Source organism: Phascolarctos cinereus, unplaced genomic scaffold (assembly GCF_003287225.1).
Source record: "Phascolarctos cinereus isolate Bilbo 61053 unplaced genomic scaffold, phaCin_HiC Scaffold_3;HRSCAF=262, whole genome shotgun sequence".
NCBI classification, from domain to species: domain Eukaryota; kingdom Metazoa; phylum Chordata; class Mammalia; order Diprotodontia; family Phascolarctidae; genus Phascolarctos; species Phascolarctos cinereus.
This window is the reverse complement of record NW_027555736.1, coordinates 97349938-97422026: the sequence shown is the minus strand read 5'-3', so window position 1 is coordinate 97422026 and position 72089 is coordinate 97349938. Positions and strand designations below refer to the sequence as shown.

Sequence of the window (72089 nt, the reverse complement as noted above, 5' to 3'; positions counted from 1 at the left end):
CTTACTTAGCTGGCTCAGCTGTGCCCACTAACTCTGGCCAAAGCATCAGGGAAATGAGGCTGGTTGGTAGTTTTTGTTTTTAGGGAGATGTTTTGGTTATTGTTGTCTCTCTTTCTTCTCCTCCTTCCCTCCCCGGCCCCTTTCAGTGGAGTTGGCTCAGACTCTCTTAACACACTAGTGTGTGGGACTCTCCCTCAGAATGTGAAACAGATGGTCCAAGTGAGGGACTCAGGGATATTTGCTTTGGAAACATAGGGCCCAGGTGTCTGTGGTGGAATTTCCAGCAGCTGAGGGTCTCACTGTGCCTAAATGTCCATATGATGTAGGGAACCCCTGAAGGATTTGGTTGCCAGCTCCTAGACTGCCTGGGAGCGAATGATAGCAGTGAGCCCAATGGGGGGGACATTGTTGCTCAGTCATGTCCAACTCTTCATTACCCCATTTGGGGTTTTCTTGGCAAAGACACTGGAGTGATTTGCCATTTCCTTCTCCAGTTCATTTTACAGATGAAAAAACTGAGGCAAACAGGGCTAAGTGACTTGCCCAAGGTCACACATCTAGGAAGTATCTGAGACAAGATTTGAACTCAGGAAGATTAGTCTTCCTGACTTTCACCCACCACCTAAGGCTTACAGGGGTTAATTGGCTTTGCCTGAAATCTCTGAGCTGTTAAATGGCAGAGATAATTCTAAGCCCCCCTGATCTTTCTTCTCTACTATGTGCCTCTCCAGTGCTGTCAGAGTCTCAGCAATGCCTCCAGAGGTCCTTCTGTAGTGCTCTGCACACATGTAGTGTTTATTATTATTGTTGATATTAATAAAATAATAACAGCTCTCATTTATATACTACTTTATGGCTTGCAAAGCACTTTACATGTATTATCTCATTTGATAATAAAAGTTAATGACTGACAGGTTGGCTAAGTGCAGTTGTTTATGGATTGTTATTATTATTGCCAAGAGCTGTGACTTCATACATGGGGAGAACAGTCAGTGCGGAAACTCCTTCTGCCCTGCCCCACCCTCCACCAGCTGCCGATTGGCAACTCCTCTGTCACTTAGAGAGTTAGAAACTTGTCCGTGGTCCTGAGAGGTTATACAATTTACAGTTGCTCTCACTGCTACTATTTGTCAGAGATGGGACTTGAACTCTGGCTTTCCTCCCTGCTAGGTTGGCCTTCAAGCCATTAAACCACACTGCTTCCCCTTCTAAATGGCTAAATAGAATATTCAGGTGCAGCTGCACAAGTGCTAGGTAGTGCAGTTGGTTGAAATCTCAACATTAAATGCAGAAGGCAGTGTGAGACCAGACCCATAAAATCCTTGGGAAAGAGCTCCCCCTGTTTTTCCGAGAAAAAACTTTTGTGACCCCTGACAGTCAAACAGCTTGGAAATTATTCTTCCCTGACTCCCTCCGGGGCCTCTCCTTCTGAGTGAAAGGATCAGCTCTCCAGAGACAAGTCACGTTTTCGCTCTGTGATTTGGATTACGGAGAAAGGATTTTGACATATGAGGACAGCCTCTTCCTAGCCAACTTCCCTTTGGCTATTATTGCTGGACATGGCCACATATTTTCGCAAATATATAGAGTTATCGCTGGTGTCACAAGTGGAAGTGGCCTTCCAGGCCCTGGCAGGAGTGTCTTAGTGTCTTGGGGAGGCCAAGGACAGCATAGTTCGGATGTCAGGCACTTGCAGGATAGCTACCTTAGCCTTTGGAGGGGCTGAGATGCCCTTAGGGTGGGTCAGGTGAAAAGCCCTCCTACTTCTTGTCCCTTTGATGATCTCTTACCTATTTGTCTATTTCTTGAGTACCTCCTGTCTGCAAAGCTCTGATTGATGCTGAGCATATCCACACACGAATAAGACATGGCTATTCATGTCTTGTAGTTTAGCAGGGAACATATGAAAAGTACAAAATTGAACGTAAGACAAGGTAGGGTGTGATAAATATTGTAAGTGTGGTATGAACGGAAAGTGACATGGGTTAGGGAAGAGGACGATCACTAGCTCACTGGCAGGGAGCCTTACATGTAATGGAAGCTCGATTAATATTTGTTAAATGAACTAGCAAATTGGGAGGAGGGGTGGAAAATCAAGGAAGCCTTTCTGGAGGAGGTAATATTTTATCTGGGCCTTGAAGCATGATTAGGATTTTGTAAAAGGGGTGTGTGAGTGAGTGAGTGAGTGTGTGTAAAAGAGACAGAGAATGACAGACAGAGGGACAGAAACAGAGAGAAAGAGATAGAAAGAGGCAGAGAGAGACAGAGAGGTGGCAGGGGGGAATAGGGAGCAACCCTGAGTGAGGTACCATGGGAAAGTGTATTTTGAGCCACTGGGAATCTGTTATGAAAGCACTGGTTTCTTGAGTGGGTGGGATCTGAGAGTGCACACTACATTTAAGTTCATGGAATGATGGGGAACAAGGGATTACCATACATATTCCACATGATTGGAAACTTTGTCTAGGGCCAGCGCTGTCAATAGTATGCTTTGATACTCTATGAATCCGTTGTCTAATTGATGTACATATTCCCTCCAACACTGCCAATAGAAATCCATCTATGTCTCTCTATGAGGTCCATCCAATGTGCTGTGGGCCTTCCTCTGGGGCTCTTGACATTATTTGGGTACCATCGTCACACATAGGCTCTTTCTTTGTATCCCTTCTTTTCCAGTCCATCATGCATTTCTCTGATATCTTTTCCCTTGCCTTTCCCCTCATTCCTCTGGACTTGTGCTTTCATCAATACAGAGAGCTCCAAGTGAGAAATTTTCTCTGCCCATTCAATCACATATTCTCTGCCACTTAGAGTCTCCCAGAGAATTGCCTGAGGTGCCAAAAAATTAAGTGATATGCTCAAGGTCACACAACCAAAATTATCAGAAGTGGGATTTGAACTGAGGTCTTCCTGATTCCAAGGCCAGCTCTCTATCCACTGTACTATACTAACTCTTTTTTTTACATGAAGTTATTTTTGGTATTATGCTACAGCATACTTATGCCCACTATAATTGTCTCTCATTTTAACCTCAGATTATGGTTCCCCAATTGTGATGTTCTAGGATCTTCAGCCACAGAGCATCCCTAGAGGCATATTGGTGTCCAGATTGCCCACCTAAATCAGTCAATGGAGCACAAGACCCTTATTTGCAGGGTTATGAGTTCCATATTAGGTTCAAAGGTCTTCTCGTCAATAGCATATTTGGGCAGGGGGGGAGAGAGAAAAAGTAGAAAGCAAAAATAATAGCTTACATTTACGCACCATGGTCAAATTTTTTCAGTCTCTTTCTGTTCATGCACTCGTTTGATCCTTCCAACAACCCTGTGAGAGAGCAATCCAAATATCTCCCCATTTTACAGATGAGGAGACGACCTCAGGGAGATGAAGTGACTTGTCCAATGTCACACATCTTATTGGTGTGAACCAAGCTCTTCCTACTCCAAATTTAGCTCTCTTGTCATGCTGCTGTGCTACATATCTATAGGAGTGATATCTACCTGAGATTTTCTAGCCACCGGCAGTGTGGTAGAAAGATCTCTGGACCTAAGGGTTGGGCTGCCTGGCTTCTGGTGCTGGCTTTGCTACATATTTTCTGGGAGGTCCTAAACATAACGCTTTTCTCTTTCTAAGCCTCCGCCTTTCCATCTTGTTAAATGAGGATTTGGACTGAGGGATTTCTAAGGTCCACTCCACCTCTATCATTCTATGATTCCTTCATGGCTCCTTTCATTTCTTTCCAAGTAGTTGAATCCTTATACGTTCCTCAGATGAGAGAATTCAATCTTACTTCAATGATGGGGCATCAAGATAAGCAGTCAGTTAGGAATCCAGTTTACCTTACCAGCTCTCTTTGCTCAGTGACTCTGCATTGATTTGGGGAATCAAGTCTAAATTTTCTTGAATCCACAAAATGGGGAGAAAATGATGCATTTTCTGGACTGATGGGAACAATATTTTCTTTATAGAATAATAATTATAAAGTACTTTATAAACCTTAAAGCACTGTATGTTTCTGCTTCTACTACTCTGGAATGATAAAGCCCTTTACAACTATGATGTCCAAAATACTCCCTAAAGTCAATGATCCATTTGGGAAAGAGTGTGTATAACAGGCTATCATGAGCTATAAAAGGCTAGACATTTATTAGATGTTTTAAAAAAATACCTGTTGCTGCTGCTAGCTTCTATCAACCAGGAAAAGAAGGCTGGGAACCGAATGCCCCAATACATTTTCATGATCTTGGGTGAAAGGCCTGCAAAGAACAAGAAATCACATTTTTCCATTCGACAAAGGTCATGGAGATACTTGTAATCTTGCATCTTGGAAAAGGACGACAGCCAGCCTAATTGGACCAATAGTCTTAGTGGGTGGGAGCAATGGAAAGAAATGTGCCTTATAAGTGAGAAATAGCGTATGAGAGAATAACTAGTGCTCAGGACTGGCAGCACTCCGGAAATACAAGGACATTTCCAGAGCCAGCAAACCTTCAGTTTAATATTACATAGCTGAATGATTTTAAAAGCCAAACAAGTCTGTAATGTACAAAATCATCAAATGCTCACCAATATTGGTTGCAGATTTAGGACAATACTTTTTATTTTTCCCTTTGGTATTTTGACTTGGCCTCTTCCTACTCATAGAATTCTGTAGACTGGGCACTATAATCTTTTTCATTAGAGGACTGATTTTTTTCTTGACTTCAATAGAGTGAGAAAGGGGTCACTAGTGGTATGAAATCTAGCAGAAGGGAGTCCTGACCGTGGAATTCCAGTAGAGAGGATGTCTGTTTTGTAATCTTGGGGATTGGGATAGGATGGGAAATTTTAGTTACCTTTATATTGCTATAGCTTACTAGCATTTTAGTTGTTGAACCTAGCCTAGGGACACTGGGTAGGGAGCATGATGCTATCTAATTCCTTATGATTGATCAACTGGGACGTCTTTTATAATATACACCCTGATCATTGTGATCAATTGACCTGATGGTGGACACCTGCTAAAAAAAGAACAATTCGGTGAGCTGGGATAAGGGAAGTTATGGGAGAAGAAGGGAAGCAAACCTTGGCCTGGATACATAACAAACCATTTATTTGGCTTCCAAGAAGGAACATACACACACACACACACACAACACACACACATACACACACACACATACATGCACACACATCCCAGATTAATTGATTGGAATTGTAAATCTTCAACTGCATTTTTTAGTTCTATGATGCTGAATCATAGAATTCATGTGCTTCTCCTGGGAAATTTCACACATTTATATGTACTTTACAATTTGCACAAGTTTTTCCTAACAGCAGTGTATGTCTTAACGCCCAGATCTTCCTGACTCCAATGCTGACCTTCCTTCCATTGTGCCGTGCTGCCTCAGTGTACATTTATTTGTTTTATTTTGTTTTTACAGATGAAACAACTGAATCTTAAATGGATCAAGTACCTCACTTGGGATCAAATGGATTGAAAGTTGACTCTAACCTAGTACATCTAACTCTAAAATCAGAGATCCTCCAGCTTCATTACACATAATCTCAGAATATCTTCTTTGGAGTAAATACTGCCTACAGATTCTTCTCTTCTCTAGAAAATATGTTATTTTGAGGAAAACGAAATGATTTATGGTTAATGAACAACAGGGATGTGGTTAGATTGGAATGGCTTAGAAAGCAACCGAGCAATTCTCTCCTTTAAAGCTGCATCTGTAATGCAACCTTGGAATTGAAGGTTTTCTTAAAGTTGCATGCAAGTAAAATAATACCTCTTCTCTTTGTTTGCGTGATGCCAAATAATGGATTTGGCTGGATGGTTCATCTTTCAGCTGGTTAACTTGGTTTTTGGTAAACAGTCTCAAGCAGGGGGAAAATCAATCAAATTGGAATATGTTATCATGCAGACCAAATAAGGGATCAAATGATTGAGTTGTTCTTTTTTTTTTAATGTGAATATTTCAGTGCCATGTAGAGTGCTAGCTGTAATCCATGTGATTAGATAATAAGAGCAAAAAGGGCGTTGCCTGGCACATGCTATCTAGAGATGCCAAATAGGAAGATGTGGGCATTTCCCTTGGGAGATGTACCTAACAACAAGCAGGTGCTGGGACTGGAAATGAAGAGCCCTAGTCTGCAGTTTTCTTTTTATATTAGACAGGGAGCTAGAAGACAGATTGCATATTATTTAAATTTTATCATTTCCCCTAGTACTTAGTATAATGTTTATGATTTTGGAAATAGCATGGAGCTGGAAGTCTAAAGAACTAAGGTCTAATCCCAGATCTTTCACTTACTGTATAACTTATAGCCAATCATTTACTCTTTTATGCTCTTCAAACCCATTGATAAAATGAAGATCATGCACTTCTTGCCCATCTCTACTTCACTGGAATGTTGGGGGAATACAATGTGATCACAGATATGAAACATTTTGAAAGTGAAAGGCCAAAAGAAATATGTTATGATGCATGGTATAGTGGACAGTCATGGCTGGTATAGTAGGAGTCAGGAGGACTTAGATGCAAAACCCACCCTATTAGTTTCAAGATACTAAGCAAGTCTCACTAAGCCTTACATCTACGAAGTGGAGGAGCTGGACTTGATGGTTCCCAAATTCCTGTTCAGCCTTATGATCCTATCATAAGGTTATTCAAGTTTTACTCCAGTAATGGTTCACTAAATGTGACCAACTCTGCTAGTGTAACAGAAAGAATACAGGGCTGGTAGTCAAAGGATCCCATCTCTGCTGCTGAGTGGTCTTCAGTAAGTCATTTAACCTATTCTGGCCTCAGTTTCTTAATCTGTTAAAGTGAGGGAGTTGACCAGATGACATATAAAGACCTGTCCATCTCTAAATCTATAATTATGTGACCCTATATTTCTAGAGCTTGAGAGAATGGCTGGAGAACTCATAGTAATGGCATATCTATCTCTGCCAGAAATGGCCCTTGTGTAGCACTGAAGTGCTATGTCAATATTTAGCATAATGGTATTTTATAGTTGGAAGGGACCCCAAAGATAATCTACTTCAACAATTACCAGAAACAAAATTCTCTCTACATCTGCAAGTGGTCAGGAAGTTTTTGTGATAGAGAACTCACTCCCTACTAAGAGAGGCCATTCTACTTTTTAGTGGCTGTAAGTATTAAGATGTTTTTTGCTTATATTGGATTGAAATCTGCCCATTGGTAACCTTCACCCATTGATTTCAGTACTTCCCTATGAGTCCAAGATGAATCGTGGACTCTGGCTACCCAGGAATTCATGGTCCAGGGATAGGACATCTGTTATCTTGGAACCAAAATAACATGCTTTCAAATAAAAAAGGAAAGTTTTGACATTTCCACAGATGGAGATGGGTGGGGCCAGGGGAGTTGTCAGAGGGATCTCAGTGTCTGGTTTGAGATTTGGTTTCTTTAAGAGACTGTCATACTCACCAATAAGCATTAACATTCCACAGGAGAGCAGTGTGGGTAAAACCATCCCAGAGAACATCAGGATCCAATGACAGGAATAAATTAAAGATTGAATCCATTTTAAGAGGACTTTAAGAACTTAGCAAGTTCAAAAAAGAAAATCAATGCTTACAGGAGATTTCCATCAATCAATTATGATGAAGATATGAGGGATTCCTTGGCTTTTATCACCAAAAGGTTATATTGCTACAGTTCAGGACATTTGTCCCTCAGATATTTTCTTGGAGGGGTAAATAAATTATTTGACTCAAAAGTGGGATTCTTGTCTGGAAACTGGAAAGGCTAATGCCACTAGGGTTGGTGGTGACCCCAGGAAAAAAGGGAGGATGAGTTACCTCCTTAAATGAAAGGGCTCAGTCTGGGGATTGCATCAAGTCACAGAACCATTGGATGATAAGATTTAGAGTTGAAAGGCATCTTAGAGACCATCTAGTCTATTTCCCCTCATTTTATAGATGATAAATCAGAGAGAAACTTTGAATGGCCCAAGGTGATAGTGGGTAGTGGGTCAGAGGTAAGATCTGAACACTGATCTTGTATGGTTCACTCCGTCTTTTGCCTCTTTGTGATTTGATATTGACTATCACTCTACTTTGCACCTGCTGCTCTGAAATCATGTCTAATCTCATCTCCAGTTTTCCTTGATTGTCATCGCCTCCCTCAGCCTCCTCTCCCCTCTGATTGGTGGGCTGTGGGTGTAGCACTAAGTTCCTTCCACTGCTTTCCTTTAGAGAGGGCAGAAACTAGACCCTCAGCTCACTCTACCTTGCATCTGCTGCTCTGCCTGGTTTCAATGGTTCCATGCATGGAACAAGACGTCCCTGTGCTAGGTAGTCCCTGTAATCCTCCCCTGTTTCCTGCCTCCTTTTGTGTGTTGTGACCCAAGATTAGATTGTAAGCTCCTTGAGGTCAGGGGTTGTCTTTTTTTAAATTAATTGTATCCCTAGAGTTTAGCACAATGTCTGACACATAGGAGGTGCTTAATAAATTTTATTGGATTAAATATTGGAATAAGCTCATGGCTACTTTGCTTTTGGCTCCATCAGTTGGACATCAGCAAGATGAGATGGTATCCTTTCTTTTTTAATCAGTTACCTTATTCAAAAACTACTCAGGTATGCTACCACTTATCATGTCAGAGACGTGGATGGGACCTAATAAAGGGGCATGCATCCAAAAAGCATTTCCTGTAAAGAATGGAACATTATAGTAGATTAGTTTCTTATTGCCTGGATTTGAATAAATCATAGCTCAAATCCATCTCTCCTTCAACATAACAGCTTTGTTCAGTAAGAGATACTATGAGTCTTTCAGGGGAGTGTTTCCAGCCCTACTGTTGTAAAGGGATTACCCCATATTATAGAGTACTGAAATTGTACTAGGTACTTTCAAAATACCTATTGATCAATAGAGATGACATGTTTTCCTGCGACACAGTATGCCTGGGAATCATCCCAGAAGACAGACAGGGATTCCATAGAAGGACACTCCCTCCAACAATTCCAATTACATTCAGTAGGAGTGGGCTAAATTTAGGGGGAAGGGAATCAGCATTTATATAGTGCCTGCAATGTTCCAGGCACTGTGCTAATCACTTTACAGATATTATCTCGTTCGATCCTCACAATAGCCTTTCGAATTAGATGTTGTTATTAACCACATTTAACGATATTTCATTTCCACATAGCATTCAGTTGTTTCAGTCACATCTGATGTTTTGTGACCCTGTTTGGGGTTTTCGTGGCAAAGAGTTGAACACAATCAAAAATGAATGAATCAACGCTAAGCGCTAAGTACTTTTTATAAATATCTCATTTAATTGTTACAAAAACCCTAAGAGGTAGGTGTTATTATAATTGCTCCCATTTTACAATTGAGGGAATTGGGGTAAATGGAAGGGACTTGCCCAGATTCATATAGCCAGTAAGTATCTGAGATCTAATTTGAAGTCAAGACCACTTGACTCCAGCCCTAGCACTCCATCCAACATGACACCAGCTGAGTGAATGGGCGCTTTTCAGAGAATACACATTCTTCTTCCTGGAGGCCAATATGTTTGGTTCATGGAGCCCATGAATTTCTGTATTCGCTTGCTACTGCCTGATTTCACTGAAATTCTCATGATGAAGTGAAGCTTCCTGGTATGAGATCAAGTCCACATATGTCCTTCCCTTGAATGCTTATGATGCAGTGTGTGTATTTTTGTATGACAGACATATAAATACCTGGGAGCATGCACCTGATCTGAGATATTTCTCCTGCTGTAAAATACCATGTCACCAATGGTAGCCAACAGTATGTGAGGGGAAAGTGGAGAAGGGACATTAAATGTTAATGACGAATATTGTCCTCTCCCTTGGTGATTTCTGTGCAGATGATCCCTGCCTAGCCAAGACATGTGTTCATCTCATGCCTTTAGTTCAGGAGAGGAGGTAGGGAGGTAACCTTTGAGAAAATAGCACTGAGAGGCGTCTAGAGTTTCCCCTGGACTTTCAAGTTTCCTTATTGACTGAATCCACACCTCCATTTAGGTGCTGAGACTCCCCACACCTAGGAAACATCATCCACTTTAATCACTTATTCTTTCATTCATTCAACAAGAATTTATCAAATGTCTACTAGCTGTCAAGCACTATGGCAGATACTGGAGAAAATAGAAAATTTAAATAAGATGGTTCCTGCCTTCATGAAACTAACAGTTTAGTAAGGGGGATAAGATGCACAGGTGAACGATAGCACATAATATTCCAAGCTAAGTACACTACAGTGGTTGAAAAGGAAGTGGCATGTGGCATCTAAAGGGGAAGGCTGTTATCGATAAGGGTGTCCAGGGAACGCTTCATGGAAAAACTTTTTCATTGTATTTCCAGTACTTACTTCAGTGCCTGGAACATAGTAAACACTTGTTAAAGATCAAATTCATTGGCATTTGAATGGGGATTTTAAAGAATGGATAGGAATTTGAACTTTTTTTACAGAACATTTATAAACATTGATTGATGGATAGATGGAAGGACATGGATAAAACTTTCACAGAATAAAGCAGTATGGATGGCTCATGATCTGCATTAGTGGGAGGAGAACTCATTGGTAAGAACATGAATCCGCAAAAGCAAGAGGAGTTCTGCAGGGGAAGAGTAGAAGGACAATCTTTGTATAGGAAACGGCATGAGTAAAGACATGGAACTGGAACTTTCTCCTGACATACAGTCTAACATCTCCAGCTGCCTCGATGTCTCATAGACATTTTAAACTCAACATGCCAAAACCAAATTCATTCTTTTTTTCCCCAAACCATCCCCACTGTCTAATTTACTCATTACTGTTGAGAGTATCACCATGCTCCCCTTCACCCAGGTTTGAAACCTAGGGGTCATCCTCAACTCACTTTCACCCCCCAGCCTCATCCCATGCCTGTTCAGTTGTGACATCTCTTATATATGCCCCCTTCTCTCTTCTACCCTGGTGGAGGCCTTCACAATTGGACTACTACAACAGTCTCTTAGTTGGTCTCCCTGCCTTGTCTCTCCCAGCTCCTGTCCATTCTCCACTCAATTGTTAAATAGATCTTGTACCGTTCTCACCATGGCTCTCACCCTTTGCCCCCGTCCAATAAACTCCAATGGTTTTTTTTTATTATGTCCAGGATCAAACATAAAATTATATTTTTGACTTTTAAAATTCTTCATAGTCTGTCCCTTTCCTACCTTACCAGTCTTCTTACGACTTAGACCCACTTCTTCCACGTATGCTGTGATCCAGTGACATTGACAGACCTGTTGTTACTCTCACATGATGCCTCATCTCCTGATTTGGCACATTTTACTGGCTAGTCCCCGTGCCTAGAATAACCTCCCTCTTTGTCTCCACCTCCTGGCTTCCCAGGCTTTCTTTAAGTCTCAACTCAAGTTCTACCTTATCAAGAACCCTTCCCCATCCTCCTGAATATTAGTGCTTTCCCTCTGAGATTACCCCCAATTCATCCTTGTATGTATCAGAGTTATTTGTATATTAACTCTTCCATTAGAGTATGAGCCCCTTAGGGGCAGGGACCGTGTCTTTGCTTTTTTGTCTACCTCCAACACATAGTACAGTGCCTACCACATAGCAGGTGCTTAATAAATGTTTGTTGATTTGTTAAGGTAAGATTTTTTTAAAGATTAGAAGTGGAAAAGGAGAAAGAGAAAAATACAGAAAGAGGAGAGGATTGGGTAAAAGGGTCAAGGGAAAAAAGTTTTATCACTGGGGACTCCTAAGCACTTTTGTTGGCTGTTGGAAAAGAGGGGAAACTGATTCTGAAACAAAGTGGGAAGATATGAGATAGAAGTGAGAGCATAATTAGAGGAATTAGTGTGAGAGAAGACACCTCTATTTTCATAACAAGAGGGAAAAGGGAAGGGGTAAATAATTGTGCTGCAAAGTCTTGAGGAATGGAGGAGCATGACAAGGGATAACAATAGTTTAAGTCTTCTTAGTGAAGCAGGATACAACCCCCAAATCAAATGTGGGTATTTGTTGATAGAGGGTTCTTGGGTTTAGGGGAGAGGAGAAAAGATTTGAAAAGACTGCTGGAGAAATGTGATAGGGATACCACAAAGGTTGCACAGAAGGATTGCTTAGCATCAGTAAAGGCCCAGCTGAGGTCCCGTAATAGGAATCTGTAGAAGTTGAAATGATAAGCTCGAGCTCATGACTTTCTCCAGCAGCAACCAGCCTTGGATTGGAAACAGAGTAGCCGGACAAGGGGGATTACCCCTAAAGATTCACACCCTGGGAGTGGCAAAAGGTCAGGTAGGAGAGGGGACCCAGTGTAGCAGCTAGTGAAATAAGAGGCAGAACGTGGGGTTGCTGGCAAATGAAGCCAGAATCAGACAGATGGAATGGCAGAAGGGATAGTTGGAGTCAATGACCCTAGTCGTTTTAAAGGCAACCAGTAGGTTTAGCCTTAGATAAAGTATTCTTAACCCAGGGTCTGTGAATTCATTTAAAACTATTTGGATAACTATATTTCAGTATTATTGGTTCATCTTGTAACCCCATGAGTTTTATTTTGTGCATTTAAAAACATTATTCTGAGATGCATCCGTAGGTTTCACCAGACTGTCGAAGGAGTCCATGACACAAAAAAAGGTCGAGACCCTGTCTTAGAGAGAGAGAGTGGGAGAAGAAGGACAACAAATGCCTGTACACACATGCCTGATGTTTAGCTGGCAAGGTAGAACAGAGGTCCTAACTCAAGGAGGGAAATTTGTCTTTAGAGCTATCACTGACACTTGGTTATAGCTTTTTTTTTTTAAGGTGATTGGGGTTAAGTGACTTGCCCAGGGTCACACAGCTAGTATGTGTCAAGTGTTTGGTTTGAGGCTGGATTTGAACTCAGATCTTCCTGACTTCAGGGCCGGTGCTCTATCCACTGCACCACCTAGCTGCCCCCTATCACTGACACTTGGGATGAAACCCATGACTAGAATATTGGGCTAGATACACAGATGTGCTAATGATGTTTAACAACCAGCTTTTTAAAAAAAACATGACATGCTTTTAATCTACATTATTAATATTCTCTCTATTATGTTCTTAAGCTTGGACAGTCAACAGAACAAGAAATCAAGCTCTGATCAAGCCTTTGCCAATTTCCAAAGTGTAGATGCTCACACTGAAAATTTAACAATTACCTCTCCTCAGCAGTTTATAACTGGCTCCGGGACCCTGCTGCCTGTATGAGAATACTTCATTCAAAAGAAATAGGATAAATAAAAAGGCAAGAGATGGTAGCACAATGTATCAAGAAAATACATTCATGTGAAGAAATCTAGGAAACAGAGGGAAAACGTGGTGGAGAGTACTTGGCTGAAAGTCTATGGAGGGTAAAAGAGAAGTAATTTTGTCATTAGAATTTACCAAAGATCACCTTAACAGAAAAAGGAAATAGATGGAAGAGTTTGGGAAGCATCACGAACCTAGCATAGAGGTGTGATGTATTAGTGATGGGGGACTTCAGTTTTCTAGGCATCTGCTAGGACTCTTTTTGCCAAAATCAGAACAGATGATAACTTTTTGACTTGCCTTAATGATAATTTTCATCCTTCAAAAGGTACGGGAACCAAGAAGGGAAAATTCTATTGTGGATTTGATGATTCTCTCCAAGTGGAAGGAGCTGGTTCCTGGGATACAAATGAAAGGAGCTCCAAAGAGAAGTAATTACTCACTTCTAATGCAGCTTAGTCCCCAAATGTCAGGACCACTTTTGCATTCTGCCCCAAGAGTCCCCTTTATGCAGATCATAACGTCACTCCTGTATCCTCTCACTCTGATTGGTGAATTCCTCCCGGGAAGCTCCATTTTGAGGAAGTATCAAATCAGCCATGTTCACTTTTAACCTAGCTCGTTCCTGAACTGTCCAGATTACTTTTTCTCCCTGGCCTCTTTCCCCAACCCCTCAACTCTCTTTCATGTGTTGCCTTCTACCATTAGAATGTGGTAAGCTTCTTGAGGGTAGCACAGTGCCTGGCACATAGAAAGCACTTAATAAATTCATTATCTAATTTAATTAAATTCTATTGTTTATGATAGAAGAGAGGAAATGTAGGCATATCTTGACATTCGCCCTAGACTTGGTGGAAGCAGATTTAAAAGGGTTCAGAGCAAGTATCTTGGGATCCCATGGAAGTCAGCCCAGTAGGGATGAGAGGTGCTTGGGAAGTAAATTCCAAAGACAGAAAAGAAAAAACGATTCCAATAAGGAAGAAAAATAGGAGTTAACTGAAGATTGTATAGGGAACCCGCCAACTAAATCAGATTTTAAAAAGATAGAAGCAAGGGCAGGTAATAGAATGCATGTAAGAGAATGATGGGATCCTATGAAGCATGTCAGGCCAGTTGGAGCTCAACTTTAGCTGAGGCTAGCAAGGAGAGCTAATGACAGCAAGGAGTTTGTTTTGTTTTGTTTTGTTTGTAGCTGTAGTGCAAGAAAAAGGTGGGCCAAAGAACGGATAGGACCTCTGGGTGGGAAGGAGAGGATGGTGTCACAGAACTGTTCAATTTTGACTTTCCTTGTTTTCTATGTCAAAGACATTGTCCTCTGCACTGGAAATGACAGAACAAAAATGGCTAACGTGGAGTTGATGCATAAAACCATATCATCATAACTCTGAAGTTAGAAGGGCCCTCAGAGGCCATCTTATCCAACCTCTTTATTTTTTTTTTATATTTTGGAGGCAATCAGGGTTAAGTGACTTGCCCAGGATCGCAGAGCTAGTAAGTGTCTGAGGCTGGATTTGAACTCAGGTCTTGCTGACTTCCGGGCCAGTGGTCTATCCATCTATCCTAGCTGCCCCCAACTCCCTTATTTTGAAGATGAAAAAACTGAAGCCTAGGGAAGTGAGATGACTTGCCCAAAGTCATATAAATAGTATCATAGGCAGAATTTAAACCCAGATCCTTTGACTACAAAGCTAGTACTCTTAAGAGTTCCTTTATTTGTCTTTGATGAATTCAAGGAACTGACTCAAACATAGGTCTCCTGACTCCAAGTCTAGCATGCTTTCTATCTCTCCCTTTTGCCTCCACCTAATTGAGTAGGTGCTCAACAAAATATTCACTGATCGATGGCTATGAATGATAAATGTGAAAGACATCCCAAGGGAGACTCCAGAGAGCAGCAGGCAGTATATCCCTATCTCTCATCATTTGCCCGAGTATGAAAAAACTCAACACTGAAGAGAATGCCTCTTAGGCTGACTGCTTGAATTTGCCACACTCTTTTACAGGGCCATGCTAGTCTACATTTATCCCTTCCATGTGACCAATTAGAGAGCAAAGGCACAGAGGAGTCTGGGGCAGAGATGGGAGAATGGGCCAACGACTGAATGACAGAAGGAATCTTGCAAAGCCCGTAGGGCAAACTAACTGACTGATGCTGAGAGACCATGGGTAAGTAGTATCTCCCATTGTTTACAAGGGGGAAAGAAAATAGCCTACACAACTTTCCCAAGGTTTGTCCCCTGAGAGAAAATTAGGCAGATTATCCCCCTGCTTAGGGCCAGCAGCCTCAGCTCCTCGTAGGGGGAATTAACATCGTCACAGTTACTGTGGAAGTCGCCTGGGTTCTTTGTCTGCCAACATCATCTGAGTCCCAGGAACACTGTGAACCTGCAGAGAGCATCCCTCCAAATCACCCTGGCCAGGAAAAGCATTCCCAGGCCTCTCTCAGCCCATAGGCTGTCCACTTATTCAATTAGGTGATAATGGCAGAGGACCTTAGGTCTCTTGGGAAGTTTGCAAAGGGGCCTGGAAGAAGGAGCTTTTCGTCATAGGAGAGAATTTAACCTTTTCTCTCTTTTTAAAAAACTTAACCACATCTCTGCCTTGCATATTTTTAAAGCACCGCGTATTGTTTGAGCTCTTGTAGTGTGCTAGTCTCTTGTGTTAAGTGTCACTCAAGGGATACGGAAGTGTACACAGCTGAGCCACAAATGACTTCACCTTGCTGGGGCTAAGTCCTGTCTCCAAAGTTGTAGGGATCCTCTGACCAAAAATTATATGATTTGATGATTCCATGGTGTTTGCAGACATCAGGAATCTTACAATCCGATTGAAGAGACATGTTTGTTGTTGTTGAGTTGTTTTTAAGTTGTGTCTGACTCTTCATGACCCAGTTTGGGGTTTTATTGGGAGAGATACTAAGTGGTTTGCTATTTCCTTCTCCAGCTCACTTTACAGATGAGGAAATGAGGCAAACAAGGTTAAATGACTTGCCCAGGGTCACACAGCTATTAAGTGTCTGAGATTTGAACTCAAGATGAGTTTTCCTGATTCCAGTCTGGGTACTCTATTCACTGCACCTAGCTGTCCATATAAAACAAAGAAGAAAAAAAATGATTCAGTACTAAGTAATCTTATATAGGCAATGAATACTACACGCTGCCAGGGGTGGTATCATTAAGGTGGCAGCAGTCAAAGGAGACTTCATTGAGGAAGTGGAACTTTGAGCTGAGCTTTGAAGGGTGATCAGGAGTCAGATCAGGAGAAACAGTGGAGGAGGGATGAAATTCCAGGCAGGGAGGAAAGTCTGAGCAAAGGCTTGGAGCTGGATATCTTTGGTAGACATAAAGAGTCACTTTTAGCTATGTTTCACTTATACTTCCCTTTGTCACTGATACTGTCCTGTCACATAGGCTTAGCTGAAGGACTCTGAATTGAAATCAGGTGATGAGAGTGATAACGAGCTGTTTCTTCATCTCTCACTATTCCCCTCAAAGCACTTAACCCTTTGCCCAAAACATAACATGTTTCCAAAACTTAGATATTTGCTTTAGTATGTTATTTAGCATGGATTGTTTTTCTTTGCCTGGGATTCTGAAGACTCATATCTTCTTGCCCGGTTTGAACAGTATATCCAGCAAAGAACAAAGTTGTTCTGGTAATGTGTCGGGTGCTGTATAGATGCTGGGGATACAAAGGCAGAAATTAAAGTCCCTGCCTCCAAGGAGCTTATGATCTACTTAGGGGAAATATTTGAAGGGATAAATTACTAGAAATAATCTTGTTTTATTTTTTTTCAGTGTGAACAGTATAAACAATTTTGGGGGCATAGAGAAAGACATGCCTTTCCAGTGAACAGTGCTTCTGTGGAAGTGAGTATCGGACACAAGGTCTGAAGGCTTTGATTTGAGGCTGCCTCTTCTGATATTGGGGATCAAAGTTTTAGAGCTCCAAAAGACCTCGGAATCCACCCACTCATTTAATCCCCGGAGAAACTGAGGTCACAAGGGGTTGTGACATGCTCAGTTACTCAGCTGCTAAACAGCAGTCAGGAATCAAACCTGGTCTTCTGACTAAATCCACTTCTGAGAGCCTCATTTCCTTATCAGTAAAATGGGGATGGCAAACAGCCTATCCCACAGAGTTGTTGTGAGGAACAGATGAGACAACTGGTAAACAATGTTTTCTAACTCTAAAACTCTTTAGCTATCTACATATGCATACACATGCATATATATGTGCATACATTATGTATACACTAGTATATGCACACAAAGATACATAAATGTATGTATGTACACATACATGTATATGTGTATTAACAGACATGTATACATCTAGGTGCAATTGTAAAAGACCTTTATAACTGAACAATAGGTTTTGCAGACAGAGAGCCAAAATCAGAGTGATCACCAGCCAGGTGATCCCCAGGAGAGATCCATGCTGATGCCAACGTGATCAGAGCCAGTTAGGGAGGACGGCTGATGTGGGGTCAGAGTTGTCCTCTCAGTTCTATAACTTGAGCCCCAGAAGAAAGTATCCTGTGACCAGTGCCCATAGACATCGAAGGTATGGCTAAGCCTGGCATGGCGGCAGGTCTCTCGAGTTCAGAGTTTCTGAGTTGCAGGAGGCTAAAACACAATGAGTGTCCAGCAGGTTGCCTAAGGAGGGGAGACTTGGCCCAGGTCAGAAATGAGCAGGTTCAAGTTCCTGTGCCAATCAGAGTAGGATCTGTTCATGAGTGGACCCTACGTGTCCAGCCTGAGCAACATAGAAAGATTCACTCTTAAAAAAAAAAAAAAGGATACGTCTTGAATATGAATTCTAGGGAAAGAGGGATGGAAGGGGAACCAAGAAATTAGTGTTCAACCTTAGTTCTGATGTGTGCTGTTTAACATCAGAAAAGTCACTTGATCTCTACTGATACTTCTGTAAAATGGGAGTGATTAGGGCCCTTATGAGGATAACTGCAAAACTCTGAGGATCACAGATTTAGAGTTGGAATGGACCTCAGACAGTCCAATGCCTTCATCTTGTAGATGTAAGAACTTATGGCCAGAAGTCTAAGGGATATAATCAAGTACTTCAAAGCCTTTGAGAAAGCTCGGTTAGTCAGTTTCCCCTACTAAGAAAAATAAGAGTATTAGAGATTGTTTAATAATAAGTATTCTGTCTAATGACCAGAGTAAATTAATACGAGGTATGTCTATAGGCACTAACCATCTTGGGTAAAAAGAATTTAAGTTTGTCACAAATAATGTATTTTTGATAACTAGCTGTTTGAAAAAATCAAGAGGTTGGTTTAAAAAAAAGTTTGGTCAATTTTTATGTTTCTGGTTTAATTTCATTACTCTCCACTTTTCTTTCTCCCAGTCCTGCCTTAAAAGTCACTTGTATATGTAGCAGGAGGCTTTCTGATAAAGTTTAGGGGTTTAAAAAGAGTTAAATAAGACAGAAAATTCATGTGTCAAATTTACTTTGGCAGAAAACCACTTCCAGAATGTTTGAAACTATGTCAGCCTCCTCCAAAGACCAGAACATTCTCCAAAGCTTTTGGGTGTTGGGTTGCAATCAGTTACTCTTTCCAAATGTTCGGCTGAATTTCTGTCATGCCTTAAGAATGGCAAAATCACAGATAAAGACCATGTAAAACTTGGGTGCTCCTCGCTGCAGGCTACTCACCATGGACCAAAAATTTACAGGGAGGCCTAATTATTTGAAAATCATTTCAGTGAAAATTATTCTCTTTCATCTCATTACAAAAACAGAGGAAGATTATAGGGAAAGAAGTCCATGAAATTTCAAGATATTCTCTTCCAAAATGAAATTGGAAGGAGTTTATACAAGGTTAGGGATGGTTAATATCAAGAATACGTTGCTAAGAAGGAGCAACAGTTTTTTTTCAATTAATTTTGTCTTATCCCATTGATCATTGATTGTACTATCATTGCAAGGAAGGAATAAGGCCTTAAAGACCCCTAAAGAATCATAGATCCAAAGATGAAAAGGACCTCAGAGGTCATCTAGTCCAACCGAATCATTTTACTGATGAGGAAATTGAATGTCCATGTGTGTAGCTTGGCCAAGGTCACACTGCAAATGAGGAGCAGAGGAAGAATTTGCACCTCCCTCCCCTCCGTACCATATTTCTTAAAAAGCTCATAATGTTATCAAACATTAGACTCAGAAGGGGTCTTCCAAGTCATCTAGTACCAGTCTCTCCTTTCACAAATGACAAAGTTGAGTTCCAGGGAGAGGCAGCAACTTGCCTTATCTCTCATGGGTAGTAAACATAGAGCAAGTCAAATTCTCATGAACTGAGTATCCAAGAAGCAATTAAATACTGGTTGCAACATTTATATACTTTCAGTTGACAGTCAACAAGTATTTACTATGTGCCAGGCACTGTGCTAAGCACTGGGAATAAATCTATAAGCAAGGTGCTCACATTCTAATGGGGGGAGAAAAGGAATTTTGAGACCTGAGCCAATCAGCTCACAGCAACTTGAGAGTCAATGTGATAGAGTGGAAAGACTATTGAACTCTAAGTTAGGAGACTTGGTTCCCGTCTTGCTTCTGGTTACTAATTCACTCCGTGTCCTTGTACAAACCATATACCCTTCCATGGCCCTTGTTTCCTTATTTGTATGTAAGGAGCCACAAAGCACATTGGTATGGAACTTTTCCTTCATTGGTGGAGATCTATGAGCTATACCTGAATGAAAGGTAGGGAAGACTTGGTGAGAGCAGAAGAGAAGTGATCCTGGGTTCTTCTGGCTTCTAGCTTCAAGAGAGAAGATGGCCATTCCAACCTCTTTTCAGATCAGTGGAGGGAGACAAAGACTTTGGGAAGAAGCTTACATGAAGAACTTTGATCATGTCCCCATTTACAACTTACTACACACAAGAGCAGGGGTGGGGAACCTTTGGCCTCAAAGCCACATGTGGCCACATACTTAAGTATGGCCCTTTGACTGAATTCAGACTTCAGAGAACAAATCCTCTTGATAAAAAGATTTGTTCTATAGAACTTAGATTCAGTTAAAAGGCCACACCCAAGGATCTAGAAGGCCATATGTGGCCTCAAGGCCACAGGTTCCCCACCCCTGCACTAGGGTCTTTGAGGAATTTCCTCTTGGGTAAGATCTGGGACTTTCTTTCTCAGTTGAGTTGAGGTATCTTGTTCCCAATGGTATTGCCTCGTATATTTTCTCATATGTATTTTTTTTTCTGATTTCTGTTTTGCTATTGACTTGAATGAGTTTCTTTGCTGTTTGCTTTGTGTGTTCGTTGTGGAACTGGAATTTGGTGGAAGAGAGTCAAGTGTTGGATATAAAGTTTGCACCCAATTAATGAATAGCGATCAAAAGTTAATCTTGAACCCTGAAGTTATTTCTCCTAAACTAACAATATTTGAGGGAGCAGATAGAGCTCATTCTAGTCAGTATTCCCTCTCTCAGAAGAAAGCAGAGTGTCGAGCCTCTGACCTCAATGCCCTGCTTCCCTTTCTAGAATGAATTCTCCCTTGGAGAAGTGTGGGGGTAGAAGATGCTAAAGATGTCTATTCTTGCCTTCTTGTGAGCCACATTGAGACAGCCACTACATACATTATCTTCCAGGGACTTTGCTACAGAGACTAGGTAGAATGGAAGATATGTGAGTGCTAATGGGCATGCATTACTCAGAGTCTTCCAGGGCTTTTGACTTTAGAGGGAACTTCTTTCCAGGAGAGAAGCTATTTGGCTGAGACAGAGAGAAGAAAGGCTATATTCAGGTCTTGGCTTCTCCTGCTAAGTGAGAAGAGAAAGGGCATAGCATGTGGTTCCCTTGCAATGGAAAATAAATGATCAAACTGGGAATGGAAGCAAAGCACTAAACAGATGAGTGAAAATGTGATTGGATGAGCTAACAAAAGCAGACTGTAGTGGAGATCAGACCTATTCATACCGACAGATTGGAGCTGGTGAGACTTCTGGAGACCAGTCCACAGCACCTGTCTTCTCTCAATTCCTTAGAGTGCACTACTCCCCCTCTCACTTTTCCCTTCAACTAGTGAGGAGAAAGGGACAGAGATTCAACCTTAACTCAGCCTCACATGCCATCACTGCCTCCTATAGAGCACTTTAATGCTTGTTTATATTTCTATGCAAGTTACAGTCAAACCTCAACTTTCACAGAAGTAACATTCCTAGAAAACAGTGTAAATATTGATACATCGAACCTATGGGAAATAGGTGGTTACGTTTCTGTGACCACCAAAAACTGTAATCTTTTGCTAGAGATTGCTGAAAATACACATTTCTGCACACAGTTCTTTATACCAAAACATTAATTTTTATAACATGTACTTTTCCTTACACAGTAACATGAAAAAAGCTTATAAAATGCAGTACACAAAATAAAATTGAGAACATGCAAAACATTTTTTCTCGCTAAGAATTCCCTAGAATTGGGGCAGCTAGGTGATGCAGTGGATAGAGCACCAGGGCCTGGAGTCAGGAGACCTGAGTTCCAATCAGACCGCAGACCAGACCAAACACTTGATACTTATTAGCTGTGTGACCCTGGGCAAGTCACTTAATCTCAATTACCTTAAAAAAAAAAAGGTAGGAGGGAAAGAATTCCCTAGAATTCTGTGACCTTTCATGCTAACATCTCAATAACAACAAAAACAAAAACAAAACATTGATTTCACATAATACCATACTGCTGTAAACCTCTCTACTTTTGCTGCCCTCTGAAAACCAATGGAGAGGTTGCTAGGACTTTAGTCACTGCTGTCAGAAGGCTCCAAGGCTGACACTGATATCACCTCTGACATTCCAAATGCACAGGGAGCTTCTTACAACAAGACCAGTAAAGTGCCTGGTAGGGTACCAGCCACTCCACAAACTGGCATGTATCCTGTCTCTGATTTTATTTTCTCTATTGTGCATAGCCTCGCATTGCACATTGCCAATGTAAGACTGAAAAGGAGGTTACTAATAAAATCATTCAAATACCTGAAGTACCAAAAATTAAACACAAGAATATTGAGGGTTGACTGTATATAGACATTTATAATTATTTCAGTCTAGTTGTAAGTACAAAGTTTGAGATCAAGAGCAGGGAAGGTAACCCAAAAAGGGAGAAGAGATTTTCTACCACATCAGACTGGGGAGGTTGGTGACAAGTTGATTGTAAAGGCAGTGTCTTCAATTTTATTAATATCCCAAAACCTATTCATTCATACCTAGACTACCTTTTGAACTGGTAGAGACTTAAGCTGGAAACAAGCTAGTAGCAGTGAGAGATGGACATTCGTATCCTTGCTGATATGATAATCATACTTAGCACATAGCCCTCCCCTCCACTCCAATCTATATATATAAGATGGGTGGGTTGAATTAAGATCTTTAAGGTTCCTTCTTTTTCTGACTTAGGACACTCTGTAATTTATCTTCCAATCTAATATTTTAACTAAAACTGTTCTTCCCAATGTTGATTGTTAAATTTAATGACTTTTTGTCAATCCTTATCCTTCTTGACCTCTCTGTAGTCTCTGACACTGTCAATCACTTGCTTTTAGGTTTTCATAATAGTGAGCTCTCCTGACTGTTCTCTTATATATCCTCATCACTTACCATACACCACTTACATAATCCTATATCTTACCACTCCTTATCAGTCTCCTTTTGTGGACCTTCATCTAGGACATGTCCAATAACCAGGGGGATACTCCCAAGGGTAGGAATTGTTTTCTGTTCCCAACCTCAACCCCCACTGCTAGTACCTTCCCTTTGAGATTACTCCCCATTGCACCATACATATTTTATAAATTGTCTCTGAAAATTAAGAATTCACCTGAAACTCTGTTTTCTGTCACTTTTCTCCATTCTTTGTGCACTTTTCCTTTCCCAAGGTTACATTCAATCAGTCAACAAACATTTATTAAGTGTTTATTATATGCCAGGAACTGTGCTAAGTGCTGAGGATACAAAGAAAGTAAAAAGAAAACCAACCCCCCCCCCCAAAACAGCACGGCCCCTGACCTTAAAGAGTTCACATTCTAATGGGAGGAGACAGCCTCAAAAAATTGTACATGTATATGGGGTAAATGGAAATGGAATGGAAATGGAAAGTGGAGGGAGGGGGATGAGAGTGCTTGGTGGATTTTAAAGTAGATTCAAAGGCTTGGTGCTGTAATTTTTCCACCGGAATTCCCATTCTTGATTGTTTCACTGGCTCTGGGTCTGAGAGCTTCTTGGTAAGAGAGCAGCAAGGGCAGGTGAAATCCCACAGCTAAGAGCCTTGAGTACATGGCTTTCCAGGTAGGGAGCTATGGAGTCAATGCCCCAGATTTTCTTGGACACTCCTCTAAATCACTTCTGAATCAGCTTTCCTTTGTTTCTTAAAATAGGAGAGATTTGTTTTTGAGGTTTTTTTCCTTTTTTTCCTTTAATTGCAAAAAGGCATGGGGATATTAAGAATGAGAAGTAAGAGGATGGGGGATGGCAGTATGGGAAGAGGGGGCTTTGTATTGGTTATCAGACTTTATGTGAAAAAGCACCCAATTAAGTAAATAAAAAATGTAAGCTGTGTCGGGAAAAAATGCAAATAAGGCAGCTTAGGGGGGAAGACTGTAAGTGGTCCTGTGGTTAAAATTATGCTCTTGTTTATGGGGGAAATGGATTTCCAAAAAATCTGTATACAATTGGGTGAATTATGCAACCACCTATTACGTAATTGAATAACAACATAATCCCCCATAATGACAGTCAGGCCAAAGCCATAGAAAGTCTCAGGGTAGCTATGCAATTATTGTTTTCCTTGCTTGAACACTCAGGAATCCAGGATCTCAAAACATCTAGTCTATCCCACTTTGATGCTTTGGAAAGGAAAGTCATCAGCATCCTTTCCCCAAATTTAGATTCTCAGGATGTTTTTGGCATGAAAGGTTAGTTAAAAAAGAAGCCCTGAAAATAGAATCTGCTATTTTTAATGACGACCAATGTTGTAAGCAGGGATTCTCCTGGAAGGCTTTTAGAGGAATAACACAGTTTGTAAAACTTGCCACAAATCCTTGTGCCAATCTGCAGAGACCATTTGGAAAACTCTTCTCCAAATTGTACTGATTTCCAAGAGGGGGAGAAATTCCAAAATGTAAGCAAAAGGTAAATGTAGTAAATTCTCAATTTTCCACTTTGGGGATTTTCTGCAGTTTGGGATTTCTAATCAGGGATATGCAAGAGCCAGCTTAGAGCATCTCACAAGAGCTGAATGTAAAATTTTTAATGTGAGCATTTACATCTCTGAATTTGCAAACACCACAAATCATGATTTGGTTTATTATTTTGATACTTGTCTAGACTTTAAAAAGTGATGGAGAAAATGTTAATAATGCATGTTAAACTTTTAAAAACTGTGTTGGGCATACATTCCTCCTACCCCAGACCCAGCTGTTAAACATTTACCAACATACTCCTAGTTGTCTTCCTACTACTACCCAGGCTGTTAATGGTAGGAATGAACCCAGAGAGTGTCAGGGGCTGAGAAAGAATAAGTATTATGGGAATCGATATCTATATTTATATCTACATCTATAATTTCTATCTCTGTATCTATAACTATCCATATCTTTATCTTTTTTTTTAATTTTAGGCAATTAAGGTTAAGTGACTTGCCACACAGCTAGTAAGTGCCAAGTGTTTGGTCTGAGGCCAGATTTGAACTCAGGTCCTCCTGACTTCAGGGCCGGTGCTCTATCCACTGTGCCACCTAGCTGCCCCCATATCTTTATCTATATCTATGTCTATATCTATCTGTATCTATATGTCTATAGCTGTCTGTATCTGTGCCTATATCTTTATAATTATATCATTGATGTGGTTGTGTACGTACTTTCCAAAGTTAGGAATGTCAATGACTTTTGGATTATCTATAAAACTGCACTGACAATGAGCCTAGTTTAGGCCCCTTGCCTGACCTATTGCAGTAGCCTCGTAATATCCCCTTGCTTCTCATCTAGCCTTTTTCCAACTGAAGCATCCATCCATCAATCAATCAAACATTTATTAGATGTCTACTGTGTTTCAGTCACTATATGAGGTGCTAGAAATATAGATAAATGGTGATTCAATCTTGGTCAACAAGGAACTTACTTCTAATTGTAGTCCAAATGGATATTCCTAAAATACAAATCTGTCCATATCACAATTCTACTCAACAATCTTAGGTGGTTCCCTATGGTCTCTAAATAGAGTAGACTATAATGTATTTAGACTGGCCTTTAAAGTCTACTATTATCTGGCCACCACCTACCTTTTCCATCTTATTTTATATTATTCTCCTTCACCCATTCTCTGTTCTAGGTAAACTGACTTGTAATTTGTTCTCCATATACAGCACTCTAACTTTCACCTTTGTGATTTTATATAGTGGTACCCAATCTAGAATGTAACTCTTCCACATTCTATCCATGGGTGGATACAGCACATTTTATTATGTTGTACACACAGTAACTTTTATTTAAGTCAGACATTGATTGAATACTCAGTTATAATGGATGATTTTTTTTATTCATCAAACATACTAAAGAAACTAAAACTTAGCTAAACTATTTTTTAAACTAATAACTAAGATTTACTTAAAAGTAAATGGCAGCTAGGTGGTTCAGTGGATGGAACCTGGTGCCTGGAGTCAGGAAGACCTGAGTTCAAATTTGACCTCCGCTACTTGCTAGCTGTGTGACCCTGGAAAGTTGCTTAAGCTCTGTTTGTATCAGTTTCCTCATCTGTAAAATAAGGATAATAGCAGTAGGTAGGTGCTACCTCTCAGGGTTGTTGTGAGGCTCAAATGAGATCATTGTAAAGGACTTACGTAGTCTGACATGTGGCACATAGGAAGCACTATATAAATGTTAATTGTTATTATTAAATATACATTTTTCAAAGGTATCATATGATCATATCGTATCAAAATCTTTCCTTACCCATAAAATGCAAAACAACCTTTTCACCTTTATCTTCTTGGTTCACTTAGCATCTTCACTTCTGGGTCATGAGATCTTAGCTACATACTTTGTTATGAGGAGGCTACAATGGAGTTTATTTTTGTTATTATTATTTTTAGGTTACAGATGTATAGTCATACAACACACATTTCCATGTAAGTCATGCTGTGAAAAAAAAACATAGACAAAAGAAGCCCCCCCAAAATAAAGAAAGTAAAGAAAAAGTATCTTCAGTTTGCATTGACTCCATCAGTTCTTTCTCTGGAGATGGATAGGACTTTTCATCACAAGTCCTTCAGACTTATCTTGGATCATTGTATTGCTGAAAATACAGTTGATCATCATATAATATTGCTGCTACTGTGTATAATATTTTCCTGGTTCTGCTCGTTTCACATCAGTTCATGCAAGTCTTTTCAGGTTTTTCTCAGAGCATCCTGCTCATCATTTCTTATAGCCCATTACTTCTTATATTCTATAACAATTATATGTAAAAAACTTGTTCAGCCATTCCCCAATTGATAGATATCCTTTCAATTTCCAATTCTTTGCCACCACCAGAAGAGCTGATACAAATCGTTTCTACAATGGAACTTAAAGACTGGTGGCTAGAGGGGCGAGCTTGTGAAATGTAAAATTTAAACTTTTTTTTCCCCTTTCCTTACAAAAGGAAGAACCCAAGGACCACATAGCAAGGTCTGAGCTGGGAGGGGGAGGGGGAGGGGGAGGGGGAAGGGGAGACATACTAATTCCTTCTGGTTCATCTTTTAACATCTCCACCTCTCCCCCTTCCTTTCTGAGGCCACACCCTCAAATCTCTCTTTGCTTCTGACTTGAGTTTTATACAAGTTCTTTAGGGTGTGACCAAGGCCCAGACCCAACTGAAATAGATTTTCTCTTGCACTTAATTGAAATATCTTTAGGGTTGATTCAAGGAGGACCTTCCTCATTCACACCTAGTTCTGATTGATTAATTCAATAAAGAGGTGTTCTCACCAAAAAAAAGACAGTTACCTTTATGTGGAGTGGAGTAATCAATGGACCCCATCCTTATAGATATTTACCTTTTCCTGTACATTCTGGATAATAGCAGCAATACAATAAAACTTGGGAAGAACTGTGAAGTTAATAGATTTTTGGGAGAGTCCTAAATTTATCACTGATAACGCGAATTACTAAAGTCATTTTTGTCTTCCGATAAAATGTCAGAGCTTCCAAACTATTCCCATCTGGAGAATAATAACATATACAAGTCAATAATGTAGGTCCAGGTCTCATTCTGTTTTCCAGAAATCACCTTTCATGGTTCCAGAAATCACCTTTCATGGTTCGTAAGATGAGAGCCAGGTGTAATGTCTTTTGGAGAATCCCAGAAGCAGATCAAAGTGGTTTGCCATTTTCCCAATTCTTTCTTAGAAAGCCATTCAAGTCAGCAGACTAAGTTTGGGAAATGAAAGGGGCATTTATGTATAGTTGGTAAAAAACACAAGGCAAGAATCTTCAGGATTCGTAAGAGGAGAGCCTAATGTCTTTTGGAGACTCTTAGAATTAGAGCCCGCATGCTTACCATGCCACAAATAACTATCCCTGTCACTTCCTGACCTAAATTCAACCAGACTCTTGAACTGATGATTGCCAATTGACTATTTGGTGTCATATAGTCAGCAATTGGTCTTGGAAAACAGGAACTTTGTCTCTAACTGTGTAAGGTTTTTCTAGGGTCACAATGGAAACAATGATTTATTTGAGAGTATCCAAGGGACCTGAAAGAGTTAACAGTGGCTCTCTCTCTTAACTCCATGATCAAATATAAGATCTGTTTGACTTTTAAAGCCCTCCATAACAGGGCTGATTCCTATCTTTCCAGTCTTCTTACACCTTACTCCTTACCTCCCTGCATACTTTGCAATACAGTAACACTGACCTCCTTGGTATTTCTAGAAGAGGACACTCTATCTCCCCACTCCAGGTAACCTGAGTCGCAAAGCCCACTGGTATGGGTTTCTCTCGTCATTTGCTACATATGCATTTTCACTTGCTGTCTTCCATGGCTAGAACTCTCTCCCACCTCATTTCTACCTCCCAGATTCCTTCACTTCTGAGTTAAAGTCCTTTTGCAAGAAGCCTTTCCTGCTCTTTCTTAAGGCTAGCACCTTCCCTGTACAGATTATCTCGAATTTACTCTGTATATGTCTTGTTTGTACATAATTGTTTGCATGTTGTCGCCCTCATTAGATGACACAGGAACTTGTGTTTTGCCTTTCTTTGTATCCCTGGCACTTAGCACAGTGCCTGGTACATGGTGGATACTTAATAAATGTCTATTGATTGACTGAGCATTATTATTGTTTTACCATACCTTTGTGATCTCAGACAAGTCATTGAACCTCTCATAGGACCTCAGATCCCTTATCTGTAAAGTAAGGATACAGAGCAAGAGATCACTCAGTTCCCCTCAGAGTTCAAGAGCCTATGAGAAGTTAGGAAAGACTCTAAAATTTTGTCTAGCTTAAACATTGTATAATTCTAGGAAACCATATTCATAACGTGTGGTAGGGATCTTAGAAACGTGCAATCTTTCTAACGTATGATAATGATCATGTCCATATTTTTCCCATTTGTCAAAGTGGAACTGGTAATAGCTTTGTGGCCTAAAAGAGTGAATGTCAAGGGGATTGAGAATGTCTTACTCCTGGGAAGTAGCTCAGGCACTAAGAGAATTGACCTCAGCAAAAAGTAACACAATCAGATAGAAGGACCTTCTTCCTGTGTAATGCTGTGCTATTTAAAGAGTAAAGAAGAGAGGACTGAGCATGCTTGATAATTTTTGTAGTCTAGCTACTTTAAAAAAAATTGTTGTTATTGTTTTGAATAATTTTGCTGCTTTTGAAAAAGACCTTTACACTTTCATAAGAAATAAAAAAAAGGGGGAAGGTAGAAAGGGTCCAGTGATAAAAGAGCGTCTTTCATTCAGTGCTCCAGGCACCAGCGGTGGAGAAGCCAGAGTGGTTGCCTACCCATCATCAGAGGCAGGAGGAGGAAACAGGGGCCACCTGGGAGAGCTGGGAGCCGCTCTACACAGGTAGAACGGAAAGCAGATGAACGGCAATTTAGAACAGAAAAACCAAGGAGGAGATTGAGAAAGAAACAAAGGAAAACAAATCCCCAAATCAATTTCAGCTTTGTGAATTAGGGCAAAGTTAAAAAAAAAAAGATAAAGCCAGGAGGCAAAAAGAAAAAAGAAAAGAAAGAAAAAAGGCAAAAAGAAAAGAAAAGAAAAAAATGGATCAACCTGTACAACAGATAATGAAATATCCCTTTGTTCTCCAAGCAGAGAGGAGGGGGCTGTCAGGGAAGAATGTTGTATATATTGTCAGGTGAAGTTACTGTATCAGGTGACTAGTCATCTTGATGTTTTTGTTATAAAGAAAAACAGAATTCTAGGGCTGGAAGATGTTTGGGGGAGAGGAGAGCAAAGAAGTATTTTCAGAAATTACTAAGTGCTTTTTAAAAAGTACGTCAATATAACCTGAAAACAAAACCAAAAAAAAAAAACACCCCAAAACATTGGACCAGAAGTACTTTACACTTAATGAAGAAATAGACAATTATAAACTTCACTCTTGTCTCATGAGGAAGCAGCCACTGGTAGAGTGAGTTCTGACTTAGGGCCTGGAACTTTCTGAACTGCTGGCACAGACTTATTTACTTAAAATAAAATTTTATTCTGAATTTAACAAACTTCAAACAAAATGTGATTTCCATATACATAGTGGTAAAGAAAAGGATTTGTACATGAGACTGAAGCTCTCTGTTAGATACAGTTTGGTTAAAAATATAATATAATATGATATTATATAATATAATATCATAACATAACATAATATAGTATAATAATTTCAATCCATACATTTTAAAGCTATCTTGCTTGTCTATGATTCTGGTCTTCCTTCACGCTTTTTGTGTAATAAAAATACTTCAGTGACTTTTTTTCTTTCTCTTTCTCTTTCTCTTTTCCCCCTCTTCCTCCTCTCTCTCTTTCTTTTTTCCTTTTTCCTTTTTCCTTTCTCTCTCTTTTTCTTTCCCTTCCTTTATTACTTCCTTCCTTTCTCTCTCTTTTGCTTTTTCCCTTTTTCTCTTTTTTTCTTTTCTTTTCCCTTTTCTTTCTCTTTTTCTCTTTCTCTCTTCCTTCTTTTTTCTCTTTTTTTTTTTCCTTCTGATCTATCTTATCTCTAGTCCCTCTTTTTTTTTTTTCACCCACCCTCCCAAATGGAAAAAAGAAAAAGAAAACCCCTGGAACAACTCTGCATAGTTGAGTCTAACAATTCTTACCTTGCCCATTTCTATAAATGTGTCCTATTTTGTGTCTTTACTCTATCCCCTCTGTTAGGAGGTAGGTAGCATGCTTTGCCATCAGTCCTCTGGAATTGTTGTCAGTCATTGAAGTGACCAAAGTTCTTGAGTCTTTCAAAGTAGTTTTTTAAATTTATAAATGGTATTGTTATTGTATAAGTCAAGTTCTGCTCACTTTCAGTTTATATGAATTTTCCCATGTTTCTTTGAAATTTCCACATCTATTGTTTCTTATAGTGCAGTAATATTACGTTAATTTAAATGCCATACTTTGTGTATCCATTCTCCTATTGATGGATATTCCTTGTTTCCAGTTCTTTGTTATAACAACAAAAGCTGCTGTAAATATTTGTGAACATATGGTCCCTTTTCATCTTTCCTTTATCTTCTGGGGTATGGGTCTAGTAGTGGTATTCCTGGGTCAAAGGGTATGCAGAGCCCAGTTTAGTGGCTTTGGGAGTGTAGGGCTTTCCAGAATGGCTGCAGTGATTTACAGGTCCACCAATAGTGCATCGGTGTGCCTATTTCCCCCAAGCCACTCCAATGCTTGTCATTTTTCTCTTTTATTTTCTTCATTTTCACCAATCCGATGTGTGTGAGGTGGAACCTCAGAGTTGCTTTAATTTGCATGTGACTAATTATTAGTGTTTTGGACAACCTTGTCATATGTTTGTTGATAGCTTGGATTTTTTCCTTTGAAAACTGCAGCAGAGGCTTATTTAGAGCTATTTCTATAGCCAACAAGATTGAAGCAGTGGGTTGAGACAATTGTGGGACTATTTTTAGACATGTGAAGATGACCCTGTTAGTAAGATTGTGAGATGGTAGGGTATAGTTAGGAAAACCTTCACTTCACTCCCTCTTATCTTTCTTTTTTTTTAAGGTGAGATTTGTTACTGAGGTAAATTCTCAATCAATCCTCATTTCGCCTTTAAAAATCTTGGCAAAGTAAAATGGGAGAAAAGAAAAGAATAATTTTATTGTTCAGTCATTTCCAACTCTTCATAACCCCATTTGGAGTTTTCTTGGCAAAGACACTGGAGTGGTTTGTCATTTCCTTCTCCAGCTCATTTTACAGATGAGGAAATTGAGGCAAACAGGGTTAAGTGACTTGCCCAAGGTCACACAGCTAGCAAATGTCTGAGACCAAATCTGAACTCAAATCTTCCTGATTCCAAACCTGGTGCTCTATCCACCATGCCACCTACCTGCCTTATAAAAACACTGATACATTGCTTTATATAGTGGACCCTAACCTCTTGCCTTGACCTTCCCCTAACCTCTGATTCAGAGTATGAAAGAAGTAATAAGTTTAGTCTTTTACTTAGGGGGAAGGGTGAAATGAAGAGGAGGAAGATGAAGATAGTGATGATGGTGGTGGCTATTTATATCGTGCTTTGAGGTTTGCAAAGCACTTTACATATATCAATCTCATTGGATCCTCTCAAGAACCCCATGAAGTGGGCACTACAATTTCATTTTACAGATGAGGCAACAGACTAAGAATGATTAAACGACTTTCCTAGGGTCACAAAGCTAGTAAGTGTCTGAGTGGGAATGTGAGCACAAGGAACTATCTGCTATGGCTTCTGAATGAAAAACCAAAGAACCTCGATGGACCTTCCAGAGGATTTCTGCAGTAGGAAATCTCCTTGTTTTTGTGCGATGCTCACTAGACACATCCATGTACAGTTATCCCAAGAGGCTGTGTTCTTAGGAAAGTATATTCCACCCTTAATTTCCTGTTTTCATTGTTGACAGTGAATTATTTTTTAGGCCAAATTGGTTTTGACCCACCTTGCCCAGGCTGTCTACCCTTCATGGGTAGACATAGAAGCAATGGAGTACAACAAATCCAGTGCCAGACTTGGGAGTCTGAAAAGCTGGATTTTAATATTGTCTCAGATACTTGCTAGGTTTATGAGTCACTTGGCCAGTTTTTGCCTCAGTTTCTTTATTTGTAAAATGAGGAAGTTGGATTCAATGACCTTTAAGGTCTCTTCTGCTTTTAAAAGTACCATCCTATAGCCTACTAGCTATAGGATTATATGTGAGTCACTAATATCTCAGGGCATCAGTTTCCTCATCTGTAAAATGGAGATAATAATATTTAGATTATCTACCTTATGGATAGATTTTACACAAAGAGCTTTGCAAATATTGAAGAACTATGTAGGCATGGATTTATTTTTATAGCAAACAAGCAAGGTGAAACTAGACAAAAACCTGAGGGGAGAAGAATCCCAAACTGTATTCCAGTGGTGATTATAATAACTCTTGAATTATCTGCCATAAAGGAAGGAGGACATAAGGAAATAAGGGTTTATAAAGTATCTACTATGTGCCCGACATGGTGCTAAGCACTTTATAAATATTATCTTCTTTGATCTTCCCAACAACGCTGTGGGGTAGATGTTGTTATTATCTCTATTTTACAGTTGATGAAACTGAGGCATGAAGTGACTTGTCCAAGGTCTTCTTGTGGTTGCTCATCATTCGTTCTCAAAGAAGACCATTGACATCAAGAGGGTGATGTCTTGACTTGCAAGTGAATTGGATTTGAGTGAGGTAGAGCTATGCAAACTCTTTGGCCTCACTCTCTCCTCCAGAGTCACCAGAGTCCAGTGGCAAGACATAGGTCAGGATGATTGGCGATGGTCCCCTGTCCAAGGTCACACTGCTAATAAGTGACTGAGGCTGCATTTGAGCTTTGGTCTTCCTTACTCCAGGCTCAGTGCCCTATCCGTTGCTCCACCTAATTTCCCTAGCTTCCCTCCAGTAGCAGAGATCCTCAAGGGGTGCCTTGAGCTCAATTTTATCGTAGTCCTTTGCTTGTCAGAGTAGTTTTTGCAAAATCGCCCGTTCCAAGATCGTATCATCTTTATCTTGCCCATCATCTGTCTGAAGTAGGTCCTTTTTTGAGTGTCATTTGAGACCATTCAAAATATGAGGAGTCCCCACCATAGCGTATGAGGCATATCATAGTGTCCCAGTGGAGCAAAGGCAGAGTTACAGTTGGTCTCTGCAGGATGGCCCCAGTCCCAAGCAGGTATTCATCATCAACTGCAAATGGCACTCACAGGCAGCACTGTATTCTCAATGAGAGCAATAAGGAGGTGGTGTAGTGCTAGTTCAAAAGGCCTCTGCTCTTCTGGGTCTGGTCTTGCTTGTCACACAATACCCCTTCTCTAGGCAGACCCTTTCCTCATTTCTCAAACCTCCATCTTCTGACCACATTTGTCTTCCCCTGCCCTTCCCAAATAAATCTGGAATTTTGTTGCACTAAAAACTTCTTAACTGTTGTCTCCTTTCTGTGATGTCAGAGATGGCGATTTGATGTCCCTAAGAGACACCCTGCTCCTCCTCAGTCCTCTTTCATATCCTGGAACAGCCCTATTCTGTGAGTGGACCAAGGTTTTTGGTCAACTCTAGTGGGAGGAGAGGTAAGATCCCAGGATAACCTGAGCACTAGATCAAGAGAGCTGCCTCTTGTTGCATCATCGATCCCTTTCTTCTCTCCTGCTGTGGTCCAAAGATCATCCCTGAATGTCTCAAGTTAAGCCATGATTCTTCCTAGTGTTAGCTCAAATGTGTCCATAATGAAGGCCTCTTGCTGTTACAACAAAGGCCCACCTGCCTCTTCTGTGGAACCTTCTGGGTCTCTCAAAGCAGCAACAATGGACTCCTGGAGAACGGGGAAGGAGAGGGTGTGTATCAGAAATAGTTCTATATTTTAAGTTCTAACCAGGAATTGATTTTTGTTGGTGTTTTGCTTTTTAAATTGTCAAAACATGTGGTTCCTTGAGAAACCTATCTGCTGAGATAGAAATTGGAAAGTGCTAAAACTTTTTTGAGTATCAGCAATCTCTGAAATGGCCTTTCTCATCCCATTCCCAGAAATTATCTCACTAGTGAAAAATGTCTTTTGCTGCTGGTGAAGAACTGAAAAGCCCAGGACACTCTTCAATAAGCCTATTTTATCCTGCTTGACCTGTGGATCACTCCTCTATCAAGAGAGTGGTCATACCAGGAAACCACTGATCCCTGCTAGGATCTGCTTTATAAAATGGGAACCTGATAACTTTCAACAAATTGACTTTGCAGGTCTTTGAGACTGGCTTTAGATGACACAGATGTCTTGGCCCGGTTCTATTACTCACTAGCAGGACAGACTCTATTTTCAAGGCACTCATATTTCAGTTGTGGGCAACAACAGGATCCAGTTGAAAGGCCTATGGTCCTAGGGATACAGAGTCAGTACAAATAGGAAGACCTGGAAGTCCTTAGAATGCAGTAGCAGAGTGAACAGCAAGGTCTGGACATCCTTAGGGTACAGATAATCGTACCTGTTCATAAGGATGTGTAGATAAATAAGATAACGAATGTGGAAAGACTCGAGAATTAAAAGTGCCCTATGAGTATCAGGTGGCTTGACCAATGCCAACATTAAGCCACAATTAAGCCATTTCTGACCATTTGATTTATATATACTTATATAAAGCTGTATATTTATATATGCGTATATATATATATATTTATATATGTGTATATATATATATATATATATATTTTATCTTCCTTCATATAGCTAAAAATTTGTGCCTATCCAATTTTTTCCCAGGACTGAGCAAAAGTCTGAACTAATTACTTTGTCTGAAGGAGTGCATCCAGGAATTTGGGGACTATAATCTTGCTGAAATTCTTCACCGTTGGCACAAATTTTACACTGGTGCTAGAAATTAAAGAAAAGCAGTGAGCTATGGTGAACACACCAGACAAAAGAAGGGCCCTTCTTGTCCTTGTCATGTCCCTGTTTTCTTATAGCTGGCTTGATTGCATTGTTCTGAAAATTAGAAGATATGGGTTTTAGTCCTGGTTGCTGCAGGATCTTGAACAAATTCTTTCTTCTTTCTGAGTCAATTTTCTCAGCTATAAGATGAGGAGGTTGAACTAGTTGCTAAGGTCCTTTCCCCTTCTAACAGTGACTGATCAATGCTACCTCAGCAGCTCCTTTCCAGTCTTCATAGGTCCCTGGCCCCTTTAAGAAAGTGGCCTTCTGACCCCTAACTGCTTCATGCCTCTGAAATAGGGAGATCTGGATGTCTTCCAGTGAGGTGAGCAAGCCCTTCCCACCATCCCACTCCCCACCCCCCTTTTTTAATAGGTCTTTGGCTTTTGCAAGTAGGAGTCAACTCTATTGGCTTTCCCCCACTGTCGGGACTGAGTAGCAGCCCCAACTGCTGTGAATTCCTGACCTCCATGCAGCAGTGAAGTAAAGCTTTGAGAAGAGGAGTGAGTAGTGGGGATGTTTGCAAGGCCACTGTGGCCTACTCCAGGCCCTTCTCAGCTTTCACCAGGCCCCTTCCCAAGGAGTATCGAATTACCCCAAAGAGGCCCACCAACACCAACCACTGTACTTCTGGCCCAGAGAGATGATAAACAAACAAAGGGCTGGAAGATAAATCACAGTTTATGAAGGGACCTTCAAGACTTGGCAGGTTTTTGCACTTACCTCTTGCCTCCTAAGATTCTGCCTTTCTTTGCCAAAAATGACATTTTGCTGACTCTTAAAAAAAAACCCCAAAACAACTGTTGAGGGTAGGATTTTACAAGCTGGATTGGAATGATTACATTGTGCTCCTTGAGGCCTGTGAGAATGTACGTGCTACAGATCTACCACTCCACTTGTAAGTTGTGCTCTACTTCTTGGAGCATTATTTAAATAACTGAGTAAGTTTAAAGGAGGAGGAAAGCCGCAAAAGTTAGGCAAATCCATAAAGAATGAGCTCCTTTTACTCCTGGGGAGGTGCTTATTGATATCACCCTAATTTAGTACTTTATCAGCTCATTCCTGGACTTCTTCAATTATTTCCTAACCGATATTCCTGCCCTTAATCTCTTCCTCTTCTCTAATCCATCATCAAGGTAGCTGACAAACTAATCTTTCTGAAGCCCAGGTTTGCTCATCTTACCCTGTTCTCAACGGTTCCCTATTTCCCAAGTCTAATTTTTTTAGCTTGGCATTTAATCCTTTCTATTATCTGACTCCAATTTGCCAGTGCTTAGCACAGAGCCTGGCACATAGTAGGTACTTAATAAATATTGTTTGATTGATTGATTGATTGCCTTTCCAACCTTATCTAGAGATGGCTTTGTCACCACTAATTAGCTCTGCTGTTCTTGGGCAAAAACATTTGACCTTTTCTGGGCTTCAGTTGTCCATATGTCAAATGGAGGGCAGCTAGGTGGGCACAGTGGACAGAGTGCCGGGCCTGGAGTCAGGAAGACCTGAATTCAAATCTGGCCTCAGGTACCCATTAGCTGTGTGATCCCGGGCAAGTCACTTAACCCTGTTTGCCTCAGTTTCCTCATCTGTAAAAAAGAGCTGGAGGAATCATTCCAGTATCTTTGCCAAGGAAACTCCAAATAGGGTCACAAAGAGTTGGACAAGTCTGAACAACAACAAATGGAAGTATTCCCCCCTTCCCTTCTTGATTCACAGGTGTGCTATTAAGATCAAGTGAGATAATGTATTTGAAAGTACTTTGACAAGTTAATGGTGCTCTATGAATGTAAGGTAATCCCTACCCTCAGATCTCTGCATTTCTTAATGTGTCCCTTCCCTGAAAACCCACCTCATTCCCTGGCTTGGCTTGCCCCAAAACATTCCCAGCTTAAGGCTGCATCCTCTCTGACCATTCTAGCTTACTGTGATCTCTCCTTTCTCTGAGTTAGAAGGCAGTGAGGAATAATAGTTTATCAGGCTCAGAGCCCCACACAGTTATTGGACTTGACTTTTATGTGCCTCAGTTTCCTCAGAGGAACACATGAGATAATGGATGTAAAACACCTTGTAAACCTTAAAGCATTCCTTAAAAAAACAACTGTTATGATTATTATTTCATAACAGTATATGAACAACTTGTTTAGCACTTAGCATACACTGTTGAATATCGTTAGGTGGTTCCCTTCTACCCCCACACCCTCAATGTGTATATTTTTTCTTTTTTGTACAGTCCTTGAGGGACTCTTCCCTTCACCCTTAACTTTTATCAATGCATCCTCAACATCCTCAACAGACATTCATTGAGTACCTCCTATGCGCGAGGCACTGTGCTAGACATTAGGGATATAAAGACAAAAATGTAAGTTCCCTGCCCTCAGGGAGCTTACACTGTATAATGTAAGCAGGAACACATCTAAGGGTATACAAAATGAATACAATGTAATTTTTAGGGGGAGGCACCAGCATTTGGGAGGGTCGGAAAAGGCCTCCTATGTGAAGCCTTTACAATATGCTTTGAATTCCCCCTTCCTCTTCCCCCCCCCCACTTCTATCTCCCAGTACCTTGTAGGTACTCGATAAATACTTGTTAATTAATTGACAGGTCCAGGATTGGGATCAGGTGAAGTAAACTAGGAGTCGTTTGGTATCTTTCTCATTTCTATGTTCAAAGGTGTTTTGTTATGGCAGTGGTTGGTAGCACCAATGACTAAATCACACGTTTTTCTTACCTGGGATTTCTGTTGAATACAGTTCATGCCAAGGACCTTGGGGACACTCAGTGAACACTTGGCATACTTATCTTCTTCTTCATCATCATCATCATCATCCTCATCATCATCATCATCAGTAGCAGTAGCAGTAGCAGTGATAATAGTAGTAATGATTGTTCACATTGTATAGATAATCCCCAAATCAGAATCATTGGATCACAATAGTGTTAGAAAAGACCTCAGTATCCATGTAGTCCAAATTATACCTGATTAAGAATTCCCTCTACAACTTATCCAACAAGGTTTTATTCAGCCTTAACTTCAGCCCTGGAAGGCACACCTCAGAAGTGTTCTTTGCTTCTGGGGCCCTTCCCTCTGATTGAGAAGAATCCTTCCAGAATCTTTTGGTTTTAAATAGATACCTTTGGTCATATTAAGGAAAAATCCTTTTATTTTTATGTTTTTAGTGTTTGAAATATAGGCAAGTTGTTGGAGTTTCCTGCATTGGTTGACGTGCACATTTGTTCATTTTTTTGTTATTAGTATGATTTATTTTGTTTATAGTTTCCCTAATGTTTATAATTTATAGTTTTCCTAATGTTGAACAAAGCCTACATTCACATGATCCTGTAAAACTTGAATAAAGTAGTAGAATTCACCTGTACATTTATCTGGTCTCTGAGTTTTTACAATTTCAGTTCAAACGGGGGTGGTACAATTTCTCTTTCTGAGATCAGTTGTTTGGATTATTTCCTGTTCTGTTAAACTGGCTATCTTATATGAATATTACTAATTTCTTTAAAATTTTCCAGTTTTGCTGGCACGTCATTGGCTGTGGACTAGATGATGATAAATAACAACAACGATAACCATTCTTTTATTTCTTCTCCTTTGCAAAATATCCTATTCTCATTTTTTATTTTGATAATTTGTTTTCTTCTTTTTTTAAAAAAATTGAACTAGCCAATGTTTTCTCTATTTTGTTGTTATTCTTTAAAAATAGCCCTTTATTTTCTTTATCATCTCAACAGTCTTGGGGGGCAAATTTGTCCATCTCTGATTTTTAGTTTTTGTGTTTATTTAATATTGATTCTCTAGATTTTTTTCTAGTTGCATGTGCAATCAATTTATTGGATGTTTCTTTCTCTTTGGTTGATGTATCTAGAACTAAAAATTTCCATCATAGAGTGCTTTAGCTACATTATAAATATTTTGGCATAATTTCTAATTGTTATAATTTTCTTTAATAAAATGATTTATGATTTGTTTTTATCCACTTATTACATAGATTGAATTGCTTATTTTCCATTTCAGTGTGAATCCTTTGATAATATTCCCTGATTGGTTTTAATTGTTAATCCTTACAGTTTCTAAAGGGTATGTTCAATATTTCTGCATTTCTCCTTTTGTTTAGGAATTCTTTATATTATTGCACATGGATTATTTTTGTAAATGTGCCATTAGTGCTAAAAATAAATAAGTATATTCCTTCCTTAATATTCCAATTCAGTAATTACTGAAGGTCTAATTTTTTATTTAATATTGTATTTTAAAAGTTCATTTTTTAATGAACAAAATTCTGCTCATTTATCTCACCTGAAATGTAACTATTAATTATTTCACAGCCTCAGATATTTCTGGGCTGTTAGTTAAGAAGCCTTGATTTCAATTCCAGCCTCAGAAAGTTACTAACCATATGCCCTGAGAAAGCCGCTCAACTTCAGTTTCCTCAAGTAAAAATGGAGCTCACAATAGTGCCTACCTTCCAGAATTGTGAGGAGCAAATGAGATAATATTTAGAAAGTGCTTAGCACAGTGCCTGGCACATACTAGTCCCTACATAAATGCCAACTGTTATTATTGCTTTGCTATGACATTTCTACTGCGGAAATATCTTGCAAATGTTTTCTGTGCTATTCCCTGATAGTGCCTAGGTTTTCCAGAAAGAAACACAAATGTGTATCTAAGAAATGGATATGCCATGTCATATTCTATAACTTAACAGGCTTTAAGATTACTGACAATTTCTTGGTAATTTTCTGCTTGTAATTTGCCTAAAAGTTTTTATACACTTTAAAAAAATAGTTCCCATGGAGGTTGTTCAGTTAATTGAAATGTTTTTTAATATGTTCATCTTTCATCAGCTCTCTTATTTAGGGACCCACAAATATTCCTTTTTATAAAGTTTACTTTCTGATTTCCTGAAATTTATTTTGCAAATAAAAAAAAAATATACCATTTTGATATCTCATCTTGACAACATTTTTAAAAGTTTTCTTTTTTTTTTTTTAAATCACTTCATCTTATTGGACCTCATTACCCTTACCTATAAAAATTGGATGGGATTCAAGTTCAAATTCTGACTTTACTGCTTACTACCTTTTCTTTTTTTCTTTTTTTTTTAAATTTATTTTATTAATTTATTTTGATTTATCAACAATCTCTTCCATATGCTTTGGAGTTTAAAATTTTTCTCCCCCTTCCCCCCCCTCCCCAAGATGGCACACATTCTGATATAGGCTATACATTTACATTCCTATTAAACACATTTTCACATTAGTGAAGTTGTAAGTAAAAATTAAAACCAATAGGAGGAACCATCAGAAAGAGGAAACAAAACTCAACAGAAGAGGAAAAAAAAATAGCATTTCAACTTCTATAGTTCTTTTTTTGGATGTGGATAGCATCTTCCATCACTAGGCCTCTGGAGATGTCTTAGATCCACAAGTGGGTTCTTATCCCAGAAGCTGGGGTCTTTGGGTTTATCAAATAATAGATAACAACATATTATAGGATTATGGGTTTTTAATCCATTCTGCTATCTGCTTCCGTTTTATGGGAGAGTTCATCCCATTCACATCACAGTTATGATTACTATCTGTGTCTTTTTCTCCATCCTTTTTTCCCCCATTTATGCTTTTCTTTCTCCTTTCTCCCCCCCCACTAGTGTTTTGCTTTTGATCACTGCCTCCTTCAGTCTCTGCTCCCTTCTATTATCCCTTTCCTTCTCCTTTGCCCTTACTGCTTCTTCCCTCCCTTCTATCCCCCCTTCCTTTTCTTTCCCCTTTTCCCTCCTACTACCTATAGGGCAAGTTAGATTTCTATACCTAACTGATTATGTTATTCCCTTCTTGAACCAAATCTGATGACAATAAGGTTCAAACAATGCTCACCCCCTCCCTTCTTTCCATCTTATGTAATAGGATTTTCTGTCTTTTCCTGTAATGTAATTTACCCTTGTCTGCCTCCTCCTTTCTCAGTACATTTTCTAAGATCAGACTAATCCACTGACTTGGATCCATTTAATCCACTTGATTAGATTTTTTTTTCATCATTACATCAAAGTCAACTAATATCCACCCCCTTTATATATACTCCTTTAATGTGGTGTAATAACAATACAGTTCTCAAGAGTTGCAAGTGTCATCTTCCCTTGTAGGGATGTAAACATTCTGTTCTTATTAACAACATTTGTATCTTTCTGTCCCATTTTCCTTTTTATGTCTTTCTTTGTTGAATGTTTCTTGAATCAAATTTTTTGTTGAGCTCTGGTCTTTTTATCAGGAAGGTTTGGAAGTCCCTATTTTGAATATCCATCTCTCCCTTGAAAAATCATGCTCATTTTTGCAGGGTAGTTGGTTCTTGGCTGCAATCCAAGCTCCTTTGCCTTACAGAATATCATGTACCATGCCCTGCGGTCTTTTAATGTAGAAGCTGCAAGGTCCTGTGTAATCCTGACTGTGGTTCCATGATATTTAAATTGTTTCTTTCTGGCTGCTTGCAGCACCTTCTCTTTCATCTGGTAATTTTGGAATTTTGCTATTATATTCCTTGGTGTTGTCAATTTGGGATCTCTTTCAGGTGGTGAGCAGTGTATTCTTTCTATGGTTATTTTCCCTTCTGGTTCTAGGACTTCAGGGCAGTTTTCCTTTATGATTTCCTGAAAGATACTGTCCAGGCTCTTTTTTTCATCATGATTTTCAGGTAGTCCAATGATTTTTAAATTGTCTCTCCTGGATCGATTTTCCAGGTCAGTTGTTTTACCGATGAGGTATTTTATGTTTTCATCTATTTTTTCATTTTTTTGTTTCTGTTTGACTGATTCTTGCTCTCTCATAGAGTCATTAGTTTCCATTTGTCCAATTCTAGTTTTTAACAGATTGTTTTCTTCTGTTAGTTTTTGTACTTCCTTCTCTAATTGGCCAATTGTATTTTTAAGGGATTTGTTTTCTTCAGTGTACTTTTTTTCCAGTTTGCCAATTGAGTTTTTTAGGGACTTGTTTTCTTCAGTGTACTTTTTTTCAATTGGCCAATTGTATTTTTTAAGGACTCTTCTACCTCTCTCAATTAGACTTTAAAATCCTTCTTGAGCTCTTCTAAGAAGGCTTTTTGGGCTTCAGACCAGTTCATATTCCCTTTTGATGTTGCAGATGTGGGTTTGTTGACAATGTTGTCCTCTTCAGAATTTCTGTCTTGATCTTCACTCTTCTCATAATATGAATCTATGGTACGTTTCTTTTTACTCATGGTTCTTTATTCCCTGGCCTTTAAAGAGATTGAGCTCTCCTGCTGGGGAACAGAGGGCACTGACCCAAGCTTCTTGTGTTGGGAGCCTAGGTCTTGGTCACTGGCTTTGTGTGCTGGGGCCTCTTATGTTGGCAATTGGAGGCTGTAGGGTTTTGGCAGCTTACCTTGTGTTGGGCTGGAATCAGCAAGGCTGGAACTTTCAGGCAATTCTAGGTTGCCTGCTTTTCCTTTCCTTTAGCTTTCTTCAGCTCCTTTTAGATGGGTGCTGCAGGGTGTTTATCTGCCTGGGGCCCCTTGCAATGCTGCCTCCCTCGTTTCTGCTAATGCACTGGGAGATTCCTTTGAGGTAGAGGGCCAAGGGTCCTGGTGGTTTTCTGAGCTGGTTTCCACCGGTTCCCCCACCCTCACTGAGGCACTGGGAAGTCCAGGTCCAGGTGTTGGTGTTTGCCTGCTCTACCACCTAGGCTTCAGGATCTCCTCCTGGTTGACAGTTGGAGGCTGTAGGATTCTGACAGCTTACCTGGTGTTGGGTTGGAATCAGTAAGGCTGGGACTTCAGGAAGACTCTAGGTTGCTTTCTTCAGCTCCTTTCAGATGAATGCTGCAGGTGCTTATCTGCCTGAGGCCCTTTGTAGTGCTACTTCCCTTATTTTTGCTGAGGCACTGGGAGACCCATTTGCTGGGCTGCTGCACTGCTGCTCCCCGTCTTTCTTCTAGTTCAGCTGTTCCAGGTTTTTTTTTTCTGGGGTGATATTTTCTGGGTTTTCAGAGGTTGATAGAGGAGGGTGAGAGCGACTACCTTTTTACTCTGTCATCTTCAATAGTTTTCATTAAGTTTATTGTGCAATGTTAGTAAGAAAGCTTTTTCCAGAATGACCAGTGGTTGACTTAACAAAATTTTCTCTTTTGGAATCAGTTTTTTCTTTTGTTGTTGTTGTTTTGTAAAATATAGGGTATTTCCCCCCCTCTGCTTTCCCATTCACAAATAAAGCAACAGTATTTGGTATGTTCATGTTGTAATCCTAATAAAAGCACAATCACTTTCAGATCTCGACACATATGCCAAGCATATTTTTTCCTGTTGCAATAGTGATTCTGAAACTCTCCTCCTCTGCCTGAAAGTTAGTTTATATTATATTTCACCCCTCCCCTAGGAATATACCCTTAAGAATTTGGGGATTGTCTAGCCTCTGTCATTGGCTCAAGCCTCCACTAATTGTGTTCCCTAAATTTTAGGGGTCTCCAGCACTCTGGGTCTATTTATTGCTTAACAGTCAGATTAGCTTTTCCAGAGGCATATTTACTTCAACACACAAATAGCACAAATTAATACAAATATTCCTCCCAACACTTGGGGAAAGCATAATCCCTGCTTATAAAATCTCAGTCTCTGGAGGGAAGGGTGAAATTAAGCACACAGTTTAATTCAATTCCTGTATAGTACAATCTCACCAACATCCAAGTCAAAAGGCCCCTCAGGTTTGCCTTTCCAGACTCTGGCTTCTCAGGGCTTTCCTGCCAGATTAGCAGCAATATTTTGTCTTGACTCCTGGCTCTATGGTCACCATGATTCCAACTTCCATATCTAGAACTCTACTGCTTGTACCTAGAACTCAAAAGGACAAATAAAAGAGACCCAAACCCCATGAGCTCATTTCTCAGAGCCACAGGGCTTAACGTGTGTGTGTGTGTGGGGGGGGGTAGTCTTTCCCCTCACCAAACTTGGTCTGTGCTGCCCATGCTGGGGGTGAACAGGACTCTTCCCCATGGACACCACTTGAAAGAGAGCAAGACTGTCTCAGTCTGGTAGACTTAGCTCATTGCATCTACACCATTAATGGAAAGAAGCTGCTCCCACTCATGAGGTAGGGAAATGCAGAATGTCTTTTCCCTGAATCAGGTTCCTGTTATCTCCCACAAGGGTGTCTCTATCTTAGGTGAAAGGGGCATGGACCAAAACAGGATCATAATATTTAATTCTTTTTAAGAGAATGTTCCTGTTTTGAACATAAAACCATGGTGCTCTCTTGCAGTAGTTCCTATTCTTTTAAAAGAAGCTCAAAGTTCAACTTTTTTAGATGCTAAAAGGTCATTTAGGTCTGCTCTGGGCCAAAAGCAATAGGACTCTCAGCTCCTGTTCTGCAGGAATCACGTCACTGCATTAGACCTGATAAAACAGCAATTTGCTTATTTACCAAGGATGAACCCAATTTAACCTCAGAAAAGAAAATTTCTATAAGAAGCTTTTGAACCAGAATAGGAGGACGAGTCTTCCCCAGGAAATCCTCTACATAACATGCAAATATGAACACAAATCCTGTGAAGCCAAGTCATGGCTTTTCATTTGTTTTAACCTTTTCTTTGCTGATCAAAGAGTCAGGCAGCTTTTACCCTCAGCATTTCTATCGTTGAAAGTACCTTTATCAATAGACCTTATGATTGAGAATTTGGCAGAAGTAATCAATGGAATTGTCTATAGAACTTTCTCACTTGTCAGTAATCATGGCAGCTGCAATAGAGATTGCCTAGTGGAAAATAGGGCTGCTGCTGTAAAGATGGTTTCAAATGAAAACTATCACACCTGAAAAAATAGAGAAATCTGTTGCCCTTTCAATCTTTTCTTCATTGCAAGCAATGTTAATTATTCTAGATTCAACACTCCTGATCAAAAGGGAAGAAAAAGTGTGTGTGTGTGTGTGTGTGTGTGTGTGTGTGTGTGTGTGTGTGTGAGAGAGAGAGAGAGACAGACAGACAGAGAGATGGGGGGGAAGGGAGAGACAGACAGACAGAAACAGATGACAAATGAAGCCACAGAGCCTGCTAAACTTGAAGTGAGGTCTGAAGTTCGTCATGCTTTGCATTGTCATAGGTTTGAAGCAGAAGGAAAGAGAAAAGCAGAATCCCAAAAAAGAAGCAAGTCTGAAAATGAGATTCCACAGTTAATTCCAAGTCAAGCAGTGAAAGTGCGCAGAGTTTCAGAAAAGTAACCTTAATACATGAGTCTGTGCTTCAGCTTCGGTGCTAAAAAATCTCAAGCTAAGAATCCTGGTTGGGAGAGAAGGGCCTGGTGGCTCAGGACACTTAAAAACAGACGAACTGAAGATGTCTCTGGTAGAAGACAAAAACAAGAAGCCCAGGATCCCCAAAGAGGCAAAGGAAGAAGGTAATTCCTTAACAGTGGTAACAGCCCTGAAAAAGACTCCCAAAAAGCCGGTACCAAAGTCCCTTATTACTCATGATAGGGTAGGCAAAGTTATGCAATCAGTCCCAAACTCCCAAAACTCTCAGGCAAAAGCAGAAAAATCACAAGTCCCCAAGTCAGCCTAAATATCTTTTGAATGACTTATTTAATAAAATCTGTTTGTACTTGCTGTTCTGTCTGCTTGCCCATGTAACGAAAACAATAAATGAATGCCTGAAAAAAATCGTGTTGATTGCTCAATTATAATTTTTTGTGTCTCTGTAGGGGACTTGCTAAAAACTTCATTTATTTATTTATTTATTTATTTATATATCTATCTATCTATTATTTTATTTATTTATTTTTGCTTTTTCCGTAGTCCTTGCTCCTGGTAAGTGCTTAATAAATATTGGTTTCTTTCTCTTTCCTTTTTTCTTCCTTTCCTTCCTTCCTCCCTCCTTTCCTTTCTTCCATCCTCCCTTTTTTCTTCCTTCCTTCCTTCTTTCCTTTTTCCTTCCTTTTTTCCTTTCTTTTTTCCTTCCTTTCCTCCTCCCTTCTTTCCTTCCTTCTTTCTTTCTCTTTCCCTTTTCCTTCCTTTCCCTTCCTTCTTTCTTTCTTTCCTTTTTCCTTCCTTTCCTTCCTTCCTTCTTTTTTTCTTTCCTTTTTCCTTCCTTTCCTCCTCCCTCCTTTCCTTCCATCCTTCCTTCTTTCCTTCATTCTTCCTTTCCTTCTCTCTTTCTTGAATTGACCCTCACATAACTATATATAGATGAAGCACATTAATCCATTTAACAAAACACCTGGCTATCACTAAGTAGTAATGACCAATCTAATTGGTCATTAGATTTATTAGATTTAAAAGGTATCTGCTCTGAAAAATATCTCCTGAGCTCTTTCCTTTTGGAAACATTATGAACATCCTTATTGTTCTATTCTCCACACTGAGCCAAGGGTTCTAGTAACAACAAAAAATATCTGTAGTGATACAGTCTTAGAAAAATAGAACATTGCAGGATGTAGTGAATGGAGTGCTGGGCAGGTATAGGGGTGGGAGGTTTGGGGGTAGTGTAAGGGCCCCTGGCTTTGGAGTAAGAGGTCCTGGGTCTGAGTCCTCCCTTTGCCACCTGTTGCCCGCATGACCCTAGGTCATTTAATCTTAATCTCTTCATTTGTAAATTAAGGGGCATGGGTTACATGGTTTCTAGAGTTCCTTCTAGCTCTAATTTTCTGCTCTTATAACCTTGTTACTAGTCCTACTTCTGCTACTAACTGGCTATGTCACTCATCTTTTCCCCTGTTTAGACTTTAGTTTCTGTCAGCAAAGTGATGGCTAATACTAGATGAGATTTTCTTCTATTCTGTTCTGTTTTGGTGAAGTCTATGGTCTCCTACTACTCAGGGAAATCTCAAAACCAAAAATTACTGAACCACTTTCAAGACCCTAAAGGAAAACCATCATTTTCCCTTTTTGGGTCTCAGTTTCCTTATCTGTAAAATGCTGAGGTTGGACTACCTAATCTCTAAGTCCCTTCCAGCCCTAAATCCTATTATTTTGTGAAAGTAGTAGATGTTCTGAATCATAGATTTAGAATAGGTAGGGGACCTTAGGGGGCAGCTAGGTGGCACAATAGAGTGCCAGAGTGCCAGGCCTGGAGTCAGGAAGCATCATCTTCCTGAGTTCAAATCTGCCTTCAGACACCTACTAGCCAGGTGACCTGGGCAAATCACTTTACCCTGTTTGCCTCAGCTTCCTAATCTACAAAAAGAGCTGGAGAAGGAAATGGCAAACCATTCCAGTATCTTTGCAAGAAAACTCCAAATGAGGTCATGAGTCAGACATGACAGGAAAACAACTGAACAAAAACAAAGGGACCCTAGCAGTCTTCTTAGTCTCTTACTCATCATTTGACAAATGAGAAACTGAGGCTAAGAGGCATTAAGTGACTTTCCCAAGGTCATAAACATAGTAGTAAGAGGTAGAGTTGTACCTCAGTCAGTTGATAAGGTTAGTCAATAAACATTCACTAAGTACCTACTATGTGCTGTTCATTTGGGATACAAAGAAGGCAAGTTCTCTCAAGGAGTTCCCAATCTGAGGGGACTCACTTTAATCTGAGTTCTCTGGCTCCAAATGCATGTTCTTTCCATTACAACTTTAGATTGTGAGCTCCCCCAGAGCTGGGACTGTCTTTTGCCTTTTTTTTTTTTGTCGTTGCTTTTTCTTGATTGACTGAAGCCATGCTGGGTAATCCTTCCCTCCCCTCCCACTCATCCCTTCTCCTCCTCCCTTCCCCTCCTATATTTACCCCCACCCCCATGACTAGAACTGTCTTTGTTTCAGTCATGTCACACTCTTTCTGACCCCATTTGGGGTTTTCTTGGCAAAGATCCTGGAGTGGTTTGCCATTTTCTTCTCCAGCTCATTTTAAAGATGAGGAACTGGGGCCAAACAAGTCAAGTGACTTACCCGGGATCACACAGCTAGTAAGTGTCTGAGGCTGGATTTGAACTTGGAGATGTATCTTCCTGATTCCAAGCCCTGTGCTCTATCCACTGTGCCACTTAGCTGCCCCCATGATTAGAGTATTTCTCTTTAAAATAAAAAAAGGAAAGAGAATAATCTCTCCACTTCTTGGGATACAGAAGCTTTCAGCTGTGATTTGTGTGGTCCATAATTTAGCCCCAGGCATCTAAGGCTCCCCCCTCCCCCATTGTGTCTCTTGGCAGGGTTGTCCAAATGAAGCCTAGCGTACATCTTGACTTTTATGCTCGAGTGGACCATTTTGGGGATGGGTGGGGGTGAAGGGTGGTCTTTGTCTGACCCAGAAATCATCATTGCTTTAGTAAAGTGCTACTATTGTCATGATCTTCCCGAAAAGACATAATAGGCATATTCATATGGGGCCTGTTGTTTACAAGGAATTCTTTCAGTGTTCCTTGTAGCACACAAGACAGTTTTAAATCTCCTAGACCAGGAGCCATTTAGTTTAAGGGTTTGTGCCAAACTTTTTTTTTTTCCCACAAGTTCCTTTTCTTATTTTTGGATAAAGTCAATTGACCATGAAATGGCTCTTTATTACAAAATGGAATTCCTAAGCTCTCCCTGAGAATTCATGGGTTAAACTGTGGTTTGAGGCCCATTAAGGTACTATTGGATTATGGTGAAATCTTTCCGAATGTTAACTTAACTGCATAAAGTACTCGGAAACTCAAAGTAGTTCCAGGTCCACAGTATATGAGCACCAAATGATTCTTTCAAATGACATTTACACTTATTAAGTCAATAGATTGGCTTGCAAATGTGATTCCTTTGTTCTGCTTTTCTTTTTTTATGAACAGGAAAGAGGAATATTTCTTAGTCTAGCATGGGGTAAAAATGTTAACCTGATTATCTGCTAAACATTTTCCTTAAATTAATACTTTTTATGGATATGTTAGTTGAATTTAATTATCAATACGAATAGAATTTTCTTAGAATTTCTCCCAGTAATAAATGATCTTTCTTTCCTGTTTGTATCTCACTTATGTCTGCATAGGCTCAATTTGGTATTATGTTTATTTGTGTAGCCTTAGCCCTGCTATCCGATTGAGGACAAGGATTATATTTTTCACCTATCTCCCGTAATAATTTGGGTGGTTGTGGTTCTTGCCCCCAACCTGTTTTTTTTTTTTATCCATCTAGGGAATTCTAAGTGTAGGGCTTTTATACCCGTGTAACCTGTTGGTAATTTATATTTCTAGAAAAATTTTGAGAGGCTGAGCAACTTGTCTGTGTTTCCAAGCTAGGATGTTTGGAACCCAGTCTTCCTGACACGGACTGCCTGTCCTCTGGCCAGCCAGTAGGCCATACTGTTTCTTTAAAAAAAAAAGTTTTATGGATGCATTTTGTTTTTCTATTACAAACATTTATAGATTACTCCCACTTCATGAGCTGTCTCTTGGAACTAAGTGAAAACAGTTAAGGAAAACTAATAATGTGGTTACCTCATCTGAAAATGCATGTAACATGTCACATCTGTAGCACCACCACCCACCTCTCTATTTTTAAAAATACAAACATTATTAGAAATCTTTTTTTCTCTTCCTCCATCTTCCCATTGATAGGGCAAAAAAACTCGAGAAAAACAAATTTCTTGTAACAAATATGCATACTCAAGCAAAACAAATTCCTTCAATGGTTGTAATTATATACATATCATACATAATATATTATGTTGTATGTGTGTGTGTATGTATATACACACACATATATACACGCATCATTCTGAACCCTATTTCTGTAACATCTTTGTAATAAGTAGCATCTTTCCTTATCAGTCCTCTGGCATCATGAATGGTTGTTGTATTAGATCTATACCCAAAAGAGATCAAAGAAAGAGGAAAGGTCCTTTGTGTACAAAAACATTTAGAGGAGCACTTTTTATGGTGGCAAAAATCCAAGAAGGTAACAGGGAGGTCTTAAAAAACTAAAAGGATGTCCATTAATTGAGGAATGGCACCATCAGGTTCTAAGATATGAGGAAGTTGATTATTTCAAAAAGACAAAGAAGGACATATGAACTGATGCAGAGTGAAGTGAGCAGATCCAGAAGAACAATTTATATTATTTATACTGATAATAATTACATACCATTATATTAATAATTACATACCATATATTAATATGCATCAATATAAAAATATAAAATTTTGAGGACTTCTATAAAATGATAAAGAACGAAATGAGAAGTAGGAAAACAATTTATACATTGACACTAACATTGTAAAACCAAAACAAACAACTTTGAAAGCTGTAAGAGGAATGATGAATACAATGGTCCTGGTGGTTCATATTCATTGTATATAGTAGGCATTTAATAAATGCTTGTAGCACTGAATGGCATTATAAGCCCTACATTTATTGAAAGCAACTGCCATGAAGGATGACAGAATCATGTATATTAGTGCTAGAAGACTTTAGAAAACACAATTTCTGCATTTTACAGATGAAGTAACAACTGAGGCCCAGAGAGATGCACTTACTTGTCCAAGGTCATACATACATACAGCAAGTAGCCAGATCTTAGTCTCTTCTCTCCAAATTTGGTGCTGTCTCCCTCTACAGTATAATCCTTCTGGAGATCCACTTGGTCACTTTGAAAAAGATCATGTGCCATCATTTCTTCTTTTAGAAAAGTATAATAAAGAGGGAGAAAATGACTAGATTTTCTGGTGTTCTTAAGATTGATCCCTGAGATGGCATGTTACTATATACCATTGAATTTCTGTGGATTCCTTTGGGTCAAGATGCTTCTTTTGGTCAGGCATTGATTTATATTTGGGCCTGGAGTCTTGGAAGACTCATCTACCTGAGTTCAAGTCTGGCCTCAGACATTTAATAGCTATGTGACCCTGGGCAAATCATTTAACTGTTTGCCTCAGTTCGCTAATTTATAAAATGAGCAGGAGAAGGAAATGGCAGACCACTCCAGTGTCTTTGCCAGTAAAGGCCCAAATGGGGTCACAAAGAATCTCATGCGACTTAAAATGACTGAACAACAACAATAAAAAGGAGTCAAGGTACAGAGCAAGCTGTATCAAAAACTGTCTTTACTTGTATTCCCCTACTGCCTTTCCTGGTTCCTATTCATTCATCCATTTTAGATTACACATGAATCACTGACATCTGATTCTTTTTCTCTTGATCCATCCTGATTTCATGGTGATTTCTGGAACCTGTACATGTTTCCTCCAAACCTTCACAGATCTCTGGGATTTTGGGGGTTGAGTAGAGGTAGCTGTAACGTAATAGAGTGGGATACTATTTAGTAATTCCTTGAAAAGAGGAAACAACTGGAGTAAAAAATTTCTCAAGTCCCTTCTAATTCTAATGGTCTGGTGCCTTCCAATGGATAGCAGCAATTTCAGTTTTTCACTTGGAACAAACAAAAGCCCAGAAATTTAGGAAGTAAAAACTCACAATATTTTTCTCTCAGAATTTTTTTTAAAAAAATAATGTATTTGTTTTATAATCATTTAATATTCTTGCTTCCCACCGTAAATCTCTCCCCTCATTGAACAATAAAAGCAAAGAAAAAGAAAACCTTCATAAACATATGAACAGTACAGGGAAACAAATTTTCCCATTGGCCAAATCAAAAACACATATCTCATTCTGCATTTTAAGTCTATCGTCTCTCTGGCGGTAGGTAGGTGGGGTATTTCATCATTAATTCTCTGCACTCAAGGTTTATTATTACATTTGTGAGAGTTCTAAAGTCTTTCAAATATTTTTTCTTTATGATATTGCTGTTGTTTATATCATTGTCTTAGTTCTCTCTTCACTCTGCACTAGTTTATAGATGTCTTCCAAGTTTCCTCTGAAACTGTCCATTTCATAATTTTTTTATGGCACAATAATATCCCGTTTCACTCATATACCAAAATTTGTTCACCCATTCCCCAGTAGCAGTTTGCCCCCTTAATTTTCAGTTTGACACTACTATGAAAAGAATTGTTATAAGTATTTTTGTACATATGCCTCAGTTTCCTCTTTGCTTGATCTCTTTGGGGTACAGAACAGGGACTGTCTTTTGCCTTTTTTTTTAATCCCCCTAGGTTTAGTACAGTGTATGACATATAGTAGACACTTAATAAATGTTAATTTGCTGATTGATTGATTGAAAAAGAACTGTATCAAGAGGTATGCATACTTTAGTGACTTTTTGTGTATAGTTTCAAATTGCATTTCAGAATGTCTTAATCAATTCACAGATCCACTAAACATGCCTTAGTGCACCTGTTTTCCCATAGCTCCTCCAGCATTTTTCATTTTTACTTTTTTGTCATTTTTGATAATCTGATGATGGGAAGTAGAACCTCTGAGTTATTTTAATTTGCTTGTCTCTAATTATTAGTAATTTGGAGAATTTTTTCCATGTTTGTTGATAGCTTGGATTTCTTCCTTTGAAAACAGCCTGTTCATATCCTTTGACCCTTTATTTACTGGGGACAGCATGACTTTCTCAAATTATTTGGAGCTTCTAAGAAGAGCAAATGTTAGAGATAAGCAAAGTTAAAGGCTTACTGAAGTTAATTGAAAGGAGTTTCAGCACGAATTATACTTTTATTGTAGAATGGGTTTTTGTTTTATTTTGGTTGGTCCAAACCACTGATTTCATCTGGGTGGGGAGTTCCTAGTGTAGATACTCCTTTCATTAGTACAGATAGGCAGCGGTCTGCAACTTACAATTTTAGAAGTTGCCCAAGACACCAAAAAGTTAAGTGACTTGCATAGAATTACTCAATTAGTAATGTATGTATCAGAAGCCAAGATTTGTATTGAATTGATTTATGTATGTATTGAACCCAGGATTTCCTTGCATTTTATCCACGATGTCATGTCATTTATACCAAAATTGAAAATCATACACTTTAATTTCCTCTTACATTTAACTCTTTTCAAGGCTCAGTTCAAGTACCACCTTCTTCAAGAGACCTTTCCTCATGCCCCCATTTGTTAGTGTGCCCCCTCCCATTCTTTTATTCATCTTCTATCTGATCTGTATTTACTTACTTGTGAAGATTTTACCATATTCTATAAGAATGTAAGATCACTAACTGTCTGTATTATCTCATTTTTATATTTTTACACCTAGCACCTAGCAGGCAATTAATATGTACTTAGTGGTTGATTTATTTCAGTGCTGTAACATTCATGCTCTTTTTTTTTTTTTGATCCTTATAGCAGCCACCTGGGATAGATAGTACAAGTGTTACTATCCCCACATTTATTGTGAAAGAGTTGTTTTAGTCGTGTTTGACTCTTCATGACCACATTTAGGGTTTTCTTGGCAAAGATACTAGAGTGGTTTGCCATTTCCTTCTCCAGCTCATTTTATAGATGAGGAAATTGAGACAAACAGGGTTCAGTGACTTACTCAGGGTCACACAGCTAGTAAGTGTCTGAGGCTGGATTTGAATTCTGGTTTTCCTGACTCCAGGCCCAGTGCTCTATCTACTGCACCACCTAGCTGAACCTGAGAGAAGTGAAGTGATTCATCCAAGGTAACATAGGCAGACTGCAGAGCCAGGTCTGGGGTCCATGGTCTGGATGAAGAATGCATATTAATGAATTTTGAAATGCAAGAATGCAAAATGGATAATGGTATTTCCACTATGCCACATATTATTACATATCCTTCTATAATGATTAGTGTAGACCCTCATTGGCTGGTCCCACTATTTTACCTCTAAGCCTGCTCCTACTACATCACAAATGAAAAAGTAGGCCATTATTAAAAGTTAGAGTCACAAAGTTTGCAAATCCCTTGCAATCATGGAGTGAAAGGAATATAAAAATTCCTTATATTTATATTTATCTAAATTATACATTGTATGTATATTTATATAAGTAAATATCAATATATTTTCTCAAAATAGCATTACAATTCATAATGTAACTAGTTACCAGAAATGCCCTAACTTCTCAACCCAAATCAATGACAAGTTCACATCTTTGTTGTATTTCTCTGTTTTTTTTTAAGCCTTTTCAAGCCAGTTTGGAATAATCATTTTAAAATCTTGTGATTATTTAAATTATTTTCTGGCACTTAAAACAGTAGCCTTAGCCTTTCCATCGGCACCTATAGGAAGAATGGCCCTAAAAGTACTCTGGCCACATTTTAAACATTGCCAGGTTGTACTCTGGTTAGGGATCCAGTCAAATTCAAGTTTAGCTCAGTGGCAGTCAGATAAAGCCCTGGGCCTGCAATCAGGAAGACCAGAGTCTAGCCTTAGACACTTATTAGCTGTATGACTCTGCACAAATCATTTAACATCTATTTAGTTCAGTTTTCTCAACTGTGAAATGGTGGTTGTGAGGATCAAATAAAAGAATATTTGTAAAAAGCTCTTAGCGCGGTGTCCAGCACATAGTAGGGGCTAGGTAAATATTTATTCCATTTCCCTCTCTCTCTCTCCATTTTCCATCCCACCCCTCGAGATGAGGATCAAATGAGATTATACTTGAAAAGCTATGTTTCCTTCATGTCTTCTATGAACACAGCCACAAAAGGGACTTGAAATTCTTAGCTGCAGAAGTGCCTTAACTCATGCGTTCCTCAGCATTGTGCTTACTTGCTGAAGTCATAGAATTGGAAGAGACCAAAGAGATCAACTCCTTATGGAGCCATTTAATGTCAGAACTGGATGGGACCTAAGAGACCATCTAATCCATACATCTTATATCATAGATAGATAAACTGGCCTTTAGAGGGGAAATGATTTATCCAAAGTCACACCATTGTTTAATTCAGTTCAGCAAATATTTAAATACCTACTACGTGTAAGACACGGTGTTATAAATGCTGGTGATACAAAGGCAGAAACAGTGAAATAGCCCCTGCCTTCAAGGCGAAGAGCTTCCACTTGGGTGGGGGGTGGGGTGTAGATATAACAGGTATTTAGATAGGTAAATACAAAGCAATGGCCAGCAGAGCTGAGACTAGAACCCAGGGTCTCCCAATACTCAATCCAGCATTCTTTCATAAATCTCAACTTACATTTGTGGCCAGAAGAAGTATGTTATGCCCCATGCCCAGTGTGCTGAAACTTGAGTTGGACAATATTGTTGGGATGCTTTTTCCTAGATGCATAGCTTTGGAAACAGAGGAAGGAAGCAAATTGTGAAGAAAGAAAGGAAGAGAAAGAAGGAAGAAAAGAAGAAAGAGTGACCAACTGATAAATTGCCCCATAATACTATTGACCAACTTTGTGATGGAATCCCTCCAGACAAGGAAAAAAAAAACCTTTTTTTTCCCTCCTTACAATGAAATTAAAACTAAAACTGTGGAGATTTCTTAGAGATACTGGCTCTAGTTTATTATTCTGTTAGCCTGAGGGACTGGAAGTTTGCCTTGTGTCTGTGGGTCTGGACTCTGGTCTATTAAAAATGCTTAAGGAAGGAAGGAGTTTTAAGTCTAATGAATAGTGTTTGTGAAAACACAAAAATGAATAGGAGACAGCCCCAAGAGCTTACATTTTCTTGAGTAATGGAAAAAATTGTCCTTTTCCATCCCTCTTTCCTTCCCTCCTCCTCCCCCCCTGCTCCGTGATTGAGAATTATCTTCTCAAACCACCTCAATACATTTTGTTTTACTTGTTGAAAAATAGAATCTGAAGGTTATATAGGGGGTGATAACATGTGGTACAAGCTGGTGCAACTCCTTAGTTAAAGGCTTCTGTGAAACTGTATGTTGATGTGTGTGGGGGTCAGCCCTCATCTAAATTATGTCCACACTAATGGAGTTTATGTTTATGCAAACAAAATCAGATTTAACCAAGCTCTGTGGTTTTGGTTTGTGTGATTAGCTGCTGCTCTCACACTGGCATGCCATGTGGCAAGGACAGAGAAACATCTTCTCACCCAGCATTAAGATGGATTGAATAGAGTGGATGTTTGAGCTCCAGTCCAGTGAAAACCGAGCCCAAATGAAGAAAATAGTTGAGCTATGATTTCAATCAATTTAGACAGCCAAATTGGATAACCCAGACCATTATTTTCCATATTAGAAGGGTTTTTTTTTAAATTATTGAGCTAATTATTTAAACTCTCCACTTCGTTTTGCCACTGCTGAAAAGTCCAGGAAATCTCCTAGAGGAGTTTCTTGAATGGTATTTTAAACCACGAGAATCCATCTCTGTTGATCTGAAAATTGGTCTACAGTATACGAAGTTTGTTTACCTCTAATATGTAGAGTGGTGCAGTGGATAGAGCACTGTGCTGGGAATCAGGAAAACTCATCTTCCTGAGTTCAAATCTCACTTCAGACACTTGCTAGCTATGTGACCTTGGGCAAATCACTTTAACCCTCTTTACCTCAGTTTCCTCATCTGTAAAATGAGCTAGAGAAGGAAATGGCAAACTCCTTCAGCATCTTTGCCAAGAGAACCCCAAAAGGGGGTTATGAAGAGTCTGAAACAACCGAACAATATGTAGCATAAGTAGAATACAGTTTTCTCATGTTGATGGCCGTGTCCAACTTCTTTTGCGTCTGAAGTAATGTAACCATTGTCATCCATCACAGAGGACCATTCACCTCCGGAGTCTCAACCTCTTTTTGAGGACCGTTATGCAAACTGGGCCTTATCAGAAAGGAGAGATTTTCGATTTCCTTTCTTGACTGTGTCTGAGAAATTTGAGGGTCCCACCCAATGGGAATTGCCCATGGTGTGATGCTGCCTTGTGTAACCAGGACAGCTTTTTGTTTATCGTAAATTATAGAAATTCCCAAAAAACCACATTCAATTTTCCCTAGGTTGTCTGCTTGGTTTGGACTGGGAAACTGAAATGGTCATTTTCATTTTCATTTCATTTAGGCACAATCACACTGTAATTGAGTTTAAATTTCCAACTCTGGGGGAGGATATTAAGCTATTTGTCACTATTATAGCTTTTGTTGAATTTTTAAAAATGAGAACATTCATTTTGAGTCGATAAAAGACTTAGAACTACTAAGCATAAGCAGTGACCTTGAACAAGCAAGATGCTTTTCTGCATATCATTGATCCCTGGAGGAAAAGCTGAGGAACATTCTGAGCATTCTCATGGGATGGTCCAATGGACAATGACATCAGATGCCTGGTCTGTTGGTATCCCCGAGTGAAAAGGCTAATCATATTTTTTGTTTTTGTTTTTTCCCTTGTTAAGGTTCTAACCTTGACAACCCAAAACTATGAAAGCAAAAAGTTGAAGGAAATTCTTCGGAAAGGATAATTGGGTGCAACTTTCTGAAGGCAGCAAGCTGGAACAGAAAGACCATTGGGTTGCAAGTCATGAAATCCAGATTCTAGTTCGTATCTCTTTTGTCATTCTTTGTGACATTCAGCAAATCACTTTCCTGTCCATATTTACCCATAGATCAGTTCTGCTTGAGAACTCAACAAATATTAATTAATTGCCTAATACTTAATAGGCAATTTAATAGGCTAGAGAACTGGGCCTGGAGTCAGGAAGACCTGAGTTCAAATTTGGCCTCATGCACTAACTAGGTGTGAGAGTCCAGGCAAGTCACTTAACTGCTGTCTGCCTCAGTCTCCCCAACTGTAAAATAGGGATAATGATAGCACTTACCTACCAGGGTTGTTGTAAGGATCAAATGTAATGATTTTTGTAAAAATACTTAGCATAGTGCCTGGCACATAGTAGCCACTACATAAATTCTAGCTATTATTACTACTCATATGTTTAAAGGTACTGTATTAGGAGTCAAAAACAAAAACAGTCCATGCCCTCAGGGATATTAAATGCTATTGGGGTCTACAACATGACTGCAGAGAAACAAAACCAAGATAAATTGAGGACAGAGAAAGAATGAACAACTGGGGAAACTGGGAGAGTGCTTCAGTTAGGAGGTAGCTCCTGAGCTGAGCCTTGAAAGAAACTTGGGGTTGGGGAAGATCAGGTGGGAAAGGAGTTTATTACAGGCATGGGGGTGGGGGATGGAGGGAAGGAGGACCTGGGGTTACCCTTTGTGAAGGAACTGACATGATGGAGATGGAATCCTGAGTCTGGGGAACAGCGAGTAAGACAGTTTGGCTAGCTCATATGCCTTTATTTCATGTTCACAGTCAGCATCGCTTTTGCTAAACCTAGAAAACCTAGAGAAATAGCACACACCTCACAGAAATATTGCTGAGAACCCTTGCTGCCACTTCCATTGACAGTTCCATGAGAAATATAGTGTACAGAAAGGGCGAAATGAAGTCTAGAAGACTTCTAACCAGATGGGAGCTCAGAGATCATCTAGACCACCCCCCCTTTTATACAGAGAAGGAAACTAAGGCCCAAGTAGGTTAAGGGACTTGCCCAAAGTTATCCAGGCAATATCAGAGGTAGGATTTGAGCCTGGGTCCTTTGAGTCACGAGGCCTGAGATCTAGCTGCAGCTTTACCATGAATTAACTAGGTGACCTCGGATAAGTCATTTAATCTCTTAGTGATTTCTTTCTCCATCTGAAAAAGGGGGGGGGGTGTCAGTCTTACTGAATTGAATGAAATAAAAATAAATTCTTCCTTTGCAGAGGTCTTATCCAATCGACAGTATAATGCAGTGGAAGCACTTTGAATGCTATGGGACACAAAAGCTATCTGAATTCCAGGCAATTATGTTGTTATTGTGAAATCCTTTTGTCAGGAATGTGAACTGCTTTTGGACTAAATCTCTGGCTACACAAAGGCCTCCTGAGTGGTCTGTATTAGGAAGGCCAACAATAGGGGAATTGGTGACTTGGGAATCATTAAGATGCTTGAAATATTTCATACCAAAAATGGAGGATTTCAGAGTATCATCAACTTTTAGAACTAGAAAAGATCTCAGGGTTCATTGAGTCCAACCAAAGAGGTTGTGACTTCCCCAAGACCACAGAGTAAGTCAGTAGCTGAGACTGGACAGCTTAAGCTATATTAAGACACCCAGACAAGTCACGCCTTTTTTCTTTCTTTCTCACCTAGGCTCCCATGGGTTGGCTTGTAGCCAGAACTTTTGTCGACAGAAGTGCCATGCAAGCTCCAAAGGGGTACCTCTTTGTAAAGAGGATTGATGACTGCATTTGCACAGTGTTTACATTAGCTTGGTAGTCTGAGTGTTCCTAAACCCTGGGTTATCAATTTGATCCCTGTAGGGATCAGTTAGCTTTACTATGCAAAATGACTATCCAGCCATTTTGCAAATCATGGCATGCTAACAGCTCCAAGAGGAGCTGAGCAATAGATGTCGGATACCTGGAAATTCAACATTGATGTCTCTTACTTGATTGACACCTTTATACGAGACTGCAAACATTCTCAGTTTTCTCCTATTCTAGGAAAATCTTCCCAGAAATCTACCATTCACAGACTACCAAGCAACTTCCTTTCTCTGTCAAATTTCTCAAAAGAGTAGCCAGCACCCATTGCTTTTAATTTCTCATCCCTCACTTTTTAATTATTTGTAATCTCCAATTTCTTTTCTCTGAAACTTCCCTCTTGAAGGCCATAAATGACCCTTAAATCACCAAATTCTATGGTTTTCTTTCTTTCCTTATCCTTTTAACTTTCTTGAAGCATTTGCCAATGTTATCTTCCCCTCCTGGGCACACAATGGAGAGAAACTTTGTGTGGACATGTGTTTTAATATTTTGTTTGGTTGATGATTTTGTTTTTGGGGGTGTAAGGGTGGGGCAGGGTCTAAAAGAATAAAAAAATCATTTATTAAGTGCTTACTATATGCAAATCACTGCACTGAGTACCTAGTCTAAACTTGTGATTTCCTTGTTATAAGAAACTCCTGTGACCCTGGGCAAATTGCTTAACCCCATTGCCTAGCAAAAAATTAAAAAAAAACCCAAAAATTAAAAAAAAAAATTAAAGAAACTCCTAGTGTGGAAAGTCACTTCACAGGTGCAGATGAGCCTCTTTTCCCTTGTTTCTGTCATTACAGTATCCTAGTTCTCCTATAGTTCTGCTTCCTTTGATTCCTCCTCTTCTTCCTCTGCCCCCTTCAATGTAAGTATTCCCTCAGGCTTTGCCCTCAGCATTCTCTCTCCCTACGTTTTCCTTTGGTAATATCATCAATTTGCATAGATTCAACTATGCAGATGAATGCGACATCTCTCTCTCTGTCTGTCTGTCTCTCTCTCTCTCTCTCTCTCTCTCTCTCTCTCTCTCTCTCTCTCTCTCTCTGTCTCTCTCTCTGTCTCTCTCGGTATCTATCACCAGTCCAACATCACTCCCATCTCTAGACCCACATTTCCAACTCTCTGCTAAGACATTTCCAGCCTCAAGCTCAACATATCCTCAACCAGATTCCTCCTTCTGTCCCCCACATTAAGCAGCTCTTTCTCCTCACACCTTACCTCTGTTAATAGAATCACTATTAGCTTGGCAACACTCCAGCTAGAAACCTTGGAGTCAGCTATGACTCTCTCTTCTTTTTCATTCTCTACATCTAATGAATCCCCAAGTCCTGTCAATTTTATTTCTCTAATATCTCTCAAATGCATTTCCTTTTTCCAATTACCACTGACACTATCCTGTTTCAAGGCGTCCTTATTTCTCTCTTGGCCTGTTGAGATAGCTTTCCAACTGGTTTTCTCCTACTTCTAGGATGTCTTCTTTCCCATTGATTCTGAATGTGGCTGCCAGATTAATTTTCTGCCAATCTAATTTTCTGGCTTTACTGCTCTCCCCTTTGAGTCCTCATGTTTTAGCTGAATTAGACTTTCCATTACCTGTACATGCTCCTATACTTTGGCACCTTGGTTCATATTGTATCTTCTGCCTCCTGCTATCTCCTGCCTGTTGAAATTGTACCCATCCTTCAAGGCCTGGCTTAAATTCCATCATTTACATGACATCTTTTCTGACCTAGCTAGAAATCATCTGCCCTTCCTGGAACCCTCATGGCACATCTTTGCATATTGTTAACATAATAGCATCTTGTCACTTCTGTTAGCTGCTCCATGCTTTCTGAGATTAAATAAACTGGAGGGAAGGGAGAATCAATTGGTCAAAGGCCAATTACTCTCCTCTCCTTTTATCTCCTTCTTGACTACACAACAGTCTCCATTTTTATATTTTTCACAGCACTTAGCACTAGGCCTTGACTAGTAGGTGATCATTAAATGCTTGCTGGATGAACAAGAAAACAATGCATGAATGGGGAATAGAAGTTTGGCTGCAGCAGGGTTCTTGTAGAGAAATATGAAATGTATCTGGAAAATTAGTTTGGAGTTATTTGGGCAGAACTTTGAATGCCAAGCTAACAAAGTTTCACTTTATTTGGTCGGCAGTATGGAACCATTGCAAGTGTTAGAGGCTAATAGAGTGGTAATATATTCATAACTGAAAGAAGACTGGGTAGGCAGTTTCTCTCTTTTTAATATTTTATGTTTGATGATTTGGATTTTTTTGTATAGTAAGTGGGGTGGAGTCGAGAGCTTTGAATTCATTTGTACAAGAAAGTTCCAGTGTGGAAATTCCTTCCACAGATGTAGATCAGCAACTTTTCTGTAACATAATTTTAGACAGCTTCCTGTGACACTGAGAGATTAGATGATTTGCTCATGATCACAAAGTAAGTATGTGTCAGAGACAGGACTGAAGACTTTAAGGCTCTATCAACTATTCTCTTTCTCTCTCCTTCCTTCCTTCCTTCCCTCCCTTCCTCCCTCTTTCTTTCTGTCTCTCTGTCTATGTCTCTCCCCCCCTTCTTTTCTCTCTCTCCTTCCTTCCTTCCTTCCCCCCTCCCTCCCTCCATCTGTCTGTCTCTCCTTCCATCTTTCTTTTAGTCTCTCTCTGTCTTTGTCTTTCTCTCCCTCTCTCTTTCTATCTCCCTCTCTCTCTTTTTCCCTCTCTCCCCCCCTCTTTCTCCCCCTCCTTCCCTCCATCTGTCTGTCTTTTTCTTACTCTCTCTCTCCTGCCCTCCCTCCCTCTGTTTCTATGTCCCTCTTTTTTCTATGTTTCTTTCTTTTTCTCTCAGTCTCTTTCTCTCTCTTTTTCCCTCTATCTCTTCTCCCTAACTATTTGGTTCAAGATTCAGCTCAAATCTCACCTGTTGCAAGAGACCTTTCCCAATTCCACCTCCCACACACACACTGTCAGTGTCTTTCCTCTGAGATTACCTCCCATTTCCACTGTATTTGTCTTTTATTTACATAATTGTTTGCATATTTTCTGCCTATTACAATGTGAGGTTCTTGAGGCAGGGACCATGTTTTTATTTTCTTTTGTATCCCCAGCAATTAGTACAGTCCCTGGCACACAGTAAGAGCCTAATAAATGCTTGTTGACTAGTAGTCATGTAAAAGTTCTCACATATTAAAAAAAAAATCAAACCATCATAGTATCTTAGCACTGGAAGGAATTTAAGAGATAATCTGCAATCCTCTTGTTTTATAGAAAAGAAAACAGAGGCTCTGAGAAGGAAGGCAATTTTCCCAAGGTCACACAGGAAGCTAGTTACAGACTTTGGAACTAGATTTTAGATCTCCTGACTCTCAGGTGAAGACTTCAGGTTCAAGACTTGCAGATCTAAGATGCCAAGCCCTACTAGAGTACAACAGAGATCCATAACCTTGAGACCTTTCCCAACCATCAACATATCCTCATTATTATTATTTGACCACAGACTAGCAGAATTACTAGCTGAATGACCCTGGGCAAGTCACTTAACCCTGTTTGCCTCAGTTTCCTTATCTGTAAAATGAGCTGGAGAAGGAAATGACAAACCACTCCAGTATCATTGCCAAGAAAACCCCAAATGGGGTCACAAAGAGTTGGAAACAATTGAAACAGCTCAACAACATATCTCACTAATATATTGATTTTTTTCCTTTACACAAGTCTGACCATGTCACACGTCCTGCTCTTTTCTACCTCTTAGAACCCCAACTTCCTTCAGGACTCAGCTGATTTGCTTCCATGGAGCCTTTTCTGATTCTGCTAATGGTTAGAGCCCTCCCTGCTCAAATTAGCCTGTAAATTCTTATCCATTCACATGGTATATCCTCCAAATAGAATGTAAACTCCTTGAGGTCCAGGACTGTTTTAAAATTTTGTTTTTGTACCTACCATCTTTAGTTCAGTGCTTTGCATATAATATGCACTTAATAAATATTTGTTGGTTTGATTTGGATTGGACTGGACATAGGTTCCTTCCTACCCTCCCTGCCAGAAAAAACCCAAACATTGGAACAAACTATTGAACTTTGTAACTACAGATTGAGTCTAAATTATTATTAAGATTATAAAGAGAATTTGTTTTGAAAACCACGAACCCAGAAAGAACATCTAACTCTAGTGCCTTGTTGACAATAAATACTATTAATACTATTAGTACTATTAGTAATAAAAGTTACTCAACAAACATTTATTCAGCTCTATCCTATATAAATGGGAGCTACAATGGTGTAGGGGAAAACCTTGGAGTTATAGGACCTGGTTTAATTATTGATGTGACCATAGGCGGTTTCCTAATCTGAAAATGAAGGAGTGTGACTAGATGTCTTCTAAGGTCCCTTTCATATCTAGATCTATGATGCCATGACATATACGTATATGTATGTGTGTGGGGGCAACTAGGTGGCACAGTGGACAGAGTGCCAGGCCTGGAGTCAGGAAGACTCATCTTCATGAGTTCAAATCTGGCCTCAGACAATTACTAGTTGTGTGACCCTGGACAAGTCACTAACCCTGTATGCCTCAGTTTCCTCATTTGCAAAATGAGCTGGAGAAGGAAATGGAAAACCACTCTAAAATCTTTGCCAAAAAAAAAAAAAAAACCCAACCCAAATGGGGTCACAAAGAGTTGGAAACAATTGAAACAATTCAACAAAATATGTGTATACACTGTCCATATAGATACATACAAATTATCCCCAAAGTCTTAGTGCAATTTAAAGCCATAGTAACTCCAAAAGTATAAAAGTAACGAACATAACATTTGAAAGCTTCTTTTAAATTTAATTCTGTGAATTTTTAATAATACACTTTTATTTTTAAATTTTTGTTCAAGTTCCTTTGGTTGAAGGTAGCAAACACAGTTTTTACTGTTAGAAAATCTGCTAGGGCAATGTATAGTACAACAATGGTTATATTGAATTTTAATAAGAGATATATCAATTTATTTATCAAAAATTTAAATTTATCAAAATAAATTTATCAAAAATTTAAAATTAAACTGTCAAATTTGGGGGTCTTTTGGTCAGTTTGCAGCACTTATACTTAAAAATTTATGTTAACCTTAAAACTTCATTAAACCTTTTGGGACATCCTGTATATTGAAGGAATACAATTATCACTTTTTTGAGATACAAAGGGTCAAAAATTTTCCCTTTAAATTTTAGCATCACAAGGAAACTTAGTGAATGAATAGAAATTTCCAATTATATGGAATGAATGTGAATTTCCTTGTAATTCAACTCAATTTTTGTTGAAATGCTTGTTTGGGTCAGGAGGGGTGGGAAGGATGATAAAACATTTGCCAGTGGTACGTTTGGCTGGCTGTCAAACGTACCAAAGTTTTTTTTTTTTCCCCAATCATGGAATCCTTAGAGCTGTCCAAAAGTCTGATGAGATGCTTCAGGAAAAGCTGGGTTTCCCATCAGTCAAACTGACCTGGATGACCACTTGTCAAGGACATTATAGAGGGTGTTCCTCACCAAGTAGTGAAGTCATGGCAAGAAGCGTTCATTAAATACCTACTCTATATGCCAGGCACTGTGTAAGCACTGGGGATACAAAGAAAGGAAAAGAACAGTCCCTTCTCTCAAGAAGCTCACAGTCTAAAAGGGGAGACAAGATGCAAACACCTCTGTAGAAACATAAGGTCCCTTTGACTATACATTTGTGGTAACTTGTGTCCACTGTGTTTGGAAGAGAAAGCTTTCTTCCTTTTCCTTGACTTGGTTTGCTGGAGGCTTGTAGAGAAGGTGGATCGCTTTCCTCTCCTAAAGCTGATGAAAGGACTAGGACAGAGAATGTTTCTTACTCAAGATGTACCCTCCATTTTTTCTTTTTTTTTTTTGATGATGGCTTGTCTAGCTGTACCTCTCCAGGTGGCTGTTAGAGACCATGACAGTATACAGCAGAGAATTTTAACCTGAGGTCTCTCTACTTGTGTTTTTTGTAATATTTTTATTCTTATTTAACATAATTAGTTTCCTTTGCAATCCCATGTATTACATTTTCTAGATGTAAATTCATTCTTCTGAGAAGGGATCCATAGGTTTCATCAGACCACCAAAGCAGTCTGTAATACAAAAAAAAGTTAAGAAATCCCAGTCTCTAATGTGGAAATGTTTTATATGATTGTACACATACAACCTATATCTGATTGCTTACTGTGTCAGGAAGGGGAAGGGGAGAGAAAGAGGGAGGGGAAGAATTTGGAACTCAAAAACTTAAAAAAACCCCAAATGTTTAAAAACTGGTTTTAATACATAATTGGGGGGAAAATAAAATAGAATATATAATAAATTAAAAAAAAAAAAGAATTCCCAGTCCTGAACATTTATGGATCAATCAGAACTATATCTAAGTGTTGCTACTCCTTGGCAAACTGGGTCCAGACCACAGGCTTGTATTTATGATAGTTTTTTTTAAATTAAACTGACCTAAGAAGAAAACTTCAAGGAGATGATAAGGAAATGTTAGATTAGAGATGTTTTCTCCAGGAGACAAAGCAATTTTTAAAAAAAAATGAAAATGACCTCAGGAGGAAATTTTTAAAAAGTGGTAAGGAATTGTTAGATTACAGTACCTTTCTCCTGCAGATTGTGTTCTTCCTTCCTAAAAAGCCAATCAACAAATATTTATTCATCACCTATTATTTGCAAGACAAGAGAATGCCCAGAATGTTTAGGATTGCCAACCAGCCAATGTTCGACTGTTGTGGCCAGTATTTCAATAGAGATGCTGTTTTTTTTTTTCCTAATTAAAATTTGTCATGTAATACCTCTTTCGGGCCGTTGTTTGCTTTAATTTTGCTTCATAAGCTATTGTGGTCAAAATATCCATCACCAAGTGGCCTGTGGCCTGGTGATTTACTTAGCTGGGTTGGTCCTTGGGGAGCAGGCAGAATACTTGAAGTTTTTCTAGCATGGTAGAACTTTCCAGAACTTGTGCTCTGTTGGCATAGACTTTGAGAACTCAATGTCTCTTCCTTGCCACAATGAGACCTTAGAATAGGACTTTGTGGAGGCTGAAGTCTGTATTGCTGGAGGTAATTACCCACTTCAGGGAGATAAATCCACTGGATATTGGAGAGCTTCCATTTTGGTACCCTGAAATGACGGAGATGTTGATAACAGCTGACATTTATATAATGATTTAAGTTTTGCAATCACTTTATATGGCTTTGTGCATTTGGGTCCTTAGCACAAACCTGAGAGGTTTGAGATAAAAGTGACACGCTTTTAAAAAAATCTTATTTTATAAATAAACAGCGGCTTAGAAAGTTAAGTGATTTATGTATAGTCATGTAACTAGGAAGTGTAAGAGGCAAGATTTAGACCTGGGTCTTTGTGGTCTCAGATACAGTACTCTATTCACTGTGCCAAATTGGAGTTTGGGCCAAATCACAATGAACCAGCAATTGTTAAGTGTCTGCTTTGTGCAGCTTGGTTTTTACAGTGGACAAGGTACACAACTTAAACCCTGCCTCAGACATATACAAGTTGGGTGAGTCACTTATCCCTGTCTCCATTTTCTCATCTGCAAAATGGGGATAATAATAGCACCCATATCACAGGTTGAGAAGATAAAATAAGTTAATATACATAAAGTACTATATAAATGCTAGCTTCTTTTTTTTTAATTTAAGACCTTATATCAGACTTTATGGACCAAAGATGAATAGGACCTACTCCTGTTGTTCAAGGCTTTACAGTCTAGTTGGATAAATGAGAAAATATAAAATAATTTGTAAAGGACATACACAATTCCCACTTTCATCTTAAGTGTTACTTGGCCTTCCATAAGTGGAATCACCAATCTCCAGAAGTTTTCCAGTCTTTTATGAAGGGAAATGACTTTAATTCAAAGACTTGGGAGACTCAAGTCAAAGGTTAGAGGCCTGACCATTGAGGTAGAGCTTTAGCCTCTGCCTCTAGGCCAGGCTTCTCACTCTTCTAGGCTGACAAAGTCTGCTTTCAAGGTAGTTAGAATTAGTCACAGACTTGTAGAGTTAAAGGGACCATACTTGAAGGAAGATCGCTTCCACTCTACCTGATATAGGAAACTCCTCTGCAACATACCTGATCAGGGACTGGTTGCTGTTTGCTTGAAATACCTCTAGTGACAGAGAAATCATTACCTACCAAGATTTGATGTCTGATCAGCTCCAATTTTTAGGAAGTTATTCCTTATCTTTTGCTGAAATCCAGAGGCATATTTATATGAAATGACGTAGAGTAAAGTAAAGGAACCAAGAGACATTGTCCACAATGACTCTAAAGATGTAGGTGAAAAGATCACTGAGGGAAAGTAGGACTGACTATTTTTAAATGGTCTCAGTGAATAAATAATGAAACACAGCTTCTACCTTTTGAGATGATACAAGGACAGAATGTCATAGACAGCTTCAGATGTTTACTGCTTGATGGCTTAATTTTTCTTTTTCACAAAGAAGGATTCACTTTGGTCAAGTGCAACATACAGAATGTAAAGATATAAGGCACCAATATAAAATGAGGGTTTTTTAAGAAAATCTAGGCTCATCTGTGAGTTCTCTGTATAGCTATCTACATCTCCAGACATTTCTCCCCTTTTTTTAATCAAGAAAAAAAATCTTCAAAAAAAAATCTGGAAACCATAATCATAATGGGAAAATACAAGTTTGGTTTTTTTTTTTTTATCTCAGTAGTCTGAAATGGATTTTTAAAAATTCAGGAGGACTGATTTTTAAAAAATTAACAGAATCAATTTAATTTCTTAATTATTGTTTCATTGGAATAAATCTATTGGGAAAGAGGTGGCAGGGCTAGGAGGAGGAGAAGATTGTATTGTAGGTTGGGAGAGAGGCTTCTCAAGGCTTTGATTCGAGTCCTATATAATCAGAAGAATTATAAAAGTTATCTTTTATGCAGAAGCCTGATTGGTACCATCTCTCTTTTTCCCCCTCCTACCTTGTTGACAAAATATTGGGAATTCATCCTCCTAACTAACTACTAATGGGTTAATTCCCATAATACTCCAGCCCAATACCTCCTATTCCTGTCATATTTTATCTTTTAAGATCCCTATGTAGATTTATTGAGTGAGTCAAAATGATTTGGATAAAACAATGTAGGATAGCATAGCAAGGCTAATTTTAGTGGTCATCAACTATCACTATCTCATAACACTTTGAGACATCTAACAATGAAATATGTTACTGTTTTTTTTTTAATATTAATACTTGGTTAGAGGCACTTTATGGGGGGGAGGGGAATGATGGGTCTGGACCTATGATTTCATTGGCATAAGGAATGTTTGGTGAGGACACTCCTTCTACTGTTAAAAATGGTTTTTCTAATTTTCTAGAACTGACAGCCTTAAAAACCTACCTAGGGGTACTGAGAGGTTAAGGAACCTGTCCATAGTCACATTGTCAGCTTGTAACAGAAACAGAACTCTGAACTTAAGATCTTCTGTACTTAAGAACCAGTTACCTATGCACAATACCATGACACCACATGTAAGTTTTTAAACATGGAGTTTGGCTGGTAATCTAGATAGAGACCACTTCAGGGGACTTTATTATATTATTGATGTTTAAGAATAAGCTTGTGTTCAAATCTGGCCTCAGACACTTATAGCTATGTAACCCTGGGCAAGTCACTTAACTCTGTTTGCCTCAGTTTCCTCATCTATAAATTGAGCTGGTGAAAGACATGGCAAACCACTCCAGTATCTTGGCCAAGAAAATCCCAAATGGGGTCACAGTGAGTCGGACACGACTGAAATGATTGAACAACAAGAAGAAATAATAATGTATAATACCACTTTTCTGAATGGCTCAAAGTGATTTCATATTTAAAATTTTCATTTATGCTTGGGAATGTCCCCATGAAGGAACGAATGGCGATTATTATCCCCCGAATCTAAAATAACAAAGGAGTTAAATGACTTGACCAGGGTCATGCATGAATCAGTGTCATAGACATTTGACCAAGGTCCCACAGAAAGTCAGAAGATAAGACCAGAACACTTACCTCCCATTAGACTGGGTTCCAAAGAGTCCATTTTTATTCTGTCTGGGTCCCTTTGTGCTGCTGTTCCCTCCTGATAGGGTTTTCAGGTCTCTGTGGCTTCCTGCTCCCTTTTCCCTCCCCATTTAATGCCTGTTCTTAGTAAAGAGTCACTTAATCCTTAATGTAAATCCGAATTACTATGTTCCCTCTCCCAGGGGCATCTAAAATTAACTTTTACCACTAAATAAATGAATGAATGACTAAACAAACTGAAAATGAACAAAAGGATATGTACCTTGGTAAAAGCATTTCCAATATTAGTGAGTAGGTGGGGAAGATCCTTGCGAGTAGCAACCCTACCCCAACACCCCTGAAATTCTATCCTGTGCTCAGCCCCAGAAAGCCTGCCTTGCTGTGTCAGAGGAAAAGGAAGTCTCCTTGACTTTGCAACTCCTTCCACCGGCATCTTGGGAAAGACATTGCCTCTGTTATGGTGCAACAGGTGGTCTTGGTGAGAGTGGGCTCCTCTTCTGAACTTTCCTTCTGACTTAAGAGGGGTAAAATCATGGACATTTTGGGTGCTGTTTAGTTTCAAAGGGGAACGACTTACTAATTAGGGTAAGAGTCTTTACAAAAATATGTTTTCGATTCCACTGATAGTCAGTTACAAGCGATAACACTGTTAAATGTAGTGCCTAATAAATCTAGAAAAACTACCCAATAAATGTAAGTAATAACAATGATTAACAATAAATTAAATGCAGAGAACTAGGAATGTACCACATTATTTTTAACTAGTTTGGGCCATCAGGTTCTGATTACTCAGTTTGTCCTACACACCTGGAGTTTATTAGAGCGTAATACAAACTCAACAGTCCCTCAGAGAGGCCATTGAAAGGGCTTAGTATAAAACAATATACAAGTTTAATAGTGGTAACTGACCTTTCTTTCTCTACAAAAACATATCTTTGTAACTTGAGCCCTGAGGAAATGTAATACTTTTTACCTAATCCTGATTGTTAATTTTCTTTTTATTTAATTTAAGCTTTCATTTGTTTCATGAGATAGCAATATACAAATTTATATTCAATAATTCTTCCTGAGCTGGAAAGAGATTCAGAATGACTGGTTTTCTCTTATTCCTGCCATGTGCACTACAAGAACAAGGAGGGAAACAGATGAATGGTGTGCTCCATATTAATGGCAGCTGGTTAAAAACCACATTTTCAAATGGTCAAATGAAATAGTATACATATGTTTATGATCAAGGTACATTTGCCTAATTTTCCTTAAACTCTTAAATATTACTCATTCACAAATGCCAGATATTTGGGAGCATTCCGTTTTCAAAACATGGGTGATGTTAGTCTTCGGAAGAAGAGGACTCCTCCAATGAATATCTCAAATGTCTATTGATCAGATGGCATCACATGGTCTATTCTATTTGATGAATCTCCCAATCTTAACACTCTCTTTCTATGTAGAAATATTTCGTTTTGAATGAATGCAAGCACATTACAAATAGTTTCTCAATTCTTTTCCAAAAGGGAAGGGCTTTTAGTCAAACTATGTTTTGGAGTCATTATTTTCTGCAGTCCAAAATTCATCCTTCTACCGCACAGATTCCAAATGGAAAGAATATCTACTTCAGAGAGTTTCTCCTGGGTAAGTTGTCTTGACTAGAATTCATCCCTGAAGCATCTGGAAGCTGAAGTACCAAGAAAAAAATCAGCATGGCAAATAGTCCATAAAATCCTGCCTTGAAATAATTAAATGAGAATGCTAAGTACAGAGGGGCAGAGGTGCAAATAAGGGTGATTGCACAGGGGAGTCAGAGTAGACCCAGAAATAATTTCTTATAGTCTATGTTATCTTTAAACCTGCTAATCAACAAGAATTGGTTCCAATCCTTCCCTGACCAATTGCCGGGGTCTCAGACCACATACAGCTCACTGACTCTAAACATTCACTTTATAATCAAAACCATTGAATTCAAAAGCAACTCTTCATCTCAAAGGCTGGGCATGTTGTTCAACTTCATTGGGCATAAAAAGAGGCACTGTGCTCCAAATCATAGCTAGTTGGACTTTCTAAGCAAAAAGATCAGGCTAAAACAAAGGGGAATATAATTTCCTTTCTATTTTCTGGAGAAATTAACTCAATGGTAAAGGAGGCTTATGTTATATTATTAGAAGTTTATAAGCATTTCTAAGATTTACTTTGACTTTCTCCACTGAAGGGGTGATGTTTGGGTGGGTGGGTGGGAATGGGAAGGCGAGCTTGGTTAAAAGAGCTGTAATTCCACGACAAATGGGCAAAACCTGGGTCAGCCAGTCTGAGGCCAAATTATAAAGTAGGTAGAATTTATTCTTGGAGTCTCCAAACCAAAAGGTGAAAGTTTAAAGGAGGTAGAAATGAGTTAATATAAACACATTTTTCTTTTTTAAGAATAAACATTATTGCTATTTTTTGTTTTTACATTGCCTACATTTTCTCTTGTATCCCTCACTTTTTCCCCTCTAAGATAGCCATCCCATGTAACAAAGTACATTTTAAAAGAAAAAGAGGAAAGAGAAAAAAGACAACCAGCAAAATCAATTAATGTAT

General features: G+C 39.2%; 1 pseudogene; it reads left to right on the top strand.

Moving 5' to 3' along the window:
• Positions 1-12170: 12170 nt before the first annotated feature.
• LOC110209600 (uncharacterized) lies at positions 12171-45938 on the top strand (annotated as a pseudogene).
• The last annotated feature ends 26151 nt before the right edge of the window (positions 45939-72089 follow it).